The sequence below is a fragment of the Capsicum annuum genome, chromosome 12 (genome assembly GCF_002878395.1).
Source record: "Capsicum annuum cultivar UCD-10X-F1 chromosome 12, UCD10Xv1.1, whole genome shotgun sequence".
In the NCBI taxonomy this organism is placed as follows: Eukaryota; Viridiplantae; Streptophyta; class Magnoliopsida; order Solanales; family Solanaceae; genus Capsicum; species Capsicum annuum.
This window is the reverse complement of record NC_061122.1, coordinates 53161402-53233097: the sequence shown is the minus strand read 5'-3', so window position 1 is coordinate 53233097 and position 71696 is coordinate 53161402. Positions and strand designations below refer to the sequence as shown.

The window sequence follows — 71696 nt, the reverse complement described above, 5'->3', positions numbered from 1 at the left end:
GAAATATTAAGTCGAACCTCAACAAAAAGAGCTACCCAACCTCAGTATAGCCTTTCACTATTTTTCGCCAACCCAAACCCACAACTCGAAGAAAAAATCAAAACCAGTAGAGAAACTTCTACAGCTTCACTGGAATCGGGGCTGGATTGTTGTTTTCTAATTATGCTGGAGCCTCGACAGACCAAGCAGTCAACAATAAATATTTCTTGACTAGATTTCACCGAAAAGAGCTCAGAACAGTAGTGGGTTTGGAGTTTGTGGGTTGTTCTCTGGCAGGTTTCACCGAAACTGAGCTCGATGGGGTCAAGTTTGGTTGAGAAATCAGATGCGAGATGGGAACTGGTTCGCCGGACCTCACTGGCGGAGCCTATTTTGGTGGAAATCGTTGGTTTTCATTGTTTTAAGGCGTTGGTTAGCGTCAGTGATGTTTTTTCAGTGATAAACTCACCGGAGCAGTCAGCACCCCTATTCTCTCTCTCTTGATCTCTCTTCCTCCTTTACCTCCTTTCTTTCTTGATCTCTCCCTCTCTTATCCTCTCGCGCATCTAATTTTTCTCTTTGTTTCTTTCTATATGTAATTTTGTCTGTGATTTATGAGGGTGAGAATGTGTGTTTGTTCATCCCATTATGAGTGACGAAAAAAAAATAAAGATAGAGTTCTCTCTGTATGTGTTAATGGTGTGTGTTCTTTATTCCCCTTCCAGTGGATTCCCACTTGTGTGGTCCCCCTTTCAAAAATGTGACCTCCCCCTTTATTAATGTATTGTCCGTATGTATATATTAGGATGGGATAGTGGGGTAGGGTAGTGAGGTAGGGGTAGGGGTAGGGGTAGGGTATGGGGTGAGGGTTGAGGTGTCCGGTTTTTAATTGGAGAGGTTGTTAGGATAGGATCAAAACAAGATAAAATTTGTTAAGGGTTGTTATTTTTGTCATTTTATGAATGGATAATTACATGGATGAGATAAGGAAAAAATGGGTAAAACGATATCGGGGAGGGACGAAATTACGTGTCTACAATCACACTTTTCATTCAATTCACCTCTAAAAACCAACATTCCACCTCATCTACCGTCATACAAATGTTTTATTTTGCACCATCTCATTAAGCTAGTTCCCATATAATGTAGTGGGAGTATTTTTCATTCACATCTTATTCAATTTTGAACACTTTTATTTGTTTTCATCACACAACTCCCAATCACAACAAATCAAATTACTACATCATTAGATACTTCTTGAGGTCTCACTTTCACCTCTTTTCTTCTTGTTTTTCACACTTCTTAACTTATTAAATTTTCACTAAAGTTCTTAGGGGTTTTGTATCAATTTCAGGTCAAACAAAGAAGGATAAACATGCTACATATAAGGCTACTAATAAAATTGGTTGAAGTCTTAATAAGGCTAACTAGGATTATGCACAAGGGTAGGTTACAAAGGGTATAAAACATGGCTATCAAAGAAATGCATATATCATCTCCTAAACCCACACTCTTTATTTCTATTTACATGCACACTAGGCAAGTTTTAGAAATCAAATGTAATAAGGAATACACAAAAATCTTAAACCACACATGGAACATGCTCAACTCAAGTAGCATCATCATAGACTCTTAACCCTATAATCACATGAATTCAACATTAAGCCAGCAACACACATAAGTCATAAACTTGAGCCTAGGAGTCTCAAAAGTAGTAACTCACACAAACAACATACTTTAACATACAAACTAACTTGCATCATGCAATCACACATAAAACCAACCAGAATATCTCACTTACCTAATCAAAAAAATTTAAAATTTACTCCTAAAAAGAAAAAGGATACAAGGTTCAAAGAGCACCCACGTGGAAAAGAACCAAAACAAAAAGTGTGCACCTACTAAACTAAACCAACTAACACTAAAACTAAAAAGCAAAAATATTTTTGTAATTTTTTTTAAATTCAGGGAAAAACTAGAAAACAACTAGAAATTAAGATCCTACAACATCAATCTACCCAAAACATGGGAATTTCCCTACCCGATACTTTAAAATATACTTTTTCCCAGAGTAAAATCAAAAGTAAGGATATAAAATACTCCTTGAGGTCTCTAGGCTTAGCTATTAGCATCTTTGAACAACAAGAGGGTTTGAGAACCCCACACTTAGTCTCTAGCATGCTCCTTAGCTCAAGTCTCCGGTACTCAGACTTTCCATCAACCTGTGACTCAAAACAAAACAAAAACTATGTGAAGTAAAAACTAAGATATTGAAAATAAAACCTACCTTAATTTGGGTTGTCTCCCAAGTAGCATCTGATTTAGTGTCACAGCATGACCCAACATCACTACTTAATCAACTTTCTTCATCCTCTTCACTCTGGCTTAGAGGCAATTTTCCCACTCTCTTTTGACCTCCTAAGTTTAAAATCACAAGGTCAAGTACTTTTTCAATTTTAGCCTTTTCAAGCTCATCAATAATCCTCAACTCAGGCTTAGGTACTGGCTTGGACCACTGAACAAGACTGTCCGAAGAGGTCTTTGGTGGTGCACTTTATACCACCTCACGCTTGTCCACTTCCACCATTGTAACCATACATAAATCTTTGTAGTGGGAAGGTGGATTAAGTGTCTTATAAACTCTGAAAATAACCTTTTCATCATCCAATCTCATTGTGAGAGTGCTCTCTCATATATCTATCAACGTTCCTCCCGTGGCTAAAAATGGAAGCCCCATAATGATCGGCGCCCTACTATTTATATCAAAATCCATAATAATAAAATCAGCCGAAATTACAAACTTACCAACCTTTATTAACATGTCCTCAATTATTCCTTTGGGCTTCATTATTGTTCTATCTGCCAATTAGAGCATCAAAGGGCATAGTCTCGGCTCACCCAACCCAGGAGTGTTGAACATGGGCAGAGACATCAAATTTATACTTGCCCCCAAATTGTTCAAGGCCTGGACCACTTCACTGTCACCAATCTTTATGGGGAGGGTAAAACTCCTTGGGTCCTTAAGCTTTTTGGGCATTTTTTTCATTACCACAAAGCTGCACTCCTCCGTCAATGCTATCATCTCAATGTCCAGCAACTTTACTTTATTAGTCACCACGTCCTTCAAGAACTTGGCGTACATAAGAATTCCCTGTAAAAGATCTAAAAGAAGCAAATTAATGTAAAGCTCTCTAAACGTGTCAAAGAACTTCTTGGAGTATGCACTTCTTTGGCTTTCTTAAATATCTGTAGGAATGGTGGTGTTGGTCTTTCTTTCTCAATAGCTTTTGTTTTTGGGTACTCAAAATTCCATAAATTTTCAGCAACTTTGTCTGCAATCGATTGAGGAACCAACTCTACATTTACCTTCTTATTTGTCTTTGGAGGCCTATTATTCAACTATTTACCGCTCCTTAAAGTGATTTGCATTACTTGTTTTGGAGGTTAATTATCACTTAGAAAACCACCTTAAGTCCTTGTATTCAACGCCTGCTGCAACTGCCCCAACTACTGATCTAACTATTTTTTATCTACTTACTAATTTTTTATTTCAGCAGCCATCTGTTCTTGGTTGGCCAGAATCATTTTTAGTGTCTCTTCAATGGTACTAGCCTGTTATTAGGTTGTTGTTGTTGATGATGTTGATTATTTCCCCAAGAGTAATTTGATATTTGATTCCACCACTTTTGGTTGTACGTATTACCATAATTTGGCCTCTGGGCATTGTCTACAAAGTTCACCATTCTAGATTTACATCACACATGTCTGCTTAATGCCCACTATTTCCATAAATTTCACACCATAAATTTCACACCACTTCCGAACCTCTAATTAATTATGTAACTTAGCCCCACAACTACATTGTTGAGAGGGATGTGAGAAATAATTTAAATACATTCATATTTTATCTTTTACTTGAACCAAAGAGAGAAAATAAACACACTCCTATCCTAAATGCAAATTATAACTCCATTCAATTAGAAGATTACACGTTCTATATTCTTGTTCCTCCTCCTAGGTTCACAAGATGATTATACATGTATTCTAAGGATTGAAAGTCCTTAAAATAGTGATAAAAGGGATAAATAAATAACTAAATATGATAAAAAAAAACAAAAAAAAATCAATACATAACAATAATACTCATGTTTTTTGCCTTAACCCCAGAAAAGGGTGTTTAGCCGCTCATGGACGTAACCGTAATTGCAATGATTGAATACATATTAAAATCCATAAAAAATAAATTAATGGAATAAAAACCCTAATTTAAGTGTTATCAAGCCTCCCTTAAAGTCCCAAGGTCGTCTAAGGTGTGAAACATAACAACTAAGTGTCCTATTTATCTTGGACACAAGCTGCCGATTTTGACTTAAGGTCGTGCCACGCCCTTATCGCGGTTCCTAGGATCTGTAGAATGCCCTAATAGTGGTTATTTACTGTATTTGATCATTTATAGTGCACCCAAGTATGTGGAATAGACCTAACTTGGTTCCTAAGGTCCGTGGCACGCTAATGACTCCAAAATGTCTAATTTAGGTCAAGTCTTGTCCCAAGTGTTTGTCTATCTATTCCAAACTTTGTGGTGATGTTTTTAATTGATTTACATATTTTGTATCATGAATATTTCACCATGATAAACTCACAAAGGATACTATATAATCAAACATCACGAATTAGATCTCAAAACAACATACAATCCAAGACGATGAAATAGTAACTTAAGTTAAGTACTAGTTTTGTCCTTTTAATCTTTAACTTAGTGTTTTGTATCTTGGATTGTTCCGAAATTAAAAACTTTAAAAATTTAATCCACTCCTTATTACACACTTATATACTTAGTGACTAATTACACACACTACAATCCATCAAGATCAACTAAAATAACACATAGCTCAAACTAGTAACACTAGTTCTCTTGTTTAAACTCTAAGTGACCAAATTGATTCCAAAGTTGTTTAAAACATACCTAAAACATTGTAATCAAGTATTTTAAAACCTAGATTATCAATTATGTCATTGACCACTTATTAAGCACATAAGAAGTCCTCAAAATAAGGCTAATTAAGCCCGGATAACAACACTAAGGTGCATAAATCCACCTCACATCATTATCTATTGGCATCTCAACTTGAAACTTGTCAATACTAAAAGTTTTGACAATATAATGCTAGGATTTCGATCTATGATCATGTGTAATCGATGATGCGTTATCATCATCTTCATTATCTTTATCGCTCTCTTTTTCAGATCCATCTTCTTCTTCATCATCTCCTACCTTATGTTTCTTTTCCCCTTATTATTCACTTTCTAATTCTTCTTCATCTTCACATTCCTCCTCATCTTACTTATCTTCATCTTCTACATCCTCATTATCTTCCTCACTTTTATTTTCATCACCACCCTCTATAGACTCTTTTTCACCTCCCTCGATAACTTTTTCTACATTATCTATTTCCACAACTTCATTGTCTACAAAAGGTTTACCATTATTTTTTTCTAAAGGAGCTTGTCCAGCATGCTCCTCCAAACCCATCTGTACTTTAGCCTTTTTGGTTGGTTGGTCAGAAGTTGATCCACTTTTATTTTATTTTCTTTTGGGAGACATCTTTATCTACAAACAAGTAAAAAAATAAAAAAAATTTCAATTGATGTATGCATCATTTAAAAAAAAGGTAACACAAAATTTAATAAACACAACGTATTACAAAAAAATCAATAGATGACCCATCTATTGCAACATGTGGGCCATCTTTTGGAAAAGCTATTTTGATTTATTCAAACACATAAACCATCTGTTGCAACAAATGGGGCATCTGTTGAAATAATTCATGCATATTAACTAACAGATCACCCATTTATTGAAATAGGTGGGTTATCTATTAGAAGACCTATTTTAGTTTCTTCCAATAGATGACCCATCTATTACCATAGATGGGTCATCTGTTGAAAGAACTCAAACCAATAGAAGGACCGATTTTGATTCTTCCTACAGTTGACCCATCTGTTTCAATATATGGATCATCTATTTGAAACAATTAAAACAATCTTCCAACATATTACACATTTGTTTATCAATACACCACTAACACCAACAATACGAACAACACCAACAACATCATCAACAAAATAAAAAAAGAACACAAATAAACAAACAAACAAATAAAACAACACCAACAACACCCCCACCAACAACACCAACCAATAAGCAACACCGTTAACATTCACCCATAATACCAACAAATACCAAGTGAAGTAGTGAAATGAAGTGATGATTCAATACAACAACACAAACAATAAGACAAAATCGTTAATCTCTGAAAAAGGTCAAAGGTCAAGTTTGTGAGCAATTTTTACAACAAGAACAACAACAACAGGAAATTATATTTCACTTAGAAAGAAATGAAAGATATATCCCATTTACATTTTACATCAACCGTCATACTAAGAGAACAACAATGACAAAAACTAGGGTTTTGAGGGTTCTTCTTACTTTTTCAGCATCAAATTCGAAATTGTTCACCCATTTTTTAAGATAATGCACTAAAGTTCTTTTTAATCATTAACTAAAAAGACCTAATTTTTCAAAAAAAAAATATCAAACTCTTACCTACAAAGAGAGAGAAAATGACGGATACAAGGAAGAAGGAAGTCAAAAATAACAATTGATATGGTCGAAAATGGGAACAAAACTAATCCTTTGTAAAGAGTTTGAGCAATCTGTTCAAACAAGATTGAGTAGTTGAGAAGAAATGAAAAGTAAATGAAATATTTTTTTATTTTCAAAAACTAAAATAATTAAAATGATTGGGTACCCCTTGTATACACATTAATTAGGGGGTTGATTTTTATTTTGGAAAGAATAACAAGTTTTAAAAATATTAATTTGGTCTCAATTATCTTATCGTAATTAATTTTTTAAAAGGGAATTTGATTTCGACCCTTCCCTTTGGTCAAAACTAACTAAACTTAATTTGATGTGAAATTGATTTATATTAAACCATTATTAGTACGAAATAAAATTAATTTTACTAAAATTACCTTTCATTTAATAAGTGCAATTGCAACCTTAATGAATTGTAATTTTAATGATTTATTCCAATAGATGATCCATCTGTTGCAACAGATGCCTATATTTGTTTTATTATTTCTAATAGATTACATTAATAATTAAACAAATAAATAAAATATAAAATTTCACTGGTACATATGATAAACACTTACAGTTTAAGTTTTAAAGTCAATGTAATGACCCAAACCGAGGTCCTGGCTGCGACGGACATCCCGAACCATAAAGTATGTAAAACCCCAACTTAGGATAAGGAGTCCCACATCGGCAAAACACAGGAGGGATGATGGGTATATAAGTAAGAAATCCTTACTCTCTAATGATGTGTTTTAAAGCCTGAGAGTCTAGGCCCAGAGCGGACAATATCATTAGGGATAAAGAGTAAGGGGCCTCTCGAGCCTTCGTAGTTTGGGATGCCCGTAGCGGCCAGGGCCTCAACTTTTTTGGTGACGCAATGGTATCAGAGTTGCTCCTGTGTCAGCCCTATCGATATAGGTCAAAGTTCAAACTAAGTTTAGGCAAATCCTGGTAAGGCAGGGCAAACCTCAATCCTGAGTCTAGGCAAATCCCATTCAGTGAGGCAAACCTCAGCGAGGACGCTGAGTCCATAAGAGAGGTTTATGTAATACCTTAACTTAGGATAAGGAGTCCCACAGCGTCAAAACACATGAGGGATGTTGGGTACATAAGTAAGCAAGCTTTACTCCCTAATAACCCATTTTAATGTCGTGAGGGACTAGGCCCAAAGCAGACAATATAACTAGGGATAAGGAGTAAGGTGTATCTCAGGCCTTCATGTTTCAGGATACCCATCACAGCTAGGGCCTCAGCTCAGGTCGTTACACAAGTTGAGGGAAAAGGACCAAAGTACCCCTTGACCCTTAAAAAGTTGAAACAGTAAAGGAATAGACCCCGCAGCACACCCTCTAGTCCGTGGGAGTATCCTCTATGATGCCCACCTTATTTTGAGAGAATAACACCCGTGGCTTGGCTTATCGCCTGCCCTTACTGTCTCTCATAAAAAAGGCCATAACTTTTTGCTCGGGTATCGAATTAAGAAAAAATTGGTATCGTTGGAAAGATAACTCAATTATTTATCATTTGGTGGGTTTTAGATGAAAAATTCTAGATATATAAAAAGTTATTCAATTCAAATTAGACCCTTGTAGAATCAAATACAAAGATTTGGCCGAATCAAGGGCTCTTAGCTCAACTTCTCTCTAAGTGATTCCTATGAACATTTTTTACCTCGAAAGCACTTCACACACTAGAATAATGATAATGACACATATATTCACATATAAATTATGGTATTAAAGTTTACACACGTAGGAATGATGGTTCAAAGTCTAGCCCAAAAATGTGGGGTGTTACAATCAATATTCACATAATCAAGCGATAGAGATCTACTCAATATTGACTAATTGTGCTTCATTCGGTGGTATAAAATTTGGTTTTGATCATGGTAAATCTTCATTGTCGCTTACGTACCCTTTTTCAACTTTCACATTTTCATACTTTCAAAAAAGTGTAGCATGCCTTTTATGAAGGAATTTGGCATCAACTCCATCATTTGGTACTTATAATCCATAACTCAAATACTTGACATAAGAGGCAATAAAAATACCTCAATCTCTGTATTTGTTAAAATCAAATAAAACATATCTAATTAATTTATAAGTTGTGAAATTTATGAAAATAAATCATGATAAGTACTTACAGGCTACCAAAGGATTGTTGAGCAATTCCTTTAACACATTCTACATCAATGGATTGCCCTGTAGAAACCAACTATCACTCATTTTATCCTGGTATGCTTTAATCATCGATCAATTAGTACGAATCATTTGATCCAAAAAGCTACTTAAATGAAGGTAAGTAGGAAACATTATATCCATCTTTTGTATCTCGAACAACGGTTCAGAATATTTTTTTGCTGACATCAAGTCATAAACTTGGATATGACTCTCTTTTATAAAAACGATAGCCAATACCCAATAAAACTCACCATCACAATTAACTGGATGTACACTTCGTCGGTCAAATACCAAGGTAGGATAGTTGGAATGCCAAAATCATTGATGAGGTTTCTTAAAAATTCCTTATTTTGAGCAATTTCTAGATGCTTTCAATAATACCTTTCGTAGGTGTTATTGATGTATTCTTTGAACAAACAGTTGGCTATCGCGTATCTGTATTGTTATTACTTTTGCATCTTGGTCTTTTTTTGGAGATAGTAAAATATGATATCAATGTGTTGCCCATATTATCAAACATTATAATTATGGAAAAATAAAATTATTTAACAGATACAATTAAACAAATATAAACATCAAATATAGTATTAATAGTAAGATAAATGACATTTAAACATCATTTTTAAGCAAGTGTTGAGTTGTGACATCAATAAAATGAATTCTTCATTTTGAGATGTGCAACAATAAAGTTGAATATATCAAATTCAAGACCCACTTGTTTCAATTTGTAGTGGTCATCCTTTTATTTTCTGCATGATTTATATGTGTAAAAATCATATTTGTATAAGAAGTTTATGAATCAAAATTTTTAAAAATGATTTATGTCATTACATACTTGTTGGCATAAAACTTTAAAAGTCCATCGATAATCCATTCCAAATAAGTGTTGATCAAATGTGTTGGATCCTCATTAACGATATTGAACCCTTCAAACAAATAATTTTGATGTTCATCCGTACTTTCATCCAGACTAACAGACTTAACTTTTTCTGCCTCATTGAAAGCAGTTGTTGGATTATCAACTTTGATAGTATGTTGTTCAGAAGTAGCATGTATTGTGAGATCCACCTAAAAAGCTAAAATTATCAATGATTATCAAAAATATACAAACAAAATGAAACATAAAAAGATACATAAAGTTATGCAATAGATGGGTAATATATTGCAACAGATATCCTGTCTATTGCAATAAGTTGAGGGTAATATGTTGCAACAGATATCCCATCTATTGCAATAGATTACCCATCTGTTTCAATAGATATGTAGGTTGTTGGAACATATAATAAATATTTACCTTTTTTTGCTCATTATGCTTTGTTATGGCCCTTGTATATTGTTCAACATTGCAAGAAAAAGGAGTTGCAATTTTTTTATACTTGATAATACCTTAGAAATTGCTTTCTTTCTCCTCTTCATCTTAACCTCTAATGGAGTGAATGGATCTATCCTCTTTGATGGAATAACACCCCTCATAGATGTCAATTCTTTACAGTAACAATTAATGCATTAATAGCATTAATCACCCCATCATTTTTTTCTTGAACTCTTGACATTTGCATGCCCAACATAAGCTATGAGGGGCAAGATCTCTAAATGATTGACTACTCTTTTTGTGTGACAAATTTTTAGTATGTCAATTTAAAGAAGGGGTATATCGGCCACCAAATCGGTATGATCATAATCATAATCATCTCTTGTTTCAAAAATTGTAAAAGGCATATCAACCCACTTATCAACACTACCAACCCCAATAGCAGCACCATCACTACTAGCAATTACAACAATAACTCCATCACCACCACTATCACCAATAAAAACTCTATCGCCCCCAGTAGCACCATCAACAACAACATCACCAAGAATAAGTCCACCCTCTCAAAATGCTTTTCTTTTAATGTTTGTTGCTCACATCGATTCCTTTTGTATTCTATCAATTATCTAGGGTCCGATAAAATTTGCATAGACGGTAAAATAATAAGAAATGGAATCTTCAATTCTCATTTAGTCAGAACAAGCCACGGATGCATAATATAAAATAAAATAGTACATATATGAGAATGATGATTATATTATTTAAATAAATTATTAATTAAAATAAAAACTAAATTAAAATTAGACTTACCGCTTTCTAGGGTGATTGAAAAGTTCAAGAAATTTTGCTTTTTTATCATTTTTGGCCGACAACAATCTCAGAATTTTTGGACATGTAACTTCTTTTTGGTAGTTCACTTGTTTTCTGAGATAAGGAATGATTTCAAATGCCCAAGCCTATAAAATTATGTTAATATATCAAAAGCAGTATTCAATAAAAAAATAAATGAAACATAAAAAAAGAAATATTTACCCTGAAAAGCCATATAAGTTGACTCTCTTTGGCGTTAATGGACTCAACAAATATTTGACATTCATTTTGAAGCTTTCGTGACCCCAAGGATAGCTGTTAAATGCCTCAAGATCCTCGAAGATCTTTATTAAATCAAGATCTTGATTATGTACAAACCAAATCAAGCACAATGACTACTTGTGCTTCTTTGAAAATCTTTTATCTTTCAACTCTTCTATCAAATTTATGTTTTTAAAGCTTGGGCCAACAAGAAACAACAAGTCATCACCATCACTTGACTTGTATTTGGTGTGCGGGGTGCTTTTTTGTGTTATAATAGGTATAGGTTGAGAAGGAGGATAGCATTTTCGTCCAGTAACTATAGTAAACTCCTTCCAACCAAAATAAATGGGCATGCCTTAGTAATTTATCCATACCTCATCCATTTTATCTTTATTTTCATACATAAACCTACATTTGAGAAGACCATACACCATTGTCATTTGAAAATGAGCATTACTGTCCTCCGACAAATTAAGATATCTCCCAAAGCAGTTGTTTCTAAAATAAGCATCCAATTTTTGTTCTCAAAGTATTTTTCTGAAGGTATCAAAAGATTTTTTCATAGTTGACTTCATCACACAATCACCAGTTAAATCTATGGCACTATCACACTACATTCTCGTAGAAAAACTATCAATACTGAAGGTTTTGACAAACTCTACGGTGGAAAGGCTATTAGGATCAATATTAGCATTTGGGTCATGTTGAATTTTAGAACTAAATTCAAAATCTCTTTTGAAGATTTCCTCTTCCTCATATTCATTTTCTTTTTCTTCTACTTCTGATTGAGATTTTGCTTATACAGCAAGCTCATATAGTGGTAAATGTAGTCTAGCTACTTCAATTATTCCTTTACTTGAACTTGATTCACTTTCATTTCTTTTGAGATACATATTATCTAAAAATAAGAGGAAAATAAAAAATATTATAATTAATTTATGCACCATTAAAAAAAGTATAGGAGTAACTGTAAAATTATAGTTCCTACAGATCACTCATCTGTTGCAACAGATTAGTGATTTGTTGTAATAGATTACCCATTTGTTGCAATAGATGAGTGATCTATTGGAAATAATAAAAATAGATTCAAGATTGTTTTGATTTCTTTCAATATATGACCCATCTATTGCAATAAATGGGTAATTTATTGGAAGAGATAAGAACAGTATTGGAAATAATGTTTTGATATCTTACAACAGATGGGTAATATATTGTAACAGATGAGCCATCTGTTGGAAGAAATTAAAATAATACTAAAGGCATTTTTATTCCTTTCAAAAGATCACTCATCTGTTGTAATAGGTGGATAATCTGTTGGGTGAATCATAAAAGTTATTCCAACAGAAAACTATCAAGACTTTTAATTTCTTCCAACAGATGAATCATTTGTTGCAACAGATTACCTATCTATTAGAAAAATCATCAAAAGTATTTACAGTCACCTGTTGGAATAATTTTTTAGATTTTATCCAATAGATGGGTCATCTGTTACAACAAAACAAACCAGTAAAAATAAAATTTTAGCTATATACATTCACACATCAACAACAATAGCACCATTTATCAATACATCATGTTTACCAATACAATAATACCAATAACACAAATAAATCAACACCAACAATACCAATATTTACATTTAGTAATACATCAACACCAACAATATCAATTTACCAACAACACAAACAAAATCAACAACATTAATATTCAGCTCCAACGCCAGAACATTTATCAATATTTACAAATACAACCAACAACAACAACAACAACAAAAACATACTTTAAAATTCAAGTTCACTATTTTTACAATAATGTTCGAGAATAAGAACTAAAATAACAATAAAAATTATATTTCACAAATTAAGGTACCATATGACAATAATCATATTGTAACACCCTTGTAATTTTGGTTATTTTATTTTTTGGCCTTCTCATTCTTAAAATATCAATATTTGACTTATTTTATATTCAGGGATGATAAAAGGATAATCCAAAAGAGTTTCAGAATTTTTGGACAAGGTTCAGAGTTGTTTTGGGTCACAGAGGCAGTAAGCCTCATGATATTGGCATGCCACTGAGGTTGGTCTCTGAGATAACCTCTATGACATGAAATATAATCATCGTGATAAGGTCCATGATACGGAGGTTGGACCTCCGTAATAAGGTTTGTTCCATAAACCTATAGTAATTTTGGACTGTCTTGTTCTTTTAAAGTGGGGTGAGGGGTAAATGGGTCCTTTCACCTATAAATAATTTTTTATCACTATAAGGACCTGTTTATATCATTTTTCAATATACTAAGGTTATTATTAACTCTCATACATTCTCTCTCAAATTTCTCTTTTTAAGTCAAGACTAGGGTTCAAAGAGGTGGTCATCTAAGGTCTAAGGGTATCAATTTCTTCAAGTTCTTGGTAATTAAGGCATGTACCTCTTTCCCTATACTTGTGTTCTTTTAATGGCGTGAAAATTAATTTATTATTTATGATTTTGATGATGCGTTTTGAACTATGGGTTGAGGGTGTGAATGTGATTGGTTTAAATGTCTTTTATGGTTTATTATGCAATAACTATTCTTTATTTATTATTTTAAACATTGTAGGATGTATAGGAATGGTAATTAAACTAAGGGGTCATGGTTAATCACCAAGTTGATGATTTTTCCTTGATATATGGTGTTGAAAATTATGTGTCCTCAATTATTTGTGAAACTGACAATGAATATGATTTTGTCTCATAGTTTGACTACTCTTGGAATCCTTGTATTTTCATAAATAATAAATGGAACATGAATTGGTTTTGTTTGGCGTTCAAATGGTTTTGAAAAGGCCTTGGTAGATATGGCTTTGGTTTTTAAATTGGAAACTGTGAAGTCAACTTGGTTTAATAGTTTTGTATGACAAAAATAGAATAGACTTGCAAGCTCTAATTTCAGTATAACGATACCAACAAAAAATGCCTAATTAAAAGACTCCTCGATAAATGATTGAGAATGTGTAAATGGTTTTAATATGGACTTAAAGGGGGTTGTGTAGCAAAGTCGAGGAAGGTGGAGGTCTCGAGTGGACCAATACTGGAAACCATGTTTGTTGACGTGAGGTTTGGTCATGGTGACCGTATGCATAAAACACACTTTATAGTTTGGGAATGGAATTAGCCTTCTTGGGTTTTCTTTGGTACGTGCGGCTAACATGCACTGGTGACCTTTCAGTAGGGGGAGCTGAATCTATATATTCCCGCAGGTGCCTTTAGGATGTAGAGCTACACAGTCCAGGCTAATGATTTAAAAGTGCATGCTAATCCTTATTTCTTTTTCCTCGACATATGATATATATATATATAAGTATCGTATATAATATTTTGCATTGGGCTTTAATTGTATTCATATTATGGATTATGTCATTACTTTACTCATTTATCCCTGAATTACATGCTAGCGCTCCAACTGCTAACCGTATTCTGACGCTGTATCCCCACATGATGCAGGGTCCAAAGGTAAGTATACCTTTTTTGTACAGTGATCAGGTGTTCATGGTTAGATCAAGAGTTAACTTGAAGTGGTAAGTTTTTCATCCTTCAGAAGACTTTCTCTCATGTTTTGGTTTCCCTTGTCAAAGACTATATTTTAGATTTATTTTGGCTATGGTCGAGGACATGTTCCGATATTTTATTGGTATTCAGTTTTGTTAGAGACTTTGTTGGATTAATGTGGATATAGGTATTATGGTTGATGTTCAGTATTAGTTTTGGTACTGTGGATGGTTTTTTGAATAATGATCTCATATAGACTTTTGGGTTTATCTTTACTATCTTGTCATACATATATTGGTTATGTTAGAATGAGCTAAGGGGGTGATCTCTGATCTTTGATGGACTTAAGATACCCATCATGGGCAGGCCCTAGTTTGGGTTGTGACAAAGTTGGTATTAGAGCCTAGGTTTCAGTGTCATGGGGTGTCCACAAAGTCATGTTAAGTAGAGTCTCTTTTATGGGTGTATAGTGCACCACACTTATAAGAGAGAGTCTATGAGGCATTTAGGAATGTTTTCCTTTCTTGTTTGTCTTATTTTTAGTCTATAGAGTCTAAGGTCTTGGATTCTAATAACTCCCATTTATCTGCCTTATAGATCATGCATCCCATACGATCTGGAGCTCATGGAAACTCATTCGTCCCACGTGAGGACAATGTGGGTAGATGTCATCCAACTTATGGGGTATAGATACAGTCAAGGGTCGCTAGATTTGATTGTTCCTGCAAAGCTCCACCGGTCTCCTCTAATCCTTCTCTAGAGGGTAACACTCTTGTTCAGTTACCTCAGAGAGGTATCACTAATGATAAGTTCCACAATCCATTCACCTGATTAACCTAGTTAGTGATATCTCAGTCACGTTAGACGGGTTCTGCTGGTATTACTGGGAGTTCATCTGAGGCTACTTGAGTCAACTAGTTTATGAGGTTGAGCCCTCCAACTTTAACTGGTACTAAGGTTGATGAGGATTCTCAAGGTTTTATAAATGAGATGGAGAAGATCTTTTGGGTTATGCATGCTACTGAGGTAGAGGGTGTGGAATTTGTTGCTTATCAGTTGAACAATGTGGCATACCAATGGTATAAAGAGTAAGAGCGGCTTAGGGGTAATGATGTTGAGTTTTCTTTATGGAAGGATTTCTCTGGTGCCTTTTTTGACCGCTTCTTTGTTCAAGAGTTGAGAGAGGCAAAAACGGAGGAGTTTGTGAATTTAAAGTAAGGCAAAATGTCAGTGAAGGAGTATGTCTTGAAATTCCACCAATTGTCATGATATGCTCCTGAGCTAGTGTCTAGCATGAGGGCTAGAATAAGGAAGTTCATTTTTGGTTTGTCTCATAAGTTGATTTTGGAGAGCAAAGTTGCCTTGTTAAATAATGATGTGGACATCTCTAGCTCGTGGTGTATATGCAACTGGTTGAGGAGGAAATAAAGAAGCAAGCAGATATGGGGGAGAGGCAGAGTAAGAAGTTTTAATATTTAGATCAGGATGAAAGTCAGCAGCAGAGTGGTAGAGATGGTGGGAAATGGTCTAAGAAAAAGTTCAAAAATTTGGGTTCATATTCAATGGCTAGTGTTCCCTATCTAAAGACACATGGAGATCATCGTTATAAGGAAAAAGGTGTCCAATCTCAGGCCAGTGGGGCATAATCCACTTTGTCATATCCTTCTTGTAGACTGTGTAGTCAGTTGCATCGTGGATTCTGTGATAAGGGGAAGAATTCATGTTTCAATTATTGCCAGCTGAGATATATGCTTAGGGATTACCCTGGTATCAAAGTTTCTGTAGGAGCTAATAAGGTTCCACTTTCCACATCGTTAGCTTCTACACCAAGGGGTGCCACTTCTAGTACCAGTACAGGTCGGAATCATTTGTATGCTCTTACTATCCATCAGGAGTTTGAGGCATCACCTAATGTCTTCACTAGTATGTTAAAACTCCTTTCTTATGATGCGTAATATTTACTTGACCTAGGGTATACTCTTTATTATGTGACCCCATTTGTGGCTGTGCATTTTAGTTTCAATCCCGAGCATATTTTGGACCCTTTTTTATTTCTATTCCCTGGGTGACTCAGTGGTTTCTAAAAAGGTCTATAAGGATTATGTGGTATCTGTTGGTGGTAGGTAAACTTTGGTGGATATGTTTAAGTTAGACATGCTAGATTTTGATGTTATCTTAAAGATGGACTGGTTGCACTCTTAATATGCCTCTTTAGAATGTTAGACCCATAAGATCATCTTTAAATTCCCTATGAGTTAGTTATTGAGTAGGAAGGGAGTTCCCTAGTGCCTAAGTGGAGGTTCATATCTTACCTTAGAGCCCAAAAATTGATTTCCAAGAGGTGTCTTTATCATCTGGTCTGGGTTAAGAATTCTAACTCAAAGGTTCTTTCTTTACGATTTGTTCCCGTAGTTAGGGAATTTCCTGAGGTTTTTCCTGATGATCTTTCAGGTGTCCCTCTCTATGGAGAAATTGATTTTTGGATTGATCTTCTTCTGGACACATATAGAATAGCTTCAGCTGAGTTGAAAGAACTTAATGAGCAGTTAAAGGATCTTTTTTATAAGGGTTTCATCCACCCTAGTGTGTCTTCTTGGGGTGCTCTCATTCTTTTTGTGCGTAATAAGAATGGTTCCATTCAAATTTATTTGATTATCGTCAGTTGAACAAGGTAACTGTAAAGAATAAGTACCTGCTTTCTAGGATTGATGATCTATTTGGCCAACTTCAGGGTGCTAAGTATTTCTCTAAGATTAACCTTTGATCGGGCTATCATCAGCTTAATATTAGGGAGGAGGATATCCCTAAGACTGACTTGCATACTCGGTATAGATATTTTGAGTTCTTGGTTATATTTTTTGGGTTGACCAATGCTCCGGCGGCATTTATGGATCTCATAAATCGGGTATTCTGTCAGTTGTTGGACTTGTTTGTGATTGTGTTTATAGATGATATTCTGGTAAATTCAAAAGTGAGGTGGATCATGCCAATCACCTTCGTGTTGTAATGCAGACCCTAAAAGATTAGCAAATGTCTGCTAATTTTTTGAAATGTGAATTTTGGTTGAATATTGTTACTTTTTGAGGTCATGTTTTCTCTAGTGAAAGGATCATAGTGGATCTATAGAAATTTGTGGTGGTTAAGAAGTTGCCTAGACGCATGACTCCAATTGATATTTGAAGCTTTTTGGATTTAGCGGGTTATGATAGGAGGTTTGTGGAGAGCTTCTCATCGATTGTTGCACCTTTGACGAGGTTGACTCAGAAGAAGGTGAAGTTTCTATGGTCCGATGTTTGTGAACATAGTTTTGAGAAGCTAAAAGATAAATTGACTTCTGCTTTAGTTTTGACTTTGCCCGAGGGTAGTGCTTTTGTGGTTTATTGTGATGTGTCCCATGTGGGACTTGGTTGTGTATTGATGCATCATGGCAAGGTGGTAACATATGCTTCTAGGCAATTGAAAGTTCATTAGATATATTATCCATCTCATGATTTAGAGTTGTTGGTTGTGGTATTTGTATTGAAGATTTGGTGGCATTATTTATATGGGGTCCATGTTGATATCTTTTCATATCATAAGAGCCTGCAGTATGTATTCACCCAGAAGGATTTGAATCTTTGACATAGGAGATGGCTTGAGTTACTCAAGGACTATGACATGAGTCTCCACTATCACCCAGGTAATCTAACGTGGTTGTTGATGCTCTTAGCAGGTAATCTATGGGGAGTTTGTCTCATGTGGAGGAGGAGAAACAGGACTTGGAGAAGGATATTCACCATTTGGCTAATCTTAGAGTTTATCTCTTAGATTCTAAGGATAGTGGTCTATTTGTTCAGGGGGCAGAGAAGTCATCTCTTGGTGTTGAGTTAAAGGAGAAACGGGTGTTGGATCCCATCTTGATAAAAATCAAGAATGATGTGGGTAGGCAGAACGTGATGGCTTTTGAGATTGGCAGTGATGGTATCTTGAGGTACCAATGAAGGTTGTGTGTTCCTTATGTAGTTGGGCTGCAAGGTAGAATTTTGGACGAAGATCATGAGTCATGTTATTCAGTTCATCCTAGTTTGACAAAGATGTATCACAACCTTAAGGAGATCTATTGGTGAAATAACATGAAGAGGGATGTAGCAAATTTTATGGTTAAGTGCATGGTGTGTCAACAAGTAAAAGTGGAGCAGTTGAGGCCTGGTGGGTTGTCTCAAAAAGTTGAGTTGCCTGTATGGAAATGGAAAGTGATAAATATTAATTTTATTATTGGTCTTCCATAGTCTCGAAACTAATTTGATTCTATTTAGGTCATCGTGGATAGGATGACTAAGTCTTCTTACTCCTTGCTAGTGAGGACTAATTATTCTGCCAAGGATTGTTCGAGGTTATTTATTCAGAAGATTGTGAAGTTGCATGGCACTCCAGTTTCCATTATTTTTTATTGGGGTACTCAGTTCTCATCTCATTTTTTGCGGTCATTTCAGCAAGGTTTAGGGACTAAAGTGACCCTCAGTACTATTTTTCACCCGCAGACGGATGGATAAGTGGAAAGGACTATTTAGACTTTAGAGGATATGCTTTGAGCCTCTATAATTGATCATGGTGGTGGTTACGTTGACCACTTACCTCTTATAAAGTTTGCGTACAATAATAGCTATCACTCTAGCATTGGCATGGCTCCGTTTGAGGCGTTGTATGGTAGAAGGTGCAAATCTCTCATTTGGTGGTTCGAAGTTGGTGACACAAGGTTGGTCCCAATTTAGTTCATCAAGCTATGGAGAAGGTGAAGGTAACTCGAGATAGGCTTAAGACTACCCAAATTCACTAAAAGTCCTATGCGGATGTGAGGAGAATAGAGCTGGAGTTCAATGTGGGTGATTGGGTGTTCTTGAAGGTGTCTCCCATGAAGGGAGTGATGTATTTTGGAAAGAAGGGAAAGCTCAGTCCCTGTTACGTTGGTCCTTATATGATTTTTGAAGAGAGTGTGAAGTGTTGCTTATGAGTTATATTTGCTTGTAAGTTTAGGTTCTATTCACCCTGTGTTTCATGTGTCCATGTTGAGGAAATGTATGGGTGATCCTTCCTTGGTGGTGCCTATTAAGAATGTTGGACTATTGAGAATGTTGGTGTCTTGGATTCCTTGTCTTACGAAAAAGTCCCAGTAGATATCTTAGATAGACAAGTTCGTAGGTTAGGTACTAAGGATGTATCATTGGTAAAGGTCATTTGGAGGAACCATAAAGTAGAAGAAGCTACTTGGGAAGCGAAAGAAGATATGAAGGCTAAGTATCCATTTCTATTCCATGTGACAGATGAAGAAGCTTGAGGTATGAATTCCATTCTTCTTTGTTGTTATCCGGGTTTATCTTTTGATTTTGGTGTGTTATTATCATTCTCATATGAAACGTGTCCTAGCTTATCATTTGAGGGCGAATAATCCTAAGGGGGATAATGTAACACCCTTGAAATTTTAGGTATTTTATTTTTTATCTTTTTGTGCTTGAAATATCGATTTTTGACTCAATTTATGTTCGGAGATTTTAAAATGGTAACCCAGAAGAGTTTCAGAATTTTTGAACAGGGTTCGAAGTGATTTTGGGTCACGAAGGAAGTAAGCCTCTGTGATATTGGCATACCACAGAGGTTAGTCTCCACGATAACCTCCATGACACAGAAGATAATCACCGCAATAAGTCCCGTGACACGAAGGCTGGACCTCCGCGATAAGGTTCGTGCCACGAACCTATAGTAATTTCGGGTTGTCTTGTTCTTTTAAAGTGGGGTGAGGGGTAAAGGGGTCCTTTCACCTATAAATAATTTATTAATCACTATAAAGACCGATTTCTGTCAGATTCTTAATATACGAAGGTCACTATTCATTCTTATACATTCTCTCTCAAATTTTCCTTTTCAAGTGAAGACTAGGGTTCAAAGAGGTGGTCATCTAGGGTCTTAAGGGTGTCAATTTCTTCAAGTTTCTTGGTAATTAAGTCATATACCTCTTTCCCTATACTTGTGTTTTTTTAATGGCATGAAAATTAATTTATTATTCATGATTTTGATGATGCGTTTTGAACTATGGGTTGAGGGTGTGAATGTGATTGGTTTAAATATTTTTTTCATGGTTTATTATGCAATAATTATGTTTTATTTATGATTTTGAACATTGTAGGATGCATGGAAATGTTAATTAAACTAAGGGGTCATGGTTAATCCCCAAGTTGATGATTTTACCTTGATATATGGTGTTGAAAATTATGTGCCCTCAACCTGTTTGTGAAATTGACAATGAATATGATTAGTTCTCATAGTTTGACTACTCTTGAAATTCTTGCATTTGCATAAATGGTAAATGAAACATGAATAGGTTTGGTTTGGTTTGGCTTTCAAATGGTTTTGAAAAGGCCTTGGTGGCAATGACTTTGGTTTTTAAATTAGAAACTGTGGAGTCAACTCGTGGCAAAAATGGAACAGACTTGCAAGCACTAATTTTGGTATGACGATACCAACGGGAAATGCCTAATTAAAAGACTCCTAAGTAAGTGGTTGGAAATGTGTAAATGATTTTAATATGGACTTAAAGAAGGTTATATAGAAAATCCGTGGAAGGTGGAGGTCCCGGGGGGACCGATACTGGAAACTCATGTTTACCAACATGAGGTTTGGTCATAGTGACCATGTGCATGAGACACACTTTATATTTTGGAAATGGCATTAGCCTTCTCATGTTTTCTCAAGTACGTGCGGCTAACACGCATTGGGGCCCTTTCAGTAAGGGGAGTTGAACTCATATAGCCCGTGGGTGCCTTTAGGACGGCAGAGCTACACAGTCCAGGCTAATGATTTAAAAGTGCATGCTAAGCCTTGTTCCCTTTTCCCCTATATATGATATACATATATTTATGCATTGCATATGATGTTGTGCATTTAGTTTTACTAGTATTCATATTATGGATTATGGCACTACTTTACTCCTTTATCCCTAAATTACATGCTAGCGCTCCAACTGCTAACCGTCTTCAGATGCAGTATCTCCATGCGATGCAGGGTCCGAAGGCAAGTCTACATTTTTTATATAGTGATCAGGTGTTCGTAGTTAGATCGAGAGTTAACTTGAAGTGGTGAGCTTTCATTCTTCGGAAACTTCATTTCATGCTTTGATTTCCTTTGTCTTACGACTTTATTTTAGATTTTTTTTGGTTATGGTCGTGGGCAGGTCTGGATATTTTACTAGTATTCGATTTTATTAGAGGCTTTGTTGGACTATTGTGGAAATGGGTATTATGGTTGATGTTCGGTATTAGTTTTGGTATTGTGGATGATTTTTCGGATAATGATCTCATATAGACTTTTGGGATTATCTTTCCTATCTTGTCATACATATATTGGTTACGTTGGAATTAGCTAAAGGGGTGATCTCGATGCACTTGAGATACCCGTTATGGCCAGGCCTTGATTTGGGTTGTGACACATATTAAGAGAAGAAATACCATAAATTAGAATTTTCTTGAGTCCCCATTTGGTTTTTAAGCAACAAATATTAAAATTGTTAATCCATACTAGAAGAGAAGTTAACTCAAATTTCTCTTTTTCTTCATAACTAAAAAGTCCTAATTTTTTATCTGTGAAAGTCGAAAAGAAACGATGAAGTACTCTAAGTTGTTTTTGCCGGAAGTCGCCGGAAAATGTTGTCACGTCTCTTGACGGTTAAAAGACGAAAAGGAACAATAAAAAACTTGAAACTATTATCATAGAGATTGAAAGTCATGGAGATTGAAATTCGTTGACGATGGTTTGTAAAATTGTTTGCAAAACTGTTGGAGAAGTTATAGAGAGAGAGTTGAGACGGGATGTTGGAGAGAGGGGTGTGCATTGATTTATATTTTAAAATTTTTAAAAATATTAATTAAATCTCCAATTAAATTAATCAAGTCTTTGAGCATTATATTTGATCAATGTCACCAATACTAATAAAAACTTAAGAAACACCTTTTCTTCAATTTTCTCAACCAACTATGATAGTAAACGTAGCACCATCCTCCTCCATCAATTCTCCGGTAGCTTTTCCGGTTAAACGGAATTTGAAGATCCAAACAACTCCGAAGCCTTTTGTTCTCCAAAGTAAAGGGTCCATTTTTTCTTGTCATCTTCGGCAGAAAATTACATGTAATGGGAGAATTAATGTTGCTGTAAATGTGGAGATGAAGGAAGGAGAGAAAAAAAGAGGTGCCGTGAGAATAGTGAGTATTGTTGGAGAGGCTAGTGTTAATCCTCTTAAGTCTGCTCCTTGGCTTCATGTCATGCTTCACACTGTAAGTATTTTCCAACTCCAATTACTCTCTTCCACTCCCAACTTATATACTTCCTTCCTCCCAGTTTATATGCCACATTTGGATTTCAAGAGCCAATCAAATTTCCCTTGATCAACATTTTCTTACATGTTTATTTGAAGTTGTTCATTAATTTTGTGAGCTATAGTTATTTGAATGTAAATTATCATATTAAGGGTAATTGTGCATTTTAAAGTTAAATGGTTATAAATATAGAAAGGTATCATCCTTTTAGGTATCGACTGAAAGGGAAAAAGTGTTACATAAATTAGAATGGCAAGAGAGTAATTTAAATTAAGTGTTACATAAATTAGAATGGAGGGAGAGTAATTTAAATTGTTACTAAATATACAAAGATATATTTTAGGAACTAGCCAATAATGAAAGGGTGTTACACAAATTGGACAGAGATAGTAATACATATTGTTAGAAAGAAGTAGTGGCTATGTTTTGATATCCCATATTGGTTAATTTAAGATCTTCAATCTGATGCTTGGGATTTTGAAAAAAAATATTGTATCCTTTTTTCACTTTTGTGTAAATTATTCTTAGTTTCATGTGTTTCGACAAGGAATATGAGGTGATTTAGCTCATGTTGTTTTAGTTTTTGTTAGATTACATGTTCTGCTAGGAATTGATGTTGAGCTGTCAATTATTGGAAATAGGATGGCAGCCTGAAATGAGGCAGCGTAATTCAAATTTCTTGATGAAATTGTCTCAAAGTCTAGTGCAACGTTAACAGGCTAATACCAATTCAAGCCATTTCATGAATAAAATGTGACCACTAACCAAGGTTGAAGATTCTAAGGAGCCTATCCTCAATCTTCTTTTGAAATCTCACATTAGTAGAGGAAGAGTGAGGATTTGTTTATGAGGAGTTAGTTATTTTTTGGATTAAATGAGACCAGCTATTTTTTACCAAGTCTTGTAGAGTTTGTGGATGTTAGAAATCATTTTCTACTTTTTCACTGAAGGGCTATGTTGTTCGGACACTTCAAAAATATCAACAGTTGTGTGTTGCGATTTTCCAAAAGTAGCGTATTTTTGGAGAATCTGACATGGGTGCGACGTTGAAAGAGAAGAGTCCATGCAACTTAGATAAAGGGGGGGAGGTGGAGTATTTTCTCATTTTCTAATTGTCTCTTTGATTCATGGCTACAATTCAAAAGTATCAATAGCTGCGTGTTGCGATTCTCCAAAAGTAGCGTATTTTTGGAGAATCTGACATGGATGCGACATTGAAAGAGAAGAGTCCACGCATCTTAGATGAAGGGGTGGAGGTGGAGTGTTTTCTCATTTTCTGATTGTCTCCTTGATTTACGGCTCTGTTGAGTAATATTGGATGTACCACATTGTGATAATCTTGATTTTTGACAGTTAGAACCATGTTGCTCGGACTCTCAAAAATGTTGTCACACCCGTCGGATCCTCCAAAATTTTGGAGGATCCAACATGCACCCATCGACATTTTTGAAAAATTTGAGCAACATAGGCAGGGGCGGATCTACAGGGGTTAACTGGTGGCATGGCACCCGCAAACTTCGATCGGATAACTCTGTGTGTGTATATATATATATTGAATAAAATCGATATATTATTTAAGTGTCACCCGGTGCAGCAGTTGAGGAAGTAGTGTCATTGGCAAACGCGCTGAAATTTCACGTAGTATACCAGAGTTCAAGTTCAGACGCCAGTAGTATTTTGTTACTTTTTGTTCGTTATTCTATTTTCTATAAGTTTTTTTCCTCTCGACTCAATCTTTGTTTAAGAATTTTTAACTTAAGTGTAGAACAAAATTGAAGATTCCTTCTTCCTTCAAATTTATAGTTAACCTCTCCTCGTAAATCATAATAATGATACTTGGCTTGATGTTATAATTTCTTAACAATAGAATTGAAAATATCCATTGAATGTTGGCAACTATTTTGTACTTTCACGTTGACTGATAGGTTGAATTTAACTCTTATTTATACAAGTTATAGTAATAACAACGACAACAAACCCAGTGTATTCCCACATAGTGGGGTCTGAGGAGGGTAAAATGTATGCAGTCCATGCACTACCTCCGGAGAAGTAGAAAGGTTGTTTTCGATAGTATTTATAATAATAATCACATTTTTATTATTTGATCTATTTGTCTATACAAATTGAAAAGATAAATAATCAAATCGAAACCCAAAGTCTATAAAATCGACAAAATATTTGTCTTATTTGACGCAGTGTAAATAGCAAAACGTAAAGCAAAAAATTAATTGATTTCCAGCTGAATTCGTAAAAATTAGGTTCTTCGATAATGTTTCAATGAAATTTTTCTTAAAAAATCTTTGACTAACAAGCCAAATTCCAGTGGGATGCCCATAAAAATTATTCTTTTTGAGTAGTAGCTTTAACGTTAAAAGTGACATGACACCCGCAACCTCAAAATCCTAGATCCGCCTCTGAACATGGGTTAGAACAAGGGTGTTTTGCTTTTCTACCTGGTGTTCATTGAAATATTCACCCAAGACTACTGTAACTACTCTTTCTCCCCTCTCTCTGTATGCCCACAAGCCACAAGCATAATCATTCTTTAGACATTGCTATAGAAATGGCTTGTGTTTTGTAAGAACATTGCTTTACTTCACAGTTATGAGAATATACATATGCAATTGTATTTTGTTGACGATATTATACTTTGCTTCCTTTTACAAATGCAAGGCAGAGAGACTGAAATGGGTTGATGAAGAGTTTGAAATGATGGTCTTTTCCGACAACTTTGTCAATATGAAGATGAAACTGTCAACCACGTTAGAAATGAGCTGGATCGTGCTGACATTTTGGTGGTCGTTGCTGTCAGAAATGAAGGATCAGTCAACTGGATACAGTCTAACAGCCAGAGTGTACCAAACATCATATGCTTTGATTCCTCTTTGGCACTAAGAAACAAACTAGGTGGATGTTTTGTTGAAACTAAAAAGAGGGGAGACATATTTAGCAGTTTACTTCCATTCTCTCAATCTAAGAAACTGGACGAATCTGTGGAGATAGCCCGAACAGTGTTTGACGCTTGGGAAAGGCATAATTCTGATGACATACGGTTCTGCTTATTAGTTATAATTAATGCTTATATAACACCAGTTTCAACGCTGAAGAACCTTAGAGCAAAAGGATTCTCCACCTTGAACTGCGGGCCTCAGATATTAAATTGTCTACTGGATCCTAACTGTAGGAAGGCACTTCAATGCTTGAACAACTGCAGCCCTGTAGATCAAGTATGCAATTATCGTTGTATTGCCTCATATGAGAGCAAATACCTAGAAGAGTTCTCTCTCTGTGTACTGCAGAAGAATAACTGTCTTGAACTCGATGCAAAGATCCCTGAAAAACCTTGTGTGCCTCCAATGTCAGAGTTTCGAGGGGAGAAATTGTCTCCTGAAATTGCTGAGGACGTCTTTGTGGGTTGGTTAGGGACATTGGACTGGAGTTGGCGCATTGTAGCAGGGCAGAATCCAGCTTATGACCAATTCCCATGCCAGTACCAATTATTCTATCGGGGTAAAGCAAGAGGGTCATTCTGGTATGAGCCAGCTTTTCAGGTAAGAACGCTTGAAGGGTACTTGGTCTGGAGAAGGCGGAAGTATAGAGTGAAAAGAGGAAAAGTTCCCGGAACATTTCACTTCAGTGTATTGGATAATGGAGTTGTTTCTAACGAGTTCTGGACAATTGTAGATGTTTCTGACGATTTGAGCTGGGGTCTGTTCCACTATCATGGAGCTGCACGAGTGGCGGGGCAGTCATATACCGGGGCAGTTCTTGTCAGCCCAGATGGAGAATATCCAGCTCAGAAGGACAAAGAAAGGTTGGTATCTGCATTGGATGGATGTGGTATCAAAGAATGGGAGCTATTCAATGTTGATAACTGTTCATGTGAAGATGCACCACTGGGACTTCCAGAAGGCTCAAGTCTGCATTCTAAAATTCAAGTCCATGGCCAGAGGCATTCTTCAGTCTAGGAGCCTGCATTTTTTTGTTAAAACTAAACTTGTGTTTTGTATGGTTTATTGATAGGTCAATCATGATGAATGAAGATTGTTACATCCTATTGTAAAATTATAGCGTACTTGTGAAGGGAATAACTTTTTGTTACACATAATTAGGAGAAATTTTTTAGTTTTTAACTTCAATTTACCTTCCTTTCTTCTACTTTTCCTTCTTGTGATGAAGTACTTCAAAAAGAATGGAAGGCTAATCCTCCAATTCCAAATAATGTCAAATCACCTTGTGCCTGTTCTAGGAGTCCCCAGTTGTATATAAGAACGAGAAAAAAAAATACAGGTCTCAAGAACACATCAATACATTATTGAGCTAAACAATGAATGTGATAGAACACACAAAGCTTGTTTACTTAATGTTGTGAATGAACTGCAATATACAGGAGAGTGTTGTTAGATAAATCTTTCGAAGAAAAGGAGTTAAAAAAATCAAAAGCAAAGGGCTAATCTGCATATTTGACACATTTAGGAACGATTTTCCTAATCTGATGAAAACTGGATATGGTTAATAACTTAGCAGCTCCTCAACTTCAAGACAATCGAAGCATTTTATTGCCATGGGGCCGTAAAATCATTAGCAATGGTTCCTCCTCGAGAAGTATTCTTGGATGTTCTTTCCAAAAGCTCGTCTCAATTATGTTACAGTGTTCAACAACTACTCTGTCATTACCTGTTGGTTCATCCTGGATTCAAAAGCAAAAGGTAAGAAGTGAACATTCATTTAATCAGTCTGATCTGTACTAGAAGTCAAAAGCAATGGCACTTGCTGCAAATTTGAGACTGGAACATCTGTCGGATGTAAACGAAAACATGCTCGTAATGGGGTTAATTATTACATTAATGACAAGAAACAAAACACTTTATAAGGTAATATTTATGTTGCTTACAAGTGATGCACAACAGATATTTCAAGCAAAAACAGCATTTGATTGAGAGAGAGGGGGGGGGGGGGGGGGGGGGGGGGCGAGAGAGAGGGAGAGAGATTTACTCTGTCCCAGAAAAAAGAAGACCCCATCCGAAACATAATTGGTAATGCACTGTAATCAATGCCAAACTTGGCAAGCAATTCATTTTTTTCTTGAGTTTGAGTACCCTGCAGAACAAAAGGTTTAACGTGGTCATTGAAGTATGGTGTAAACCTGCTTGTGTTTGATCAAAACAGGATGCAGATATACTCTAACGGATCTACTTTATCAAGGTCAAATCAATGTTAACAGTATAAATTAAGGTGCCTAGTGGGATTTCTACAGAATCAAATTATACAAGATTATTCAGTTATGCTGTTATGTGTCACAATCACGTAGATGAGAACTGTTACCGTTAGTGATTGAGGCTTCAGTGCCGTTTCACATAGTATGTTGGCCTATACGTTTAACATAATCTCAACATATAAAAGAAATTAGTAGCTTATCTTTCACCAAGAAGCCTAAGTACTGAGACACGTTATTTCACTAGCTTAGTCAATTTTTCCACATCTTTGTGAAAGTCTCAATTGCTATAACTATCTATATCCTCCAAGAGATATGTAGCTGGAATAGTGCTTAAAACTAAGTGCTTGCTGTGTTCGCCATGTGCTAGGCTCAAATAAGGATATTACACAATCAAGAAGAAGCTTGAAGGAAGAATAGCTAAATGTATTTCCAGTCAGCTTTGTGGCTATCAGAACTATGAGTGAAAATCACACCCTTAAAACACAAAAATGTGTGATGCCAACAAGTATACCAATACTTCAACACTATAGGCTGCAAGACTGTTTTCTTCATCGTGCAGATGGCAACAACACCAACAACATAACAGTGTATTCCCACATGTGGGGTCCGGGAAGAGTAGTGTGTATGCAGACCTCACCCCTACCTTGAGGGTACAGAGGTTGTTTCCAATACACCCTTGGCTCAACGCAAGCATTTCATGGCAGTTTGGAAAGAGAAAATACAAAGGTACAGAAGTAACAGTAAGAACAGCAAAATAATAGGATAATCAAATCACAAGAAACAACAGGTAGTGACATTAATCGAAGAATAAAAAACTAAGAGAGTACTAATGGTATGAAAGGAGAAGCAGATACAGCGCTCCAGACTACAACCAAGTCTAACACACGAAAGTGAAACAATGCTCCACTATCTACTAACCTTCTACACAATCCACGACCTCCATATCCTCCTATCTTAGGTCAAGTCCTTGGTAAGCTGAAGATGTGCCATGTCCTGTCTAATCATCTCTTCCCAATACTCCTTCGGCCTACCTCCCTCTACCTCTCCTCAAACCCATAGCCAACTTCTAGCACCTCCTCACTAGAGCATCCGTACATCTCCTTTTACATGCCTAAACCATCTCAGCATCGCTTCCCTCATCTTGTCCACCATGGAGACCAGTAAACCACTCCCACCTTGTCCCGGATATATTTATTCCTAATTTAGCTCTCCTGATAAGCAAAAAATATGCACCTTAGCATCCTCAATTTCAAGACTTTCATCTTTTGAACATGAGACTACTTGACTGGCAAGGCACTCATTGCAAACAGTAGATAATAATGGACGAAGCAGTTCAGAGTGGTTAAATATGTTATACAACTTATTTTGTTGATTATCGTAGAAGAAGGAACATATCATAGGCAACAAATGGTCTTTTTCAATAGACAATCAGGATTAAAATTTTGAAGTCATCAAGCCACAAAAAAGGGAACAAGGATGTGTCATTTTGAACAATTTATGACACAAATTTAGAAGATTGTTTCTTCAGCATCAATAGTGCGCATGCTTGAAAAAAGGAAAGCTTAAAAACTACTTCCATGCTAGATAGATCAAAAGTAAAGCAAGTGCAGCTTGTATTGGATGCTGAAACCATTTACCTTTTAAATAAACACTGACGTAAACGAGATTATCCAGAAGATTTACGGAGCAAAAAAATCCATAGAATTACACATTATAATAGATAATTCTACTTTATCTAAACAAGAGACCTTCTGCATCAATTAAGGAATTAGATACCACACCTTCAGAGAGCTTTGTGCTTCAGTTTTGCTCTTTACAGACTTAACAAGCAGCCAGAAACAAGTGTTGTATTGATTGTTTATGTGACCTAAAAGTCAAGGTATTAAAATTAGATTGTTAAAATGATACAATTCATTCTTTAGCTCGGCATGAAGAAGAATTGGTCAAAAAAACTCAAATTTCTTCATATAGCTTGATTAATTTGCTTGAAATTCTGTAAAATAACAAATAAATAGGAAGTACTCACAATCAACTTGTCTCCAAAATAAGTAATCTCGAAGAATCTCAGATGATGGACAGCAAACAGATCGGACATCAAAATAAGGTGGTTTTTTAAACTCCTCAGGAAAAAACTCTTTCCACTTCATCACATACATGGAAGAGAAGAGAGATACAATGGCAGACACAATTTTGCTGAAATGATGATCAGAAAAGCAAGTCAATATAATGACATTAAATATAATCGATAAAAGAAGTCGATATTAAAACATAAGGTAAACTAGTTGAGGACGGCCCTCGTTCAGTTGCCAAATAGACTCTACCCTGGAACTCCAACCAATTTAATGAAAAAACTTTAGAAATTGTTGAATGTAAGAGATTTACTAAAAATGAATAAATATTCGAGGGGAAATTCCACCATTCAGACAAGCAAGCATTTTATAGGGCACATTCTGACAAAACTTGCACTGTGCACGAGAAATGAATTTTCAGGAACTTTTTGCATGTTGTTCACAGATAATTGCACTATGTTCTTAAAGGTTGGCAACTGCAGCTGAGTGGCATCAAAATAATCTATATGCACCACCGATTCTAGAAACAAGATTAGGAATGAGATCATTCGAGAGAAGGTGGAAGTGGCTCCGGTGGAAGTCAAGATGCCGGAAGCAAGGTTGAGATGGTTCGGCCATGTGATGAGGAGGTGCTCAGAGGCTCCAGTGAGGAGGTGTGAGAAGCTGGCTAGAGATGGATTTAGGAGAGGTAGCATACGACCGAAAAAAGTATTGGAGAGAGGTGATTAGACATGACATGGAACAACTTCAACTTACCGAGGACATGACCCTAGATAGGACAATGTGGAGGAAGCGGATCAGGGTAGCAGGTTAGGAGGATGATGCGCATCCTTGGTAGTGGTTCTAGTATACAGTGATAGTTTTGTTTTAGGGTGTTGGTGAGGTCTGTTATTTCGAATTGTTCATTTGCAGTCTTACTTGGTGGTTGTTTTGTTTATGTTTTTATTTGCTATGTTACATTAAATATCTATTGTTTCTTGTTCCTTTACCATTTCTATATGAACTATTTTTGTTTTGAGTTGGGGTCTATTGGAAACAGCCTCTCTATCTCACCTCTGAGGTAGTGATATGGACTGCGTACACTTACCCTGCCCAGCCTATGTGGGAATAATACTGGGTATGTTGTTCTTGTAGCTAAACACTACACTTAGCAAAGAACACAAGAAAGGTGATGAAAGAGTTACCTTGACCACCTCTGATACAATAGAGAATCTTTCTTCAAAACAAAGCTGAAAGAAAAATTTAATCTCTTAAGATAAAAGATAATAGGAAAAGGTATGTTAGAAGATAATAAAAGAAGTTAAACAAACTACAACCTGTATTCATCGCTCACTCCATACGCAAAAATAATATCCTTAAACATCTCCAGCAAAGAAACCGCACAAGAGTTCATGAGTTTCAGTGCCTGCTCATCATTGTGCTTCTGAAAGCCATTATCTTCACAAAACCTACAGTGGATCCCGTTGAGATCATGAAACCAGCAACATGCTCAATATTTGACATGACTTTATACTTGTGAATTATATATTATATATACATAGATTACATATGTACACACACACACTCAATCGTGTATGGTATATATTACAGCCATGATCTTGTGTCTGACATTTTTTGCAGCCCAGAATGTTTTGAACAACTTCACTGTTATTTCCAGGACATAATAGAAAATCAACTTTGGAAATGATTGGAGTTTCTTCTTTAATCCAGAGATAGAAATCGACAGACTTGATTAAAAAAAAAGGGCAAATAAAAACCCAGCTCCCTTTGAGACATGGATTATATCATCCAGAAAATGCACATTACCTACAAAATTTCGTACTTAACGAGACTAAGAAGCAAGAATACGCCCACAATCATTTTGACATGAAATGTGGGATTTGAAGCAAATACAACAATTCAGTCTAAAGAACATCACAGACAGGAGAAAAGGTATCAACAGGAAAAGGGAAAAAGGAAAAATACAAGGACAATTGCAAACCAACAAAGAATGCTATCAACACATCTTGGTTAGTCAACCAAAAGGTCATGAAAAAGAGTGAAGAGAAGATCAATTGGTAGAAATAAAGGCACAAATTACCTGTGGAAATGACAACCGTCTACCCGGACTACAATCCAAGTAGATAACATCAGGCTGCTTTCAAATTGGAAAGACCTCAAATACTCGGGTTTAATCTTGTTAATCCCTTCAGTGAGCGAGCCAAGTTCCTCAGTAAGGCATGAGTGGTTATTCCAGAACCTTTTTGTTGCTACATTTTCTGAGTGAACTATGATTGCTTTCTTCCTCGGTCTTTTAACAGAAGTGCCATTTTCACGGTATTTCACAATATCGTCCACCTGTGTTAAGATGGATAATATAACTGGACAAATTGGACATGAAGATGCATGACATGAAGTACCCACAAATAGTGTTGAGCAAACTGCATCGCATATACCTTCTCCTTTTCCCTTCCTATCCTATAGGGGTGGGGGTGGGTGTGGGGGTGGGGGTGGGGCTGAGTGGGTTCATGGGTTGAGCACAGAGTTTGTGTCAGTTTTTATGTGACAGTTTTTATGTGATTGAGAAAAGCTGAACATAAAAGGAATATGTCTACTCGTCGCAGAAAGAGTCCTTTAATGCCCATGCCATTTTTATATAAGAGTTACACATAGCTGCTCCATGAAAAAAGAACAACAATAAGATGACCTCACCAAGGCTAAGACTGTGGAGTTCAATTACTACTCCTCTTCCCTTTTTTAGGCGTACCATTTAACTGTGGGGTACCAACAGTTTAATTTCAAGTCAAAGAACCTACTTAATTCTACAAAAGAAATCGTTTCTCTAAAGTTATAAGTTTGTTAACAAAGACAGACGAAAAACAGAACTGTCGGCTCTCTTTCCCTCTCTTGTTCGGAAAGCCATCAAAACCATTTTAAACCATTTCTTCTGCCTCAATTTTTTTATACTTAAAAAGTCTTAAGCCATTCTTCATTATTTTCCTAAACCAATCTTCCAAAACACCAACCACACACATCAATTGTTTCCAAAACAAACAGCGTCTTTCATATTCAAATGCCATTGACATCCAAATGAAAAAAAAAAAGGGATAGTGGCACATGCACCACATGCATATACAGATATATACTCTTCTAGGAGAAGGGATATGAAGGTAGCTACCTTTATCTTGATGGCACAAGACCCTTGACGAAAAATCTGTGGAAGGTCCTTGTGGATACCAAACTGATGAAATAGTAAATCATTTTGTTCCTGCTTTTGTGCTCCCAGCTTTTGTCACAACTATCAAGCCTCAAGTCTAGGGTTCTTTGAGTCCAACCATAATTTGAAAATGACCATATAAATGTCCTTCAAAAATAAGTAGATCCGAAACATATAAAATGTTGTTATCCTGCTATGGCCCCAAACTATTATTGTGAAAAATTAGTGAATACAACCATCATTAAGAATTTCATCTTTGGACCTAAGTCCCAAACCAAGCAAGATGAAAAAGTATGAGGGTAGAAGTTGCGATACAAAGCGACAGACTAAGAGAACCTAAGGTGAAAGAAGATCAAAACAACTCTGGAGGCCATATTCATCTATTGCAATATTATAAAGAGCACACCACATATCTGTGGATGAGAATTGACTGTTGAAAGAATACTAGATAAGGCAGACTCGAATTCCAACGTAAGTGGAGAAAGATTCAAAGATTGGAAAATGCTTTTGTACATTCTAAAGTACAAATAGAGCATCCAAGGGTGTGACCTAGTGGTCAATGAAGTGGGTTGAGAACCATGAGGTCTCAGTTCCAAACCCCAACAGAGACAAAAATACTAGTTGATTTCTTCTCATCTTTCCTAGCTTTGGTGGACAAAGTTAAGTGGTACCTTTTGCTAGTGGGAGGTGGCAAGTATCCCATGGAATTAATTGAGGAGCGGGCAAGCTGGTTCAGACACCACGGTTATCCACCAAAGAAAAGTACAGATAGAGAAAAAGGCTCGTATATCTTGTGATCTTGATCTAAAACTAAGAATACTTAGTCCAATCCAAAATTTGTCCCAAAGTTTATCATTAGTTAGCTTCAAGCTATGTCGTTCATCTAAATGACATATACATACCGAAGAGTAAAATTTGGAAAAATGAGCTTAATGATCTAAAAAACACTTCTCAACATGTGCAGTGCAGGAGTTCAACACATATTTTCAAGGAAACAAACTGTAGACGTGTAACTAATATGATATCGCAGATATGTGTGCAGAGCTATCACTCCTGAAACCATTGCTGGAATCTTTAATATTCCCTCAATTCCTTTTTGTTCGTTCTATACACCCCTTAATAAGTTTCTTACTCCTATAAAACTAAAAGTAATTTTACCAATAGACCCTTAATAAATTTTAAACCTCTTTCCAAATAAATAATGATTACATTTATTAAACAAGGGCATAATAGGAAGATTTTGTTCAAACTATTCTTGAAAGATTAAAGGAGCAAGTATTTAGGAACATAAGCACAACTCAAATGGAGCAAATAAAAAGGAATGGAGGGAGTATTTTTTTTTCTTCACATAATAGCATTTTCTTCTAAGACCTTCTCTAATAAGCATTGTGCTTTATGCATATGAAGTCACTATATTCAGATAATTGCTTACTTTCTGTAGATACTAGCATATAATAACCACCTGTTCCTATACCCGGCAAGTCCCAGTCTGGACCAGGACTGGTCTGGTTCACAGATTGACCCTTTCTTAAGGGCCTGTCCGAGCCAGTTAATTTTGAAGAGTGGTGGGCCCCACACCAACTCATGATTCCTCACCAGTAACCACTATGTGATCTGCTAGCAGGCCAGTTAAGAGGCCAGTCCAAGCTGATACTTTTTTAGTTCGTTCTATTTTTCTTCTTTATATGATTTTAACATAATATTTATGTAATGTAAGCTAAAATTTAAAATTGAAGAACATTGAAGAAAAAATCGTAAAATAAGCAAGTCATATTATTGAGGGAACAATTCAAATTTTTACACTCAAACTAAAGTTAATTACAGCACCTTAAGAATCTCTTTGGCCTCCTTTTCTGACTTTCCAGAAACACCAGCTTCCACAAACAAGTATTGTATTGATTGCTTATATGACCTGTAAGAAGAACCAATATCCTTTAGCATCAGATTTTATCAGAACACTCAACTTCGCCAGTAATCATTAATTGGAAATATTCAATACGAGAACTCACATTCTGTTTGTCTCGATAGAAGATATGCCTGAAGGACCTCCATTGATGCACAGTTGATAACACGTGAATGGAATGATGGAGGCACACTTAACTCCTTTTGAGAAAACTCTTTACATTTGGTTACATATGTAGACGAGAAGAAAGACACAATAATGGATAGTATTTTGCTGCACGTTGAAATTTCTGGTCAGCTAAAAAAATCATGAGAAGCTTCATCTTAAATGAAGAAAAACTAGGATTATTTTTACATCTCTCTCTTTTCTTTGTCTTCTTGACTAAAACAAGAGGGACATTTTTATCTTATAATCCATTTCACTAACCTCCACATAAGTCTCTCAAAAACAAAAACATATTTCTGGTGGTCATCTCAGTGAGAAAACAAATGTGTGGACAGCCAAGATGACCACGCCTTAAGATCGTCCTAGTGAATTCATAAGGAAAGTTTGTGACCAATCCCTATATCCCTAATACAATTTACTATGCATTTCCGCAAGTGCAGACATGGGAGATGTTGTCTGTGATCCATGAATCTCTCATTGGAAACCAGATCCAAGCTCTGCGGCTAGTCTGTGCTCTTTCGAAAGGACGAACACGACTGAAGTGGCTATACATACAAATCTATTTACGGGTTAGCGATTTGGAGCTGACTTTCCTTCCCATTAACAAAATCTCAAAAATGAAAGCAAAAAGAAAAAAGAAAAGAAATATCTAGCCTCTGAAGATGAGATGCGTACACATCAAATAGAGCAGTTAAAACATGCTAAAGAAGGGGACACATCAAAAAGATCTGTTAAAACACGCTAAAGGGGAATCAAAAGATATCACAGACCGGTGTAGAAATGGCGGTTAGCAAAACAGTTGATAAATTATCCAAGAGGCATTGACAAACCAGAACGAAGGAAATCAATAAAGATAAGAGAAATATCAGTAATGAAGGGCCAGCAGATTCTGAAATTCATCTTTAAATGCCTCATGATACTTTCAAGTCAAAGCAAGGTTGGATTATCCAACAGAATCCCTAAGCTTAATTGAATTACCTTCACTGTTAGAGACTGGTTATATAATAGACAGTTACTCAACGCCAAGCAATGTTCAGCCAATTTTAAAATGGCAGGTTGGTGTATTTTCAGGGGGAAAAAAAAGAAAAGCATGCTGAGACGGTGATCCAAAATCAAAGGCAAATTGGACATGACCAAGAAAAATATATGTATGTATATATGTACAGATATATACATATATATGTATATATAGATAAATATGTATATATGTGTGTATGTGTGAGTGTGTACATATACATGTGTGTGTATATATAGATATAGATATCAACAATTATTTTGCTAGGTCATGTCCAATTTGCAAATATATATCTATATACATATAGTAGTTAATAGAAATGATGATTCTAGTTCAATCACATACAAAGTTATCATGCAATCATTCAAAGAATGTTCAAGAAGCGTAAGACCAGCAAAGTAAACTAGTATAGTGTTATTACTACTCAACAAGAGCGAATGCAAGAGCAATGATTTTGTACTATACCAGCAAAATATGAACACAAACAAGACGGTGCATTATTCAAATTACTCATCCTAAAGAGCCAAAAATAATTCTTAATAAACACTAATAACAAATTCTTGAGCTATGAAATTGGTTACAAACCTTGCTCGCCTCTGGTAAAATGTGGTTTCCTTCTTCAAAACGAAACTGCATAAATCGTTGTACCACATTGTCAAACCTTTCAAGGAAGGAAGAAAATGACCACATTGTCTAATAGTAAGAAACGCATCATACCTGTACTCATCACTAAATCCATATGCAAATATAATATCAGAGAAGCTCTCTAATACCTTAATAGCACAAGCATTCATCAAGTTCAAGGATTTTTCATCATTCGACTTCTCAAATCCATGCTTCTCCGAAAAACTAAACATATAGAATCCAAATTAGAAAATCAAATACCCCAAAAACTCATAACTCAATACTTTTTTCTCGAGCAGTAGGGGTTGTTTGGTTCGCAGACTAAGTTATCCCGGAAATATATTCTGGGATTATAACCCTTGGACTAGTTAATCCGCCTGGGAGGTGGAATAAAATAATACCAAGTTGGATGGCAAAAAGTGGATAGCCCAGGATTAAGTTAGGGATTAAATTTATACTTTATTTAGTTGAAGATATAAATTTATCTCGGGATAAACTTATATCTTCAACCAAACAAAAAATAATTTTAATCCCACACTTCATTATCCCATGAACCAAACGACCGAGTATATTCACAATATCTACCAACACCGATTGACAAGAATCAGCACTCTACTTCTGCACCAGCACTTAACCTGAACACAGACATATACTTCAGTAGAATTTTAATTGGAGATCTCTTGAGTTCAACGCCTTTATCTTAATTACAAAGTTAGGCTTCAATTGCAGAGAGATAAAAACACAAGAAATAAAGGCAAAGGCAAACCACAAACATCACATTACCTGCCAAAGTCGCGGCCATCAATTTGAACAACAATGATATTTGGGTACATTACTTCATCTTCCACCTCAAAACATTTTACGTATTCATACTTGCTGTTCGCCATCCCCAAATGCCGCTACAATCTGATTGAAACAAAAGATTGATGTGGAGTTAGAAATGTCATGAAACCTATTTTTCTCATTGGAATTGCAACAAACCTATGTGGTGAACCTAGTTTGCAAGACCTTATCGGCCCATTCAGTGACCTCTCTTTTCAAAAGTTTCAAGTTGTCTATTTTTTTTGACATGCTCAAGTCTAAATTCTATTTCGAATTTAAAACTATATTAACAAGTCCATTAAAATCACACTGGAAAGCATAAATAGGCAAAGGATTGCATTTGAAGGTCAATAAACAAAATGCTCTCCACCATGGAAAAGACACAAGGAAGACTCATCAGCCCAACAAAATGAACTAGGAGGAGAAGAGACAAGACAAGGTTGCAGCTGATGGCAGCAGCAACAAGAGCTAGAAAAGGTACAGGAGTTGACTAGGTAGGGCTGTAGGGTTGGGTGGATGTGAGAGATGACATGGCTAAGAAGTAAGAATGATAAACTTCGGGTAGTAGATAAAGGTGAGTTCGATATTTGAAGAAGTGAGAGCACCCCTCGATTTAAGGTGGATTTACCATACAATGAAAGAAACAATGAGAAATCAAGTTGAAACTGAGCATCAACTGAGGGACAAAAAACTGATTTCTAAAGATAACCACCATGACTATGTCGCCAATGAGATTAACCGTGTAGACAAATGGTCTTTACCTTCCCCTATTGACCAAAGACATTACGGAGTTGCTCTTGATGCAACAATTAAAAACTATCAACCAAATGCCAAGGTAATTATGAAGGGGAAGGTGACACTGCCTTACTTGGAAGCAGCTCGGGTTCACCAAACACTAAAATGATTACCAATAATGATGAGGTTAAGGAGAGGAGGGGCGCATGAACTTGAGATGTAGGTTTCTACCACGGCTATAAATAGTAAAAGTCATTTCAAAGGCCAAGGACCCTCACCTTCAAGTCTCTTTCGCATCTCAATTTTGTTTCGATTGAATTCAATCTATATTACATCCATACTTAGGTTTAACTCAATTCCAATTTAATTCAATAATAAAATAAGAAATTCTATAACAATGCTTGTCGATTCAATATAAATCAATCAAAATTATGATTCTCCAATTTATGTTACCTTCTCAAAAAAATTACGATTCTACAATTCAATATAGTACGATGATAACCAATATTTGATGAAAATCATGATTATTCAACCACTGTTTGGCAAAAGTATCATTCACTATCGCACCGAGTTTTATCCATAATTCTCACTCTGTAGGAAAATCACGCCCCTCTATCACCCACACACAAGCCATTAAAAACTCTACAATGCCTTCCAAAACTTAAGACATCAGTCTACAATATCCAAAACCATGTAGACAAACATGAATTCTTTAAAGCAAAACTGCAAACAGTTAATTTGTTCATGGAGCAATAAAAGAAGATAGCAGTTAGCGAACTAAGTACATGACCATTAGCGGTACACATAGATATCAAGTTCCTTTGGCATTGTAAGTAAGCAGCAAATTATTTTTAAGCAATGAACAAACATTAGCACCAGAGTGCAAATGAATTACTTCCAGAGATACAACCGCGAGAACTAAAGAGCTACTTTTGTTCATAGTGATTAGGGAACCAACTGTCGTTCAACTAATTATAAACTTCCCTGTGCTATTTTAATCTTCTATTAACCAACAGAAGCGCGAACCTTGTTGCAAAAGTAGAGTATTGCTAGTATATACAGTCAAACCAATCAAGAAGAATGTTACTGAAGGACAACAAACAAGACAATCTATCTAAACATTGTTTTAACAGTGCATTACAATACAATACAATATAAAACTGTGGGGACACTTGGCCATGAAAATGTTGTGCTTTCTCCCGGAGTTGAAATCCGGAAACCACGCTTGGCCATAAAATTCCGGAAAATCTGGAATTCCTTTCAGGAATTTGAATAGCATCAAAAAGCTATTCTCACTTTTTTCGCTCCAAATTATTCACAAAATCCAAAACAAGACCAATTTGTATTCATGGCCAAACACAACTCCAATTTTCAAATATTATTTTTCACTTTGAAAAAAACTACATTTTTTCAAATACTCACAATTTTCATGGACAAACACTCCGCATGTGGAACAACAATCCAAAAAGGCGCACCTCCCACCCTCTACTCTCCACCACTCACGACTCCAGGTGGGAGCCACTAAAATTACACTGTTTATACATAGTTAAAATTACTTTTCATATGTATAGAGAGAGAGAATGTTTAACCCCCCCTTTGGTATGTTTGCGTATCAACTTTTCATATATTGAACACTGTTAGTGAGAGTAGTGACTCCGCCATTGACAATGAAAATATAAAATAAAAAAAACCATAACAAATTCAAAGATAACAATAATAGTAGTAGTAGAATCCATGTCATGTAGCTCAACTTTAAACTAGCGCACACACTATTTAGCTGATTTGTTATACCAAATACATTCAAAAGTAAACATAGTTTCAGGCAGGGTGGAGCTGCACTTTGCCGAGGGTTAGGGTTAAAATTATTTTTTTTCACGTATATAAAGTAGAGGTTAAACCATTAGTTCATATGTTAACGAAAACCCTTTTCAGGATCTAATAGTCAAGAAAAAAACGGAAAAAGAAAAATAATATTGCAAAAACCTGAGACTACTTCGCCGGCATACCATGGGCAGTGGAAGGAGCACATACAAGCTTAATTATTAAATAAAAAATATTTTTATATTTAACTAAAAGTATTTGAAAATTTATTTTTTAAAAAAATATAATTTGACTCTTTAAATATTAAAGATACTAAATAATGAAATATGAGAGTAATTCTTTTTTCAGATTTTTTGATGATGAATTTTTTTGACAAAAAATAAAATTATTAATATTTTATGAAATTTAGAACAAAATAAGTAATTTAACATGAAATATTAGAATTTCATACACATTTAAAAATATCAACATAAATCTGTTAACATATATTTTTAGCAAAGAGAAACTAATAAAGTTAAAAAAATATAGGCTTTTTAATTTCTTTTGTATGATTTAATATGAAGGAAAATAATTAAACTAAATATTGTGAAGTATATTTTAGTAAACAAACAATATATTTTTACAAACAATTCATTATATATTATTTTTAGTACCACAAACTAAACAATCACTAAAAAATAATACCACATAACTAATCTCAACATAGTTTATCCCACCATAACTAATTCCTATATAATTTGTTTTCAAACCCTAGAATTCACTACTCTTTTTAACTATTACTATTATCGGATGAAATGGCACAAATGCCAAGAAAATCACTATTTGCCTATTTTTGTAATTAACTCAGTTAAATAGTAGGAGTAGATTAGTAACCTCATAAATTTTGATTACCCAAAATTTCAAACTTCTAAATCACTTTATTAAAACCACAAACTATATTCTGTCCCTTTTGTCAACAAAAAAAAATCATTTTTCGAGATTTCACTCTCTATTCAATAAATTTTTGTTGTCCACCCTCTCCCCTTCGTTATTCTTCGAGAAAAGTATCTATTACTTTGAATTTGTCAAATTTTATTTATGATATATCTAAACTTTGATTTGTATTAAGTATTTTTAAACTTTTTTTTAGTATATCGCGTGGACCTTTTTGCTGATGTGGCAAAATGTTTAGATTTCACACACCATCACGCGCGTGATAGAGTGATTTTTAAGACAAATCAGCCTTTTTAATGGTTAAAAAAAATGAAAAAAAAAATGTTTTTCTTTAATTTTTTCAAAAAAAATCAATTATCCCTCTTGCTATTTATTTATCCCTCTTCCTTCATTACTTCCAATCTAGAAAATAAAATTCATCAATTTATTAATTTTGTAAAACTCATGTTTATCTCTTAATTAGTTTATGTTATAAAACTTTCATCCGTTAATTAATTTTATAAAAATTTCATTTATTAATCTAAAAAAAAAAATTCATCTGTTTATTAATTCAATCTAAAACTCCAATTTTCATTTTTATGAAACTACTTCAATTTTGTAATCTTAATTATATATATATCATATGAGTTATTGTATATAAAGAAATGTACTAAATATCGAAGCAGATATTTTAAAAGATAATAACAAAACAAATACTAAAGAAACTAATACACATACTTATAATAAAGAGAATGTAGTTATATTGATTATCGATTTTTAGTCCCTAACGATTTGATTTTCGATTTAACCGATAAGAAAATACTCATAAAATTAAAAAAGTAGTAACTAACATGAAAAGAAACCAAATCTTAGTTGCAACCAAAATTCTACTTATATAGAGAGAGAGAATGTAAAATAATAATTTTGCATAAACTTATTGGGTTATCGATTTACCCAATAAAAGAAATCAAAATCGAATCAATAACCCAATAATTTTTTTTTATAAAATCATTAAAAAATCGTTAACCCTATAACGATAAATCAATAACATTTTTATCAGCTTGATTTTTGTACGTCCCTAACTTAAATTACAATTTCTTACTCCGTTAATTATACTAAGAAACGTATTTGTGCATGCGAGTCTCCTCAAAATCCTAATCGAAACACTAATCGAAAACTACTATGAAACATTAACCGAAAAAAAATAATTTCATATTTTTAACACACACCAAAAAATATAAATTTTTAGATAATAACTTACTTGATCGATGAAAATTCAGTCATTCAACATTTTGGAGTAGAGTAAAACTTAAAAATATAATTTTTTTAGAGAGAAATCAGATAATTAAGGGTAGAAGAGGCTTATTTTTCAATATAGGATAAATATAAGGGAAGTGGATGGTATTTATCCACGTGGACAACCACATTAGCGTTTTTTTTCATGTGTCCGCGCGTGTATTACACGTAGTGGACTTTCAGCAAAAAGGGGTCACGCGACGTACTAAAAGAAAAAGTTCGGAGGGATACTTAGGACTAGTAAAAGTTCAGGTGTACCATGAATAAAACTCGACAAGTTCAGGGGGTAATGTATACTTCTCTCTTATTCTTCTTTTGAGTTATCACATACCGTTGTATAAATTATTGCAAAAAAAAAAATTAATTTAAATGAGACACAACCAACAATAATTGTGTGAGGCACCACTTATTTTTTTTTACAAGTGTTTTGTAGTTTCATTTTGTCATTCAATGTTGTTCTCCCTTATTTCCTCATATTTCTTTTGTTCCGTTTTTGCACTTTTTTTTAGTAAACCAGAGATTGCATTAATTAAAATAAAAGAGTTTCAGTCCAGCTTTTAGCCTGGATTGTAGATCATAGTTCAGGGGATTTGATCTGTGGTCTAATTTATTATATATGTCAACCTCCCTTTCGAAGGTAGTTCTCTTGATGTCTGCGTAAAAAGGTTTGTAGGCACACATTGGAGGAACTTCAAAAAGTATTGATTCAGCCAAAAACTTGGATTCTGCTCCTAGCTTGGCCATTGCATCAGCTACAGTATTCTGCTCTCGAAATACATGCTTCACCAGTGGATTTTCAAGTTTCATTAGATTTGACCTACAATCATCCAGGGTAGCATTATAAAGGAGATTCCCCTTGGTTAGTAGTTCAATTATCTCCGTAGAATCAATTTCAATTTCAATAGGCATCAAGTGTTGGGATTCAATAATTTTCATACCTTCAATAAGTGCTAAAAGTTCCATGTGGTTATTAGTGGCCATATGGAAGCTTTTGGTGAAACCAGTGAACCATTGGCTATTGGCATCTCTGATGACATCTCCAATTCCCCCCTTCTCTGGGTTACCAAGGCATGAACCATTTGTATTAAGCTTATAAGCACCTACCTTAGGAGGGGTCCATCTAATCTGGATGGTAATCTTAAGTTTGGGGAGTTTTGAGTTCTGTCTCAAGAACTTGAATTCAATTTCCTCAGAATAAACCTCGTAATGAGAAGGTTTTTCCTTTTTGTGGTTAAAAGCATTGTTGTTTCTGGACTTTCAGATGGTCCATAAACAGAAAGGAAGGAGCTCTTTCCAATAAAGGAAGTGATCGCATTTTTTATTCTTGAGGAGAATCCAGGTAGATCTCCAGCTGAATGGGTAAAAGCTGTTGGGTGAGAGGGTGAGACTCTGGGTGGATTTGTTGAGGAGGGTTGTCCAGAAATCATGAGTGGCATTACATTCAGAGAAGATGCGTTTTATGTCTTCATGGTGGCTGCTACAGTAGTGACACAAGGGGTTGATGTCTATGCCTCTTCTGTGAAGAATTGAGTTGGTTACGAGACTATTATGATGTATCATCCAGAGCAAGAAGTTTTCATAGCCAATTGAATTCTTCCATTTGATTGGAGTTGGTGATTGGATGGTTCCTCTTATTGGTAATGAAGGAGTAAGCACTAGCACGGGTGAATATCCCATTTCCAGTGAGGCCCCAAGTAGGAAGGTCTCTGTCTAACCTAGGGTTAGGCTTGAAGGTGATGATGATGGATTTTTTTATTGGAGTAGGGATATCAAAGGAAATATTATCAAACATCCAACCTTGGTTAGTCCAGATGTAGGAAAGTTTAAGGGTGCTTTCAGATTCAGTGAGAGGCCCATAGAGAAAATGCCTAAGAGGAGGGAGATGGGGAATCCATCTGTCAAACCAAAAACTTATTTGTCCACCATCATGTGCCACCCATTGAATGGCTTTTTTGCATATGAGGTAGCCTTTATATAGGCTTTTCCAAGTTCTAGAGGAGTTTGGTTTACAATGGTTGGTCCCATTTTGATATTTGGAGCTGCGAATCTTAACCCAAAGAGTATGGGTTTTTTTTATGAATCTCCAGTCCAAGCTACAAAGAAGAGATTTATTTTTGGAGTCATCTCTTTACATTCCCAAACTGCCCTAACTTTTAGGATGAGTGATGATGTCCCAGTTAATGAGGTGCATCTTTTTTTTATCTGGGGATTTCCCCAAATGAAGTCCTTTTGAGCTTTATCAATAAGCTGCAGAGTTTTTTTGAGGAGAGTGATGTACTGCATTACATGATTTGGAATACAACTCAGGGAAGATTTAGCTAGAGTGGTTCTCCCAGCCATATTTAGGAATTTGGTTTTCCACCCAACTAATTTGGAGTTAAGATTATCTGTGATGAACTGAAAGTCCCCATGAGAGGGTTTCTTGTGGAAGATGGGAAAGCCCAGATATTTTCCAAAAAACTCACTTGGTTTGATAGAAAGCATTGTGGCCATGGAGTGTTTGTCAGAGGGGGTGCAGTTGGAGAAGAAGATAACTTTTGATTTCCAATGTTAATCTTTTGGCCCGAATGGTAACTGAAGCTTTGAAGAGTATTGATAATGGTTTGACATTTTTTGGAGCCAGCCTTAGCAAAGAGAGTTAGATCATCTGCAAAAAAGAGGTGAGAGATCTTGGGGCCTCTTATGCTAGTTGATATGGGGTTCCAATTGTGAGTGTCCACCTCATGGTTTATCCTTTTTTATAGTAGTTCCATACACAATATAAAAATGTAAGGAGATAGGGATTTACCTTGTCTAATCCTTCTGGAAGGCGTGAAAAAATTTGTTCTACTCCCATTCACCAGCATAGAGATGGAGGAAGAAGTGATGCAAGACATGATAAGAGAGGTTAAGCCAGGGCAAATTAAAAAAGTGAAGGGCTTGTCTGATGAAAGACCATTCGATTCTATCAAAGACTTTCTCCAAGTCAATCTTAAGGATCATATGAGCCCTTTTCCCCCTCATTTTGGAGAAGTGGGTGATGAATTCCTTGACTATGATGGCATGGTCAGAAGTTCTCCTATTTGGTAGAAAGCTGGCTTGGCTTTGTCCTATCAGGTTTTGCAAATAAGGCTTGATCCTGTTGGCCACAATCTTGGTAATTATTTTGTATCGAGTATTGGATAGGCCTATTGGTCTGAAATTTTTCAGATTTGAGGCATGGTTACACTTTGGGATGAGACACAGGTAGGTTGCATTGACTTTCTCTTTTATGGAGAAAGGAGTAAAAGTCTGATTACAGAAGTTGATGATAAAATCTCCCATGATGTTCCAATATCTTTGAAAGAGGAGGGTGGATGTCATCAGGGCCAAGAGTTTTGGAGGGCTTGAAAGAGAAGATAGGCTTTTAAATTTTAGCTATAGAGGGAATAACATCCAGATATTGGTGGTCCTCAGAGCTTATAGAGCCATGGATAAAGGGGTTGAGTTGGTATCGGAGTCTAGAAGAGTTATGATTAGTGGTGAAGAGGTTGGTATAATAATGAAGGATGGTGTTCCTGATGTCTTCCTGACTTAAAACCCAGTTCCCAATATCATCTTTCAAAGAGTTTATCCTATTTCTCCTTCTTCTATTAAGAGTAGAGATATAAAAGAACTTGGTATTTGCATCTCCCTCAGTGAGATAGCTGATCTTGGATTTAAGTTTCCAGAAATTATGATCAAGTCTGACAAGTTAGCTGAAATCATGAGAGAGTTTATTTTCGAGCTCTTGGAGAAAGGTACTTGTAGGATATCTAGGAGATTTCTGGATCCCTGCTAATCTAGCTAGTAGGTCTCCCTTCCTTCTAAAGATGTTTCCAAAGGTATTTTTATTCCAGGCTGTGATGTGAGTCTCAAAGTGGGAAATAACACTGGTGAGGTTTGTGGAATTGCCAAAGGAGTTGAGAACCATGACATTAAAGGTGGGGTGAGAACACCACATAGTTTCCATTCTAAAAGGCTTAGAAAAGATTTTATGGTCCCTGGTAATAGTGAACAGTAGGAGGCAGTGACAGAGTGGGTTCTTGAGAAGTGAGTAATAGAGGTTTCAGGAAAGATGTCAAGCCACTGAGTGTTGGCCAGGCATCTATCAAGCCTTTCAAGAATGAGAGCATGCATGTTTCTGTATCTTTTATTGGACCAAGTAAATTTACTACCCTTAAAACCAAGATCGACAAGATTGTTTTTATTAATGCAGTCCCAGAGGAAAGAAGCCTTGTGGGTGTTGATATTATTGCCTCCAAACTTCTCAGAGGCTTTTAGTACCTCATTGAAGTCTCCCTCAATTTTCCATGGACTGTCGGAATGGTTGTTGATGGTATCAAAAAGTCCACAATTTGGTTCCAAAGGAGCTTTCTATCTTCTAAATTATACGAACATAAACAACAGTGAAGAACCAGGTTTATGGGGGATTGAGTACCTGGACAATGACATAGAGAGCCTGGGGGAGATGGAAATATCAGTGATATTTATGGAGATATCATTCCACATAATCACAAGTCCTCCAAAATTTCCATTGGCAGGGTATTGGATTTTATGAGTAAACCCCAGATCCTCAGTGATGGTTTGGTAATCATTCATTCTAGTTTCCAAGAGAGGTAGGATGGAAGGCTTGTGGATATCCAGCATTAATTTGCAATGCCTCCGAAACTTAGGATTGTTTGCCCCTCTAGTATTCCATATGAGATAATTCATTAGGAAATTTGCTTGGTGATAATGGGGATCCACCATGGTTTCCTTCCCCTTCTCCCCAATTTGTGGGGGTGAGGTGTGTAACTGGTTCTCCAAAATCAGTGTTACTGGGGTCATTTTGGTAATGAAGAAATGTTATGTCAGAGGACCTGATAGAGATATCTCTAAGGTGAACTTGAGAAGATTGAGGGGTAGTATTATGATTTTCATTTCGTTTACTACCTCCTTGAATTTTGAAGTTAGTGACTTTTCTAACACTAGTACATCTGTTCTTGGAACTCTAAGGTATGCAAGAATCATTTTCATTTCTCTGTTGTTTTCCTTGAGAGATTTGATGGTTTCCTCCCTCTTCATTATTTCCAATGTTAGTTTAAGTGGATTGGTTGGGGGGTCATAATGTTTGAGGTCTCCGTAGACACCCTCGTAAAGAATGGGCATGTCTTCAGTATCCCTGGAATTCGTTGGGGGAAGAATGAGAGTATTGAGCTGGTTTGGTCCATCATGGCAGAAAAACCTGTGGAGTTAGACCCTCCATTGAGGTTACATTTGGGAAGTTCATTAGAGTGGATTTCAAAATGTTCTGTTTGTATCTCTGCAGACCTTGATATAGCTCTTCTATTACTAGTTGGGCTAGGAAGTGGGGGTTTTGGATTATCAAGATGCATTGTCTTTATTCCATTTGGATTCTCAGGACAACAGCCTGGTTCTCCAAGTTTATTTCCAACCATGAGGTTGGTAGATGAGAGGGGGGTAGCGGAGCCGTGTGAAAGATGATGGTATTCATGTGTGGATTTCGAGGAGTAGGGATGTAAAGAAGTGTTGGAGAAGTGAGAAAGTTTAGAAGGTTTGCCCTCTTTAGTAAGTTGGAGAAGTGTTTTTTGAGGCACTGCAACAGCAGACATAGGGGTATCAACCCCTTTAGGGTCAGAGGGTAATGATGAATTAGAGTTGGATGAGACATTATACTTCCTCTCCCTGGTGGCAGAACTATCAGGTTGATTGTTAGACTTGGCCGCCGTTTGGGATTGAGTTGGATTTGGGATCGCAGGATCCCGAGGTATGACTTTTTGGTTAGTCATAATTTGATTTTTTGAAGGGATTTCCTTGGAAGTGGATCCCTCGTTTGACCCATGTTATGAGGGTTTGTAAAAGGTTTGGGTCTTCCTTGTTCTTGTAGGTTGAGGGCCTAAAACCATGGACCGTAGAAATAGTTCTCTTTTTTGTTGGGCCTGCTTTGTGATTGGGCCTCGTACCTTCCGTGTTGCAAGTATTGGGTAGGTTTTTTTACTAGCAGCGCAGCTCGACTCGCCGGCGGCGGGTTGCTGCTTACTAGTCTGTGTCGTTGCCTGAGAGTTTTTGGGGTCTAGAAACTTACTCGTAGGGGCATCATAGTACTTGACCTTAACTGGATTTTGTGGATAGAGCGTACTTCTTGTTTCAGCGTGCTTGTCCGATTAAAACGTTTTTTTTCTTTCTTAAAGTGGACAGTCTTCCATTCGCTGGGTATGTCTTTTCTTGTTGAATTCATCGTTGATGTTTCCGTTTCGGTGGCCTTTTGGGAAATTATGTGTGGGCATGACCCAACAGTGTGTCCCAATCTCCGGCATACTTTGCAGAGAATTCCTTCGCCTTCGTAGACGATGTCTTGGTGATGATTTTCAATGGCAATGGTTGTTTTGAGAATTTTTTCCACCGGGACCTGATCATAAATTCTAGCATATCTTCCTCGAAGCGCCGACGACGTGCATGTGTCGATCTTGACTAGCTTACCTATTTTTCTACCCACTTTCTCAAGAATGGTGAGATAGTAGTACTCCGATGGTAACTGAGGGTCTGAGCCAAATTGTCGTAGTTTGGATCTTTGATTCAGTTGGAACGAAGTCAGGTTCCCAAACGCGTACTGTTAGGAAGGATCCTGCGAAGAACCACGGACCCTCCTGTATTGCTCTTTTTTGGCTTTCCTCTTTAGAGAGTTTGACAGTGAAGAAGCCTTGTCCTAGATTAATGAGGATGATATGTTCCGATACTTTCCAGAGATCTGTGATTTTCTTATGGAGGAATTGGTGATTAATTCTCCTCCCAAAAACCTTAACTATGACAGAGTGCCTCCATGGCTTATAGATCCGTTTCTTATCCTCAATTGATAGTACAATTGGTTCATCATTTCATTAGAAAGAGATGGGATATTAGGACCTTCAAGAAGCGTATTGAAAGTCTTTTGGTTTTCATTTCCTTTTTCTTTTATTGCATCACAATATGATGTTTTAGAATTGACATCGATTGTCATTTGGCTGCTGATATCTGGAGGTTCCGGCGGTGATGGATCCTTATTCGGTATTGTGTGTGGGTTTAACTCGCTGGGAATTTGGGAACACCGAGGGAGAGGCTTTCCTCTCTCTAGAATTCTCCCCACATTTGAATATAACTTTCTTATAAAAATGTACTCGTTTTTGCACTTCACTAATTTACCTATTTTCTTTCTTTGCTCTTAATAATACTTTTCTATTTTTATTTTCTTTCTATTTTATTTACTTGATCTCTATATTAAATATTTACTTATCTATTTTCGTAAATCAAGAGTATTTATTAATTTGTTTTTTCATATTACCATTAGTATTAACTAAGTGCATCAAATAGTATAATACTTGTTTACTATTAACTTGACACACAAGTTAAGAAATAATAAATAATACAGATAATGTTACCATATCACCTTTTGAATATAGTTAATTTATTGCTTTAAAAAATAATCGAATAATGAATATTATTAATATCAATGATAAAATGAATAAAAATGGATAAATTATTCATTAGTTTTCAAACTGTACAAGTATTCTTGGACATATTAGTATAATAACATTGTTGGGCGAAGGAGAAGTAGTCAAATTTAGAGTTTTAAAATATCATCAATAAAGTTAATTTAATCATACATCTTTAATTATTTTTTTAAAGGGATGAGCCAAATCAAGGAGCCAAGTAAAATAAAACAAAAGAAATATCTCAATCATTTCCTAGCTTTTTTTCATATTCCTACCTAGGGTTGGGCATAAAATACCAAAAATCGAATTACCGAACCGAATCAAAAAATTTGATAATTGATATTCGATAATTTGATATTTGATATGGTATTTGGGAGTAAAATTTTAATATTTCAGTAGTCGGAATTGGGTTTGGTACAAGATATTAATACCGTTTAGTATTCGGTATTTACCAAATATCAAATATATATATATGTATACACACATATATATACATATGTCCAACCCAACCCAATAGACAAAATACTAGTAATCTCAAAGAATCTCTTGGGCCTTGGTAATATATTCGTAAAAAGCAAAAAAAAAAAGAATATTAAATAGAGTTTCTATTAAATATGCTCTTTGAAATTTAAACGTATATTTGCATATCTCCAACTTTAATATGGTATTATCAAATACCGTACTGAACCAAAGTTTAATTTATCGATTACCGAACTACTGAACCGATGTTTATAAGTATGGTATGTGGTATCTATGTTCAAATACCAATTACTGAATTACCGAACCCGAACTTTGAAAATAGCAAACCGAATACCGAACGCCCACTCCTACTCCTACCAAGAAAATTTATCAATAACTTAGTTGAATTTTTCTTTTCGATTAATCGTTGAGCCCCTCAATTAAAAAGTGTCCATGAAAATAGTGAAATGCAAAAATGGTATATTTGTAGATAGAGGTATTTATAAAAAATTAAATTAAAAATTGATAAATCTCTTTAAAAAATTAATTAATATATATAAATTTTATGATACATATTAATATTTTATTTTTTATTTGTAATATAGAATTTAATTGTTATATTGATATTGCACGTATCATTAAAATTGTAAGCTACGGAAGTCTAAAATATTACACCCTGTCTCCCTCCGTTTATTTTTATTTATCTATTTTTCAATATTGAGATGTCTAACAATACTTGTTTAATTTATAAAATTAATGATAATTTATTTATTTTTATTCATTTTACTTATATGAATCATTATCTAATGCATTTTCAAAAGCATTAAATTTAGGGATAACTACATATTTTAGCAAACATGGACTTCTAATTACCCTATTTAGCCTAAGGTTCAATTAATTATAATCCATAGCCCCTCTTTCCTATTAATTATTCCTAATTACAATCTATAGTTTTTCTCATGTATTTTCTCTCTTTTTCTATTTTCTATTATTCTTTTTTTTTCCCTTTCCAGTTTTGTTTCTTCAGTTTTTCTTTTCCTTTTTTTGTTGTTTTCTCTTTATTTTTTATCACTTTTTTATTTTTTATTCATTTTTTTATTTTTCATTTTTTTCCTCTTTTTTCTTCTTTTTTTTTTTTTTTTGTGTTTTTTCTCTATATTCTATTACTCTTCTTTTTTTGTATTTTTTTTCTCCTTCCTTTTCTTTCATTTTTTCTCCTTCTTTTTTTCTTTTCAATTTTTCTCCTTCTTTTCATTTGTGCGATTTAGCAAATACAAATATAAGTGCGAACTATAAAATACAAATATAAATGCGAACCATAACATACAAATACAAGTGCAAACTATAAAATACAAATTCAAATGCGAACTATAGCATATAAATACAAGTGTGAACTATAAAATACAAATACAATGTGAACTATAACATATAAATACAACTGTAAACTATCATTTGTATTTTTTAATTATTGAAAAGGAACAATTGATTTTCTTTCTATGAATACTTGTTTGTATTTATTGATACTAGTTGTATTTATTTATACAAATAAATACAACTCAAATTTTTATAAAAATACAATATATACAAATACATATTGTCTTTGTATTTGTAAAATCATTTGTTTCATTTGTTTGTCATTGTATTTGTATCAAGTGATATTTGTTTATTTACAAATATGAATGATAATTTTGATATACAAATACAAAACGGTACATTTGTATCAAATGATACATTACATATTTATAAATTTTAAAATCAAGAAAATATAATTAATGCATTTACTTGTTTGTATACAAATACAAATAATAAACTGTACATAGTCACGGTTAAATACAATATTCAATCAACTTACTAATACAAATACAAAATAATTTTCTTAAAATAAAAAGGTATCGACGAAAATAGAATACAAATACAAGTATAATTCAAACATAATCTAAATATACAAACACAATAAAATCATAATATAAATATAATCCAATATAATATGCAGTCAATTATAAAATACAAATACAAAATAGTTTTGTAAAATACAAGTGCAAATTATATAAAATATAAATAATGGCGCAAACTAACAAATACAAATACAAGTGCGAACTATTAAATACAAATACAAATGCGAACTATAAAATATAAATACAAGTGTGAACTTTAAAATACAAATACAAATACAAATAAAGTTGTATCAAGGAATACAAAAATAAAATGACGGTGTGACTATAAATAGGATAAACAATTGCGTTATTTACGTTATCATCCATGACTTGTACTCGACTAGTCATACTTTTTGAAAATACAAAAAAATATAAAATAGAACAAAAAAATGATAAAGAAAATAAGTACAAAAATAAAAAATAAAAAAAATCAAAGAAGAAAAGAAAAGAAGAAAGAGAAATAGCAGTTAGAGATTAAAGAGAGAGGAAAAAAAGAAAAAAAGAAAAAATAGAAAAAAGAAGAAAAAAAAAGGTGAAAAACACGAAAAAGAAAAAAATATATAAAAAAAGATAAGGATAGTGTTAGGAAAGAAAATATTTAGTTCAACGAGATAAACGTGATTGCGAGTTTTTTCTTTTTAAAAATATTGAATTCCATTTTTGGCGCAACTAAATAGGGACTGTATTTATATTTTATATGAACTAATTTAGGTGCACGCGCTTTGCGCGTGTACCTCAGTTTAATGAGTTTAAATATTACACTAAATAGGATATTTGTTTAAATAATAAATATGAATATAATAATTAAATTTAATATCTTTTGAGTATTTAAAGATGGATAATTTATTTATTAAACTTATTTTTTACCAAAAATATTTTTAAAAGTCTATCTACATTAATCTACCATCTGTAAATTTCAACAAAATAATACAATGATAGAGACATCAAAATAATACAATTAAATCTAATCTTTACAAATAATTTTTTTTTTTCAAAATCCTCCGATACTCATCTACCACCTATAAACAATAATAAAATAATACGATAATAGAGATATCAAAATAATACAACCACACCTAACCTTTACATAAAAAAATTTCTCAAAGTCGACCAACATTTATCTATCTCCTATAAATTGCAACAAAATAATACAATAAAAGTGATATCAAAATAATACAATTAAACTTAAATTTTACACATAAAAATTTCTCAAAGCCGATGAGATTCATCTATGAACTAAACTACCACAAAATAATAAATTAATAGAGATATTACAATAATACAATTAAACCTAACATTTACCTAAAAAGAATTTCAAAGCCGACTCACACTCATTTAATAGTTATAAATTAAAATAAAATAATAAGATAATAAGGATATCAAAACAATACAATTAAACCTAACTTTTACACAAGAAATTCTTTAAAGTCAACCGACATTCATGTACGACCTATAAACTATAAGAAAAAATATAATAGTGATCACAAAGCTTCAATTTTGATCCAATTAATTATTGTCTGAGTGAAAATTTTGACCCTAAAGAATGATTTTGAATATATATATATATATATATATATATATATATGCTGACAAAATAGTGAAGAAGTTAAGGGTTGGAAAATCAAGCATCCACCAATCTAGACATGCAATCGAATCAAGTTAGATGAGCATCAATCATATTCTCCCAATAGGCAAATCGGTTTATTCTCTAGTTTAATGTACATCTCAATATTTATAGAAGTATTTCCTTAATAGAGTCCTATTTTAGGTGTATTTTTCTAATTGAACAATAAAAAAGAAAATATTAATTAATTCTCATATCATATATTTTAGGAGTCCCATGCATTTTAGGAAGTTTAGTAGAAGGAAAATATTAATTAATTCTCCTACCATATATTTTAGGAGTCCATATATTTTAGGAAGTGCTCTCTACTTCTCTTGAGGTAGTGGTATGGTCGTACACTCTACCCTCCCCAAACCCCATTAGGTGGAAATTCACTGGGTATGTTGTTGTTGTTGTATATATTTTAGGAAGTCTAGTTAATATAATAAAAGATAATTAAATAATAAATTTTAAAAAATAATGAAAAGACAATTTAGTCTAAAGAAGAGTTTTTTAATGAAGGGCAAAAAATTCAAATAATTTTTTTAAGGGTCTTCACATTTTAATATATTATAGATTATAGATTATAGATACATACTATCTGTAAAATCGAATACAACGGGCGTAAATCGAATACAGCGGCTATAAATGGTAATTATGTAAAATGTGGCTATGGAAGATGGTTTTTATAGCAAAGTGCTGCTATTTTAGAAAAATTCCCTTAAATTTACTATGTTCAAAAAGTAATATGATACTTATCTCAATAAAAAAGTGGATAAATAAAGATAGACAGAGAGAGTAATAAAAAAACATAAACCAAAAAAAAGTCGAAGAAGATAAAATTTACAACAATATTGAGAAGATAAAATTTACAACAATATTGATCTGTTTATCTCTATTTAATTTTGATAAATGAAAATCAAAACTAAAAATTAAAAAAAAAAAAAAGAGAAAGAAAATAAAATACTCCAACATGATAATTATCTGTGCCAACAAGCAAAAAAAAAAAAAGAATATACATGTTTGCATGGATTAAAAGATGACTCGAGGGGAAAGAAAAAGAAAAGTAATGATATAGAGTGGGACCCACGTGTCGTTATTTAATTTTTCACTTTGCCACATCATTAGCGTGTGTATTATACGTATTTTACAATTTTTGCCACATCAACAGATTATGCTTAATGGAAATATTTTGTGAAGGAGTAAAGAGTTCAATAGGTACATGGCCTAATTGAGATGCTTATACGGAAAAAGACGAATAGTTGAGGGGCCTGTATATATTCTTCCTTTTTTTTTGGTATAAAAGAGCCATAACTAGGACGATCAAGGACAAATTTGTCAATTAACAAAAATCTAACTTAAACTTATTGTACATCATTCAAAAAGTGGGATTTTTTTTTTTTTTTTTAAAATCATGTTCCAGAAAATTCTAATGACTATGCTTTGAAAAATTTAAGAAAATCAAGTGATATCTTAAAGAAGTGGGGCCCATTATTTTTCTTTGAAAGGTTATGGAGAAGTTCTTTTCTTAAAATTTCTTTATCTAGTAGCTTCAAAATTCATGATCATACACTTTTTTTTTTCTTATTTATTTAAATAATATACTTGAATCAAATGAAAAGAATAATTTTAAATTTAAAGAGAAATTATATTTGAAGTTTGTTTCATTTAAATATTTTTTTAATTTTAATATTCAGATAAGTTTTCTTTCCCCTCATCCAAAACCACAGCATAAACATTGTGAAGTTTTTTCATGTATCTTAAATTCGATGTCTCATCAAAGTTATAAAAATTCAAAATATTGAAAGACATAATTTATAAGTGAATGTGTAAATACTCACATATGTTTCATAAATAATAAAAAAGTAAAATTAAATTTGGCCACATATTTAATCACATAAAGTAGTTATTACTATATTATAGTAAAATAAAAAAAATACTCATAATTATTGAATAGGCGTGTATCTATCATACACAATAAGTGAATACCTCCATAATTTTAAAACTTCACTTGATACATTACATTACAAAGATCTACAATACATATAAATTATGGAAACATAATTACTTACTAATCATCTATTAAAATTATTTTAAACAACTTATTTAAAATGTAATATTAACTACCTTATGTTAAATTACTACAATATATATCATGTTAACTTTTGTTAATTCTTTAGATTTTTCTTATTTAAGGTAGTAAATTTAGATAGACAAATCATTTTAAAAGAAATTCCTTGCTTACTATATTAAATTAATTTTCTATTTTTGACGTATATAAGACAAGACATAAAAGCAATCTTTTAACATTATGATTCATTAAAACTTTCATCTATGTCCTTATTTTCGTTTGTTAAACACACATGAAACGAATTTAAATGTATTTAAAATCAATTTATGTATGGATTAGTATTATTTATTACTTCATATGATTCTATAAAAAAAATGCTAATAAATAGATATTTATAACTTTAATCTATTCTCTTGTATAGTTTTTAAATAAAGTAGAACATTAAAATTAGTTGTTTAATATAAGAGAATGTGTTTGATCTAAGCACTAGAGTGTAGATTGTATGGTATTTTATTATATTTATTCAAAAATATTAATAATTATTTTTTAAAAAATAATTAAATAACTCTCTATATATTTAAAATTATAATATTGGGCCCGTAAACGGGCCCTTCATTATCTAGTTGACTTGTAGAAAAGGTAAGTGGTCTGCACTTGTCAATTACTCATAAGTTAATTAACAGAATAATAACATAGAACTTTTTTTTCTTTAGTGTTCCCTCTCTTCTTCAAATATTTTATATTCGACTTAACATAGCTAAAAGCACTCAAAATAAGTCATTTTAAACATATATTGGATTTGTAGAATTAACAAAATATAAATTACTTCTTCGTCCTAATTTATATGAGTTACTTTGACTTGACACGAATTTAAAAAAGGAAATTAAACTTTTGAAATTTGTGACCTAAATAAGTGTAGATGTTTGTGTAACCATAAATCATTTCATAAAGGTAAAGTGGGTATTTGAAAGTTAAATTGTTACTAAATATAAAATATGTCCTTTTTTTTAGAATGATTAAAAAAAGTGAGTCAAATAAATTAGGACAGAGAAAGTACAAATCATCCTATATATATGTGTGTGATTGTACAATTGTAATCTTAAAATAACTATTTATATAGTTTATTTGGTATAGATTCACGTTTTTAACATTTTAAAAAGTTCACAACTAAATTAAGTCTCGCAAATCAATAAAAAAATAAATCGAGTCTCAAATTGTCATGACTTTACTTTTCACAACTAGTTAACTTCTAATTGAGAATTATTGATTCAATCTATGTTAGTGTTGAATTAAGTATTAGTTTGCTACGACTATAGTCAACATAATTAATTGACTTCTAATTGGGGTATATTGATTCAATATATATTAGGAACGAATTGATTCTCAATTTATCATAATTATAGTCAACATAAATAGTTGACTTCTAACTGACGAATGTTGATTCTATCTATATTATGACTAAATTGAGTCTTAATTTGTCATGAGTAACGTTAACATAAATGTTTGACTTTTTTTTTTTTTGTAAAATATTAATGAAATTTATATTAGAATTAAATTAAGTCTCATTTTGTCACGATTATAATCAATATAAATGTTTAGCTTCTAATTAAAAAATATTGATTCAATCTATATTATGATTAAATTGAATCTCAATTTATCACGATTATAATCAACATAAATATTTGACTTCTAATTGAAAAATATTACTCCAATCTATTTTAGGACTCAATTTATCTTGACCAACGATAGTTAACACAAATGGTTGACTTTTAATTGGGGATTGAATTGAATTTCAATTTGACATAATTATAGTCAACATAAATGATTTACTTCTAATTGAAAAATATTGATTCAATCTATATTAGGATCGAATTGAGTCTCAATTTATCACGACTATAGTCAAAATCAATGATTGACTTCTAATTGGGGAATATTGATTCAATTCACGTTATAATTGAATCAAGTTTCAATTTTTCACTACTGTAGTCAACGAAAATACTTGACTTCTACTTCAGAAATGTTGATTTAATCTATATTAGGATTCAATCGAGTCTCAGTTTGTGAATCATATGAATAGATAACACAATTGTTGGCTTCTAATAACTTAATTGCACTTCTCAATTGATTTCTAATAAGATGGAGTAATAATAATAATAATCAAATATTTGATTTGAGATGTTTTTTTGAGTTCAATTTCGATCAACTATTTAAAAATTTAAGTGAAATACTATGAACATATTTTTTTAATTAACCTGATTGTTGACTTCTAATAACTCAAATTCACTCTTATGTTTATTTAAGATTTACTTTTACGAGATGAAGTAAAAAATAATTTAAGAAGATATTAGATTTGAAATTTTTGTAAGCTTAATTTTGACGAATTGTTTATATATTTTTCAGGGGAAATATATAAAAATATTTTAATTTTTTAGTCAACACAATGGTTAACTTCTAATAACTTAATTCCACTCCTATGTATATTTTTAAAATGAAAAATTTTTAGAAAATAACCCAACATTTAGTCAATTGGGGAAGCCCATACCTAACTTTCAAAATTATCATTTGTAGCCAATGTATCAACAATATGCAACCGACTCTATTCGATATAAAATATAAATACAATGAGAGTAGGGTTTATGAGTTAAAAGTGACAAAATAGTTTTAAAATGAGGTGTAAGTGACTCAAGTTTTATTAATTGAGTGTAGGTGACAATTACTTTATTATGAATTAAGAAAGTTGAAAAAGTTTGAGAATAGCTCACGTGTGTTTTAATTTACACTTTAATCCAAATGTAAAACCTAATATAATAGAAAACAGAGGAAAAAATGCGTGTTTCTCTCTCTTTTCATTCATCGTTGTTTTCTCTCTCTTCGCGATTTTTGTTGTGCATTGTTGCTGTTGCTTCATTCATCATCTTCTGCTTCATTATCATCATTTTCTTCTTCATTATTATCATCATATTCTTTTTATTGACCATTATTATTGTTGTTACCGCTACTGCTGCTACTTGACCAATTTTTTAGATCAAATTTTGTTTCGTACATCACTTTGGCATTACTTCATAGGTGACTTTGGTAAGTAAAATTATAATTTTTAATTGAATTTATCATTTGGGTACACTTCTACTGTTGTTTTTTCAACATTGGATAGAACTCAAACATGAATCCAACATAAGAGGCATCTGTTTCAATAGATGACTCGTCTGTTGCAATGAAAGACTCATATGTTGGATTCATGTTTATGGTTCTATAGTGTTGTAATATGAATCTAATAGATGGGTCATCTGTTGCAACAAACGAGTTATTTATTACAATAGAGGAGTTATCTGTTGAACTAGATTACTCACCTATTGAAAAAAAAACTAAAGTTGACTCCAACAGACGCATCATCTATTGCAACAAGTGAGTCATTTGTTGCAATTCACCTATTGCAACAGGTGAGTCATTTGTTGCAATATGTTAGTTATTTGTTGCAATATGCCACTCATCTGTTGGAATCAGCTTCAAAGGTTCTTTAATACTGTAACAGCTATCCTAACAGATGAGTTATCTGTTGCACCTGATGGATAATCTATTGCAACAGATGATTCACGTATGCCAACAGATGACTCATCTGTTGGAATCAGCTTTAGGTTTTATAGTACCGTAACATAAATCCTAACACGTAAGTCATGTGTTGCAACAAATTACTGACATATTGCAACATATTATTCACCTGTTGTAACAAATTACTTATCTGTTGGGGTTCATATTACAATACTATAAAATCATAATTAATTTTATTATCACATCATTATTAACTTTTTTAACAAATGTCTTTATCTAGGTACCACTAATGCAAGGATCAATAACAATAGCGGTGGATTGTCATAGTGAATAGATCGAGAAGAGCAATCAATATGTATGTCGGTGGAAAGAGGGTAAAATGATAGAGGCGATAACTAAGATAGTCCAAAATAAGATTTCGTATGATAATTTTGTGAACTTAATCATCAGCTATTATGGACTGAATTGTCAACTGAAAGAACTCGTCATTAGCTACATGCACAACTCATTTGAAAATCAGAGGGCCCTACCTTTTAAGATAACCGATCAGATTCAGTTATGTGCTTATCTGAGTGATTTAGCTAAGCCAGTGTTAAGGGTGTACGTGGTTGAAAAATTGAGAGAGAAAGAGAACCAGAATAAAGAAGAAGAACAATAACAAGCCATGTTTGATGATAAGTTGGATAATCTGGACATGAGTATTCCAGATGATGATCAAACACTTACACCCGTTACAATCAACACATTCAGGTAATCATCAAGATGAAGAGACTGGTTTTACAAGGAAATGTCATTCAAGAATAAGATAGAACTATCTACTTCTTTGTTTATTGCTTGATTGAAAAAAGATTGTAGAGTAAAGAAGGTGATTAATTCGAGCAAAATCTTTTCTTTTAGATGCGTTAATCCGAACTGCAAGTGGTGAGTGAGGTCTATAAAATACTTAAGTTCTGACAGATTCATAATTAATGTTTATGAAAAGTATCACACATGTGGTTCGGAGCACATTACGAGCCGTAATCCTCACACCACGGCAAAGGTCCTCAGTCGAATTCCAAAATAGATTCCCCAATGGCAAAGGCCCTTCTTCAAGTGATATGACCAATCAACTTCTTACAAAATTGGGTTTTACGGTCAATTATTGGAAGATATATACAACCATAGGGATTGCTAAGGACTTGGTTAGAAGGATACACGAGCACGGGTATGCAGTCCTCGATGCCTATCATTACATACTTGAGTCCACAAATTCTGAAAGTAAGATGGCATTGAATATTAATAAAATGAAAGGTTCAAGTACTTTTTGTATCCAATAGTGCTTGAATTCTTGGTTTTCAACAGTTGAGAAAAGTCATATCCATCGACGGGAATTTCCTGAGGAGCAAGTATAGTGGAGTTTTGCTAGTGGCGGTAGCATAGGATGTGGAGAGTCATATTTTTCTTGTCACTTTTTGTGTAGCAGACAAGGAATGTGATGCCTCGTATGGATATTTTTTGAACAAATGCAAAGTTATGTTAAAGATGCCAAAGAGTTGTGTAATATTTCGGATAGGTATCCAAGTATCCCAAAGATGTGTTCAATTTTCTACACTTTAATTCACTTTGCATCTTGGAGATAATATTCGAAACAACTTTCACAATGAAAGGATCGTGACTCTTTTTTATAGAGCAGCTAAAACATATGTTGTAGATGAGTTTTTTGACCATTTCAATCAAATAAGGAATATCTCACCTATGGCAGCACAATATCTTGAATGTGTCGATTTCAAGAGATGGAGCCAGACATTTTATCCGGTAAATAGGTATATTATTATAAATTTAAGGTCTTGTTTGAGTTACATATTTGTAATACTATATGATATCGTACTAAGTAATTTTTTTTATATAGGTATAATAGTATGACATCGGAAATAGTTGAATCAGTGACTTCATTATTTGGCGTTGAAAGAGAATTTCTCATCCTGACACTATTTGATGAAATAAACAAGAAGTATGCTAAATTATTTCACAAAAGGTGTATGCAGTTCATGAACATAAGAAACAAATTTGATTTAGAAGTGGAAAATCAAATATCAACGAACATCAGTTTGGGGAATAGGTTATTTGCTCATCAAATTGCAGATTACAAGTTCAGTATTGACGGTAATGGTGATGTTGCCACAGTCAATCTTCAAATAATATCTTGTATATGTAGAGTTTTTGACTTGGACAAAATACCCTGCCCATATGCTATGATAGTGCTTCGAGCCCAATATGGTGCACAATATGAACAGTAAAATTTATGAGTGCTCGTTTCCATATTATTCGATGAAAAGATATATAATGACATATAGTGAGAATATTAATCTGGTGCCTCTTGAAGAATCTTGGGTTCTTCCTATAGAGCTTTTGGGGAGATTAATACCTTCTCTATATATTGACCCAAGAACTTTCAAACTAGAAAAAAGGCGATATAAGAGGAGGCGTGGATTTGGAGAATCATTTCCATCAAGAAAAACAAGTGCTCCATATGTAAGAACGCTGGCCATAAAAGAACTATATGTTCGAACCGTGATCCACCATGATTGTTGTAATAGTAAAGCGTGTGTTGTTATTTGTTATGGACTTTGATATTTTTAACTCATTTTTGTGAACATAAATGTTATTGTTTTTAACTGGAGTGTGTTCTTCCAACAGATGGACCATCTATTCCAACAGATCTTTTGGAAGAACACAATATAGATCATCAAACTAAATTGTGTTCATCCAACAGATCACCAATCTGTTGCGACAGATGGACCATCTATTGGAACAACATAATACAGTTCTTGCCACTGATTTGTGTTTTTCCAACAGATGACCAGTCTGTTTCAACAGATGGTCCAACTGTTTGAAGAAATCAAAACTCTTGTTATTGCTACTGGATTCAAAATTGTGCCAAACACTCAATCCTTACCTCCAACCCTCAACGTGTTAAGAAGAAAAAATAGACAAAATGAAAATTAAACAAGAAATAAAGTCAAAGTCTACCAAACATAGATTTTTTAATTAAACAAAACAAAATACATTAGGATTAGGTAGAATTCGATATAAATAAAACAAAAATGCATATGCTAAAAGAAAAAACATAACCTAATTATTATTATTATTATTATTATTATCAACCGGTCAATCGTCAACGGGCAGCAGTAGAACCCTCTTTAGCCTTCGAATCTCACGTACCATCCTTGCTATCATGGCGCCCAACTCCCACTAGAGTTTATTAATCTACCTTTGAATCTCCCATACAGTGTCGCATTGAATCGCCACATCCCATACCGGGTCATCCATATCTAGAACACGCATGCATTAACAAAAAAATATAAAATACTAAAGAAAAGAAAAGAGTTCGAATGTAATACAACGTATACTACCAATTGGTAGATTTTAAAAAAAGACACTTATCTCAATGAAAAAGGAATTTACTCTTTGAAGAGAAGTGGTTGAAGATGTAATATGAAAGACAAGACGCAAGAAGTAAATAAAGTGGAGTAGAATGAACGAGTAAGTAAGGGACCTATTTATAGAGAATTGAATTTGAATAAAAAAGTCATGACTTAATTAAATCAAACTGGTTACTTTTTAATTATTGTGAAAAGTCATGACTTTTCAGTTTTTTAATATTAATTAGTTCTTAAAATTAAATAACTATTTTTCTTAATTAAATAATCGAAGACTTTTCACCTTTTCAAAAATTATTTCTTTTATTATAACCATTTTTATTGAGCTGTTGCAACAGATGGTCCATCATTTACAATAAATGACCCTTCCGTCGCAACAGATTAACCATCTATTGCAATAGATGGGTTATCTATTGCGACAGATGGACCATCTGTTGCAAGCGCTATTTTGATTTCTTCCAACAACTGATTCATCAGTTGCAACATATGGGAAATTTGATTCATTAGTTGTTTTGAATGTGTTAGAAAAAAAGTCATGATTGTTCACCTTTTTTTTAATAATTATATCTCTTAATTAATTCAAACTGGTGACTTTTCAATTATTTAAATTAAAAAAATAGATATAAAACAAAAAGTTGAAAAGTTACGACTTTTCACCTATTTAATATTAACATCAGTTATTAAGATTAAATAACCATTTTTTATGGTTTTAAATGTTGTTTATCATTTATTTTCTTATTATTTATTTACGAATCATTTTTCTTTATTAAATAATAAAAAATTCATGACTTTTCACCCTTTCAATAACCCCTTTTTAATTAATAACCATTTTTAGTCAGTTTTTTCAATAGATGGATCATCTATTGAAACAGATTTGTCATCTGTTGGAAGAACACAAACTAGTGGCAAGAACTGTACTATGTTCTTCCAGTAAATCTGTTACAACAGATGTGCCATCTGTTGGAAGAAGAGGATTTTGAGTTGTTTTAACTGACTACCTATCTGTTATAACATATTGGTCATCTGTTGGTTGAACACAAACCAGATTGATGAACTGTATTGTATTCTTCCAGCAAATGTCCATCTGTTGCAACACATGAGTTATTTGATGAAAATATTTTTTTCAGTCTGTCGTATTTAGTTCATGTTTTACCTCTTTTTATTGATGCACAAGTTAAAAAAAATATATTTTATATAATAAATAATAGCATTTACATCCCCAACAATGAGTTAAAATGATCAAAGTTCATAACAAACAACAACACAAGTTTACTATTACAACGACCATGATGCATTACATACGTAACACTTGTTTTTTCTTGACGTGCATGTAGTCCTTTGACATTGAAGATGTTTACCCATTGAGTACACTACTTTACAATGGGAGCTGAAGATTAAACAATGTTTGACATTGATAAAGGTAGGAAGAATAAGGTGTGTAGATGGATGGATCCACTTTCATGTGTGGGAGTTATGTATTACTGATTAGGTTATCGTGACAACACACATAAAGTACAATGATTTTATGAATATAGTTTTTTACCGATTAGGCATTGATTCTTCAAATAAGATCCTGCATTTTACAATTAAGTTTGATAGATGCGAACTGATAAGGCCGAAGGTTCCAAGAAGGTGGTGCCGATACCCTGTTACAATTTTATGACGGTTTCGCTCATATTTATGCGTTAAGTTTTGATAAGGGATCAATATTTGATGGAAATATAAGGATTTAATAGTGATTGGACTAATTCGAATGGTGCAATAGACTTTGAGAAGTCCTTCGAAGCCTCCAATACAACAAACAAGAATGGAAAACCAATAGAAATTCCTCTGGTCCAAATTTATATGGATGGGTTGCTCAGGGAGACAACTATATAGTAGAACGTGCTGTAGGAGAATACCTACGTGGGAAAGGGGAGTTGTTGAAGACTATATCATCTCAGACTTTGTTAAAGAGGAAACACATAGGAGCAAGCAAGGAACTTTTAGCCAATCTAGACAATGAAGTTGACTCGAAAGATGAAAAAATTGAATGAGCTGCAAATATGAAAGTGTATTCAAAAATTAAAATCCAACAGTCATTGTTGAAAAGAAAAATGGTAAAGTGGGTTGGAGCTGGACACTTTGCTAGGTAACTGCGACTAGTTAGCGTGACTTGAATGATCACCTCCAAATAAAGGAACAGAACTCCAAGAAAGCAACTTTGTGAGCACCAAGGGTTGGAAAGATGTATAGTCAGGAATGAAATTTAAACTAAGAAATCCTGAAGTAAAAATAAGGAAAGCCAAAGCATCAATTTTTGAAGTCTAACTTGTATCCCATGCCTTCTATTTATGGTTCTGATTAGGTCAATGGTAGTGAGAATAAAATGGACTGAAGTTGGGCAGAAATCCCATGCCTTTTTATTTCCACTACCTTTAACTTGACTAGAACCACAACCAGCAAGCCTAGGATGCAAGTTTAACTTTAGAAATTGCCACCTTGGCTTGATCCCTTATTTTTACTTCAGGAGTTCTTGGTTTAAGTTTCATTCTTGACTGTCCATCTTCCCAACCCTCGGTGCTCACAAAGCTGCTTTCTTTGAGTTCTATTCCTTACTTTGGAGGTGATTATTCAGACCACGCTAACTAGTCGCAATTACCTAACAAAGTGGACAACTCCAGTCTACTTCACCATTTTTCTTTTAAACAACGACTGACAAATTTTTATTTTTGGATACACTCTTATTTTTTTAGCTCTTTCAATTTTTTTCATTTTTTATGTCAATTTCATCGGCTAGATTCGCTACACGTTCCTTGCTACCTTGTGTTTCTTCTTTAATAAAATCTGAGTTGATATATAGTCTTTAGAACCTCTCCTTTCCCTCACAGATATTCTTCTAAGCATTTTATGATGTATTATTGTCACCCCAAGCAGCCCAGCCATATAAATTTGGACCAGGGCAATAACTATATTGATTTCCATTATTTACAGTAGTGTGAGGCTTCATAGGCCTTTCAAAAGTTCATTAAACCCTTAAAATCAGTCCAATCACTATTAAATATTTACATTGCTACTAAAAACTTGATACCTTCTCCAATCTTGACACATAAACATTAGAAAAACCATCATTAAATCGTAACAGGACATTGACACCACCTACTTTGTCCCTCAGCTTTATTAGTTCAAACCTATCAATCTTAACTATAAAATGCAATATCTCGTTTGAATGATTAATGCCTAATGGTAAAAAACTGCATTCACAAAATCAATGTACTCTATGTGTGTTTTCACGATAACATGATCAGTAATACATACCTTCTACATATGAAGTGGTTCCATCTCCAAGCAACTTATTCTTTCGAATCCATCTTTACTCTAGCCTATTATGTTGATCGGGAAAAAGTTGATCTACTTTCACTTCTTTTTCTTTTGGGAGACATCTTTTACCTATAAATAAGAGAAAAACAAAAAGAACATTACAAATGATGTCTGCATAATTTTAAACAAAAAGTAACACAAAATTCAATAAATATAACACATTACAATAAGAATTTCAACAAATGACCAATCTGTTGAAACAGGTGACCGACATGTTACAACAGATTGGTCATCTATTGGAAGAACTATTTGAATTTATTCCAATAGATAATTCATCAGTTCCAATAGATGGATAATCTATTGGAAGACCTATTTTAATATCTTTCACCATATGTTCCACCTATTGCAACACCACCACCACCAATACCAATACCACTAATGCCAACAATATCAACAACATCATCAACATCATCAACAACAAAGAAAGAAACAAAAAACAGATACTGCCAACAAGGTATTTTAAGTTCTCCCAATAGATAACTTTTTTTTGCATATTTTAATGAAAACAACGATTTGTTCATTCAAACTGAAAAGACACCTTTCCTTTAATTTTCTTAATAAATAGGATATGCATAATAGGTAAATAAATAAAAACAACAAATGTAGATAACTAATTTAAATAATCAATGTAAAAATATGATGTTCATAATTTTAATTTTTATTATAGAAAACATGAAAAATTTGTCGAAACAAGCAAAGAAGAAGATGAGAAGGCAAGAATAATATCAGAGAGCGCAGATCTAATAGTGAACCATACCTGCCATGTCAAAAACAAAGGGATCAAAACACTAATTTTAGGCGAGAAACTATCACGATTGATTGATATCCAAAAGGATCCTCAGGAAAAAGAGGAGAGAAAAAAGAGGAGACGGTTGGGATTATCCTAAGGAGGAGAAAAAAAGAAAGAAGAGAGATAAATTATTTTATGGTTGAAGGAGAGAGAATTATAGAGATGGATTTAAATATTTATTAATAATTTATGATGGTGAAAAACTTTGAGGAGAAAGAGGAGATGGTGATGGTGACATTGAAAAGACAAGATAAAACAACTCACAGAGGAGATTTTTGAGTTATGCAATAATTTTTTTTTACCACCTTAGTATTTTTTCTTTTGGACAGAAAATTACTTTAAAATAAAAAAATCTTAAAACAGATAAGTCATAAGTTGAAACAGATGTCTATATCTATTTAAATTTTTTTAATAGATCAATCATCTGTCGCAACAGATAGCAACATCTATTTATTATTTCCAACAAATAAGTCATCTGTTGCAACAGATGTCACTATCTGTTTGATAATTTCTAACAGATAAGTCATCTGTTGCAACAGATGTTATTATATGTTTGATAATTTCCAACAAATAAGTAATCCGTTGAAATAGATTGAACATTTATTTTAATAGATGTCTATAATTATTTGATAATTTTCAACAGATATGTCATCTGTTGCAACAGGTTAGTCCTCTAATTATTCATATCAAGCTATTATTTGAAATATCTAAATTAATTTAGCTATAATTAAGGATGAGTTCATAAGTTCAACTAAAATTTTAATTGATGTCATTGCAATTGCATGGTGTTGGTATTATGTTCATCCTGACCGGAGCCATCAATTGATCAATTTGAATTGAAATGATTCATATTAAGCCATTATTTGAAGCATCAAAATTAATTTAACTAGAGTTAAGGATGACCTCATAGGTTCAACTACAATTTCAATTGATGTCGTTGCAATTGCATGATATTAGTATTGTGTTCATCCTGACCGGAGTCATCAATGATCAATTTGAATTGAAATGGTTCATATCAAGCCATTGTTTGAAATATCTAAATTGATTTAGCTAGAGTTAAGGATGAGTTCATAGGTTCAACTATAATTTTAATTGATGTCGTTGTAATTGCATGCTGTTGGTATTGTGTTCGTCCTGACTGGAGTCGTCAATTGATCAATTTGAATTGAAATGATTCATATCAAGCCGTTGTTTGAAATATCTAAATTGATTTAGCTAGAGTTAAGGATGATTTCATAGGTTTAACTACAATTACAATTGATGTTGTTGTAATTGTATGGTGTTGGTATTGTGTTCGTCTTGACCGAAGTCATTAATTGATCAATTTGTATTGAAACGATTCATATCAAGCCATGTTTGAAATATCTAAATTGATTTAGCTAGAGTTAAGAATGAGTTCATAGGCTCAACTCCAATTTCAATTGATGTCGTTGTAATTGCATGATGTTGGTATTATGTTCGTTCTGATCAGAGTCATCAATTGATCAATTTGAATTGAAATGATTCATATTAGATTATTATTAAGTTAATATTAAATTCATTAAAGTTTCAATTGAACTTAATAATTGAAAACTAATTTAGTGAAACTAATTTAATTTATTATGAAACAGTTAAAATTTATATCTTTTAAAAAATTAATTAAGATCAATTCAAACTAAGTACACATTTTCAAAACTTGTTATTCTTTTCCAAAATACAAATCAATTATATCTTAATGTAAATTATATAATGTATCAGATATTTACAAAAATAAGTCAAGTATAATACAAACTTAATTATAGTAATGTATCTCAACCAAAATAATTTAATGTATTAGAAACTTAAGTTAACAATACAATAATAGATATAATATTGTTGTATTTGCATATAAAGTCATGTATCATAAGATATTTAGCTTTAATACAATGCATCAGATAATTTTTACACATATAAAGTATTAAGCAAAAAATATAATAATGTATTAGTAACCACAAATAAATGTAATGTGTCATGAATTGTAGTATATAATGAACTCAATGTTATTAAATGAGATATTTGTTATCATAATACAATATATCATAAGTTTTTACATAATAGGAAAACTTATGATATTTGTTTTCATAAGTTATTAAATGACGTATATTAGGTAATTTAAACAACAATTTCTTTAATTAAGCGCATTAATTGCTCAACTATATGCTTAATTGCCGTTTATTTCCGTTTTTAACCATAATTAAAGATTTATTGATGTATCATAAACTAATGTATCACGACGTTAACTAATGTATCATATATGAAATTTTATGTAATCTATATTTATAATATATTAAAAGTGTGAAAACCCTTAGATTAGTGATTTGAACTTTTCGCCATTCATTAAAATACTTCGCTTTAGACTAAATTGTCTTTTCATTTTTTTTCAATTAAATATCTCAAAAATAAAATAATTTCAACTTGACTTTTCCCAACTTCTTCTCCTATTTGATCTGTGAGACAAATTTTCCATGCTATGACTTTCCTTATAACAATAAAAGACTAATTATTTAAGAAAAAAATAATTTAAAATAATAATTAAATTTCAATAAAAATCAAGCATAGAAGTCCACAATTTTAAAAAGACTACATCATTTTTTTTTTTAAAAATATTTTTCATATTCTAAGAAGTTTCAAAAAGAAAATTTCCGAAAGTTCTAATGAATTGCCGTCCTTTTAATTTTTATTAGTTTTTATTTTTGGAAAATTTCATTTATTTACATTTACAATATATTAAAAGTGTGAAAATCATTAAAAAAAGTGATTCGAACTTTTTGCCCTTTATTAAAAGTTCATGCTTTATATAAAATCATCTTTTTAATATCATCTTTAATTTATTATTTAATGATTCATATAATATTTAAAATTAAAAAGTCTTCAAATACATAGTTAGATGAGATTATATTTTAAAATTAATGAGTCTTAGAATATATAATAAGAGAAGAATATATGGTAAAAAATTATTATCATAATTATTAATTAAGGAGTCCTAAAAAATGGCAAGTAAAAATTACTTTATTTTGGATCAACTAAAATTTTCATATTTTTGAAAAAATAAAGAATTTGTCGTGAAAAGTGAAAACTACCATATATGCTAAACTTGAAAATCAATAACCAAATGCATATTTAGGTATGCATATTTTTGGAAAAACAAAGATTGTCGTGAAAAGTGAAAACTATAATAAATAATTTCATTAATTTTTTTACTTTCCGCAATAGAAAAATAAAAAAAATTCATATCTAGGTAACCTTTTGTTGGAGGAAAAGGTTTTGGATTTCTATAAATTAAGAATTCATTTTTTGTTTCTACAATAATATAATAACATCCATAACGTAAATTTTAGTGGCGGAGATATTCTTATAACTATTTTTTCGATGAGCTCAATGGAATCGTCTATTATAACAAAAGATAAGGTTTAATAGTATTATTTTGTTGTAGTTTCTATTTTGTTCAAGTTTATATTGTAGATAATGGATGTTTGGTTGGACTTTAAGAATTTTTGTGCGATAAGTTTAGGTTATTTATTCTAATATCTTGATTATTGTAGTTTTTATTTTTTATTTTTTCCTTTCTGCAATAGAAAAATAAACAAATTTCATATTTACGTGACCTTTTCTTGAAGGAAAAGGTTTTGAGCTTAATTGAGGATTCTTTTTCTCTGCAATAATATAATAACATTCATAACATAAATTTTGGTGACAGAGATATTCTTATAACTACTTTTGATGAGCTTGAAAGTGACATCTATAATTACGCAAGGTTAGGTTTAAATGTATTGTTCAAATATCTTGATTATCATATTATTTTATTGTAGTTTCTATTCTGTTCAAGTCTGTATTGTAGATAATGAATGTTCGATGAAGCATGGGTGTGTGTTGGATTTCTTTTTTGCTTTTCTGCTTGATTGTGATGTAGGGTCGGACGACCTTTTCACCCCAGCTTAACATTCACATTCCGCACAATCAAATTCTTTGTTTGTGCACTCTTTATCATTCTCCATTAGTCTTTTAAAGACCGAAAAAACAAGTGTAGAAACAAGCTTTCGATTATATATGCCGACCATCAAACAAACATTTGATGCAATGTCCCAACTCACCCAATAGCCTTTATGTTATAGAAAAACTCATGGCCAAAAACAATCCTTATGATTTATTTTGATATTCAGTAGAAATAATAAAAAAGAAAGTCCATAATC

General features: G+C 33.3%; 1 protein-coding gene and 1 pseudogene across 1 annotated transcript; one reads left to right on the top strand and one right to left on the bottom strand.

Annotated features, from left to right (window-relative positions):
- Positions 1-22722: 22722 nt before the first annotated feature.
- On the top strand, positions 22723-27245 carry LOC107849258. Its single transcript, XM_016693877.2, is given in 3 exon segments — positions 22723-23019; positions 25735-25798; positions 25801-27245. Coding segments are annotated over 3 exon segments (1590 nt in total). The 3' UTR covers positions 27030-27245.
- Positions 27246-27376: 131 nt separating this feature from the next.
- LOC107850758 lies at positions 27377-40198 on the bottom strand (annotated as a pseudogene).
- Positions 40199-71696: the final 31498 nt, after the last annotated feature.